We start from the raw sequence: 60,748 nt of genomic DNA, 5'->3' as shown, positions 1-60,748 counted from the left end.
CGAATAAATAAGTTTAAGTTACTACATTGGAGTTTTTATTCTTAAAATTCGTATGAAAAAGTGTATTAACGCTAACGGAAAATATTTTGAGAAACAATAAATTCATTTCGTCACAAATCATTTATAGTTTTTTTTTCTTGTTCATCCCGAAACTAAGGTAAGGACCTATTTCTGAAGCTAATCCGTAATGTGGGCATGACTGTGGTCCGGGTTTAAAGGGTAAGTAAGGGTGCTGGTGAAATTACAGGCACATGGAACTTGTCAACTTATATCTAATACGTGAGACGCACTATAAGTTTCCGGTACTTCCCTGGACGAACTCTTTCACATGGACCTTTACTGCTACTAAACATATGTATAAAGAAATCATAACTTAAGCGACCCCACTTGTTATCGCAACCGCCATAGTACATCACTATTTCTTCGTTTACAAAGCGTCAAAAAACGTGTTGCACCTTTTTGCATATTTTTAAACGCAAATGTTACCTTAAAAGCATCAAACATTTTTAGACAGAGTTAGCAAAAATATTGTAATCGCCAAAAAAGGCTTAATATCCATTGTCTCCAAAAAAATCAGCTCACACCCCACCTCCTAAAACCTAAATCAACAAAATCTATCACTTTCGCAGTTCAGAATCTGCAGCGCAGGGTGTGATCGACGCATACAAGCTGGGCGAGAGCGGTAGCACATGGCTGGTAAACGCAGGGGAGCCTGCTGCTGATATCACCTCTGCAGTTACAAGGGCTTATGAAATTATGAGCGAAGGTACGAGTATCATCGAATAAACAGAATGAGGTACAGGGTGCAGCCGCTGTCTATCAACTGCATTTACTGCAGTTACATCAACGTGTTTTCCTTTCACCTGAGTGATGGTAATAAATGAAATTTCATTCTGAATGATAGTTGTTTCTCTTTACTTAATTATTTAGTGAGATTTAGATTAGAGAAAATAGAAAATGCAATTATTTTTTCGGATCTAAATCATGAATAAATCACTCAGTCGTGATTATTGGATCTGTAAAGAGAAACGTTGGTTACTCTATTTAGATATGAAAAAATAATTTCAGTTGCTAAGGAAAATTTTGCGAAGAAAACACACAAAACCTTGGAATATAATGTTACTTACACTCATTATCAAAGGGAAGAAAAGTGATGTGTGAGTAGGAAACAAATAACGTAATACAATATATCAAGTAAGGGCAATCAAAAGCCTCTACCAAATCCACTGGGATATAGACTTGAGATAAGAATAAGCTGCGCAAGGTATATCGATACATACAAGCGGTGTGAGAATGCAACAGAACTATTGGCTAACAGAGGGCTTGAAAGTGTGCAGTCGAATTTCTACTACTTGCTCTGACGGCGAAGGAAAACAATGTGGACCTCGGAAAACTCTACGGCCGTAATAAAGTAAATCTATAATATTACCTACAATAAAATTTAGTTTGGGTTCATTACTTAGTTAGCTGGGTATCTCGTTAAGGGACAAAGTCTGGAACTAAGTTATCTGGCATAAGACTTAAGTTATGGACATCGTCCAGAAATGTAGTAAGCTGAATTGGCAGTGGGCTGGCCACATTTGTCGCAGAACCGATGAGCGATGGAGTAGACAGGTTCTCGAGTGGAGACTACGTCTCGGCAAACGCAATGTAGGACGTCCCCATGCAAGATGGACCGACGATCTGAAGAAGGTCGCGAGTAGTGGTTGGATGCGGAAAATTGGGGAGGAGATTGATTGACTTAGTTCGTTCCTTGGTTTGCCATGTTTCTAACGCATAGCATCCGCTCTAACAAATTTATTATTTGTTTGGGAGACAGTAAGACGAACAGCAATCCAAAACAGGTACGTACGAGTTTTGTTCAAAATTAAGTACTTTTTGAGATCTTGTTGGACTATTTACTCAACCATTCTATTTGATTACACATATTTAACCAATTACAGACGATTCGATAATTTTTCGTCTCGCGTACAACTTCTCACTGCTTCTTCTTTTTTCTGCTTCCTTTACTTGGAATAAAAATTCTACTTCGCCATGAATAAGCCAAGATATAAAAAAAATGCCAAATCCTGGCTTAAAAATAAGACATGATTCAGAAGGTTTGCTACACGTTAACTCATAATTATATTTATGTACCTAACTAATAATAACTAATTGTTTTATAGTTAAATATAGCCGATCTATTTTTAGGTAGGTACTAATGCAAAGAAAATACTTAAATATGCTGTGAGTCCAAGATTTAATCGTACTAAGCCTTATGAAGTTTGTATTTTTTTATAATAACAAGTGGTAAGCGACACGTCTATCCATGGCAGTTGCAGTGACACTCAGAGCTTTAAATCCCGTAACATGATGAGGGACACTGCTGTCTCACTTTTTTTTTATATATGACAGGCAAATGACTCCACTCCACCCGATGTTAAGTGGAAAGTGGTATCCAAACGCGAAGGAACCTAGTGCAGCGACGAAACCCTCACTGCACTAGCCACCTCCATCCTATTCACACCTCGTTTGAAGGACCCCATATCATAAGAGGGAGGGAAGACATGTGCCGGAAGGGAGTTCCATTTGTCAACCATGCGGCAGAGAAAGGAGCCACCGAACCTTTTAGTACGCGATGGAATGCGGCAGGTAGTGAAACGGTGACTACGAAGGCCAGCACGCGTGCTTCTGAGCAGGAACGGGGAAGAAGGGATGAGGTTGAATTTGCCTGTAATTCATTTGTAATCAACAGCACTCGTACCCGTCAAAGCCGGAACGCAGGAATAGTCACACTACTGCTTGGCGGCAGAAATAGGTAAGGTGGCAGTACTTTTTGGACGAATTCTTTCACAACGACCTCTACTGCTACTAAAAATATAAATAAATGCTAATAAAGTATAATAATAATTAAATACCCTTTTTATTTGTTGATTTTAATATTGACATAGCTTCCTTTACATTTGAATTACTTGTATTAGATGTTAGATTATGTTATACAAAGAGATTAGGAAATAAAATTATATTTTCGGATCTAAATTGCGTATATTTGTTTTTTCAAACAAACCAAAATATTTAGGGCCCTTATAGGTCCTAAGGTCACGGCTGACTGAGATCTTTTAGTCATTAAATATATGCGATTTACATAGTAAATAGTTTTATTTCCTATCTGTAGCATTCGCGAAAACCTAAGAACTCGATGTAATGAAATTAGTTTATCTTTAAGTCTTGCAAACCTGAAATTGAAATAATTATAACTTTTTCATAAAACAAACCGATCTCATAAGTTCGAGGATTTTTTTTTTTGGAAGATTACTAACTAATCTGTTACCAGAAAGTGCGCGAAACCGGCTTCATTCCCTAGTTTGCCACCCTTAGGAATGTGGAATATTTTCTGCAAATTTAAATGGGACCAATACTGAGGTATCCTCTGCTGAACAAAAAAAGAGTCGAAATCGAAAAAAAAGAAGAGAGAAGACTTAACATACACAAAAAAAAGAACGGTGGAATTGAGAACCTGGTCCTTTTTCGAAGTCGGTTAATAACCACTGCTTGTATATATATATATATATATTATGTAATTTACGCCTGCTATGAGATCGTAATGGTTTTTCTTTAAAATTCACACTTTATAATGCAGCTTGTATAATAGACAAACCAATACTAGTATGCGTCCTGTGGAGTCTGACGGACGTCGCTAGTATGAAAATGTGTAGTAACCTCCAGTAGTGACCTAGTGAAGTCTGTCGTGAGGAAGCGAGCGCCGAGCACAGCCGCGCAGCCACTTCCGATGCAGTAATCGTTTCCCATTTCGCGCGAGGTGTGAACTTGCGCGCGCGCCGCTGCACACGGGATGCGACCAGGAGATAAATCTGACGATATAAACCAATTGTGTTAACGAGAAGCTCCGCGGAAAACTAAACTGCTATAAGGGCAGAATGATGTACATGCCTATGGTCTATATAATAGTGGTCTAGCACAAAAGGAAGACGATGGTTTGAACAAACAGAGACATGTTTGCCGCGCAAAACTGACATATCGTACACCATCATTGACTTACAATTATATGGACGTGGGGTCCGCGCTAAAAAGTGTCCGCACTTGTAAGGCGCTAAAATCGTATACAGAGCGCCAAACTCCGCTTTAGTCTTCATTTGTTCTACTGACAACGCGATACTGCGATGACATTACAATTTAAATTTCGAATAGGTTGACTTGGAACATTTTTTTCGTGGTTTTTGTATTAGACCCGTCGTCCATTTATTTGTAAGTCAATGTACACCATCCCAACGTTGTCATATAATTATTTTAACCAATGGAAAGTTCGGTGTCTCATTTACAATCGAATTTAGTATTTGAACAAATCTCAATAATAAGTTTAAAATGGAACTGTTTTGGATTGTACCACTATTCTTCAAACCAGCGAATTATGTTTCTGTGTGAAATAAAGAGCACTTTGTAGATATATTATATTATATTACATGTGAAATAGTCCAAACAACATAAAGATCGGCACTGAGATTTTTTCAACAATTCGTAACATAAAGAAAATCCCGGCCTGTATCGTTCCCGGCTCAAAAGTTCCTATTATAGGTACTAGACGGCAATTGCACCTGCTGAACCAACCACGGCCCAGAACGAAGCAGATCTTGTATTGATTTGCCCAATTACTAGATACGCTTCTATAATAAGATCCCGGTTGATATTCAAACTTTGTGAGGTTTAAAACTGTAGCGAAATCGATAAGTGTTCAATTTTCGTGTTAATAATTACCTACGCAAGACTAGACTGCATACAACTTATCTCAAAATGGCCACAGTCGAAATCGTACGAGGAAAGCGAAGATCTATTGAAGTATTTGCTTTAAAAACACTACTCTCTTCGTCTATGGCAACAGGTTTAAAAAAACACTCATCCATATACATACACACCCTTGTGATGGTGTGACCTCCTTACATCGTCATCCCTACCTTTTTATCGCCTTTCTCCGGTTCCTGGCTACTCGTATTTAAATTAAAATTTTGAATAGTACCATTTTTCGTTTCGTTTTCATTTCATTATCGTTTCATTATCGTTTCATTTCGTTTTGTTCGTCACTCCCTGCTCGATCGCGGCAGCGAACACGTCTTCTCTTCTTAATTTTTGAGCCGTTCCCAAAAATCTCTTGTACGAGAAACTTTTTAAAGGTCATAAATATTGTTAACACTGGAATAAATATTTATAAAACTGGATTTATTACCACTGGTTCTTTACCATTTTGAATTCTGAACGTTAAACTTACTAAAGTAATAGGCTGCGGAGGCTGCGGAGGCTACTATACTACACTCCCGACAACATTATAATCAACAGAACTCCACCAGCACCAGAAGCGCTCTCACACCTTTATACACGTACGTGCGACCAGCGCACACACGTTTTAAGATTCAAATTAAAGTTTTAAAAGGAATTGTTTATTTAGAGATTGTTTGGAGGTGTAAAAATTAAATTAATTGAAATTACACACGAAAATTTTAAGTTAAAGTGTAAAATGTGCTTTTATAGCTGTGGAAGAGCCATGCCTCCTGCAACAGGCTTGATAAGCTTAATAGGAAGCATCATCCACCGTTCATGTAAAGTTAATAGTATAACTGAAGTGAAGATTTATTGTTATTTATTATTATTAGTACCTACAACAAACTGATGGAGTAATTTGACAAAAATAATTGAATATCATGGTGGTCAAACACGTGTCATTCAATAAAACTTAAAAATTACAATTATTAAAAGCGACATCTCTCGTTTGTTAGTTGTAAAGGTACTTGGCTGAGTGAAGAAATAGATTTCTCATAGATGGTGCTACGCCAAAAAAGTCGTTAGAAACAAAAAGCAAAAATCTGCAACAAGCACATAGAAAAAATCGTAAGGTCCGCTAGTTCGATCCGTGGTTTAGTTGGCATAGTGTCTGGCATGGTTTGGTGTAGAACATTGGTTCGAATCCAGCCAAATCGAAGGAATTTTTTCTAAGTGTTCGATCTTTGTATTAATAATTATAACAAAGATTATTTGAGTTTGGCTTTGTGTCGCTATTAAGTTAAAAATTGAGGTGGGCTTGTTACATTTATTAAACCATATGACAAAGGACGTTGGAACAAAGGAGTATGAATTTCAAAAGGAATGGACAAAGAAGCCTTGCGAGACAACAGAGAAAATGAGCGGATGATATAGCTAGAAGATATGGCCGGAAAAATTTAATGGAAAAGGTCTGCAATCTTAGAAAATTGCAAGCAATAAAGAATGATGTGTTGCGGATTGTATCAGAAATCTCATAAACTTTACTCGGATAAACTTACAGTTCTTTTGGATAAAGTTTGAAATGTTAATCGAGTTTACCCATGTGAATTAAGTAATCTTTATTACCTACACTTTAAGTATTTTTAATATAACTAATTTATAAAAAATTCTGCGACGGTAAAATACAAACCTCGTTTGACGAGTCTGTTTTCGATATTAACTAATTGAACTCAATGATATTCATATCTAGTTCTTAGATTTCATTTGTCATTGGGATTGAAACTATTACCTATTTGTAAACTGAAAACCAGCATCACAGTCCATTCTCGGCTGTGACTTTAGTTGAATGTGATTCTTTTGCATACCCCACAGCCGCATACAAGACAGTATAGTATTAAAATATATAGTAAAATTTGTTGTTTAAATGTTAGCTACGCTTTTTTTGACCGATGACAAATAAAACATCACTACAAAAATGTGACGACAGATAATCGCGGCGTTTTATTTATTTATCGTCAGACGACTGTTGTTCTAGCTCTTCCCATTGTCACGACAGTCTGTCGTTGTAACGTCAGAAAAGTCGTGAACGACAATTAAGCGTGTTTTACTATGTATGAACAATTTAATTTAAATAGACAAGCCATGATACTTTAAACTGCACGACTTTCTGACATAATGAGAAGCGCCATAATTTGCTTACCATGAAATAAAGATCATTTAACTTTTTAAATCTAAGAATCGATAATCGATGGGAGAAAAAAATCTTGAGTGAAGATCGCGACTCGGCAAATAGAGCGAGATTCTGCGAAAGGCTTTGGCAACAGTTTTTACATAATACTTTGGGGGGTAATTTCCTTCACCGAAAACCTCATGGTGAATTTCAAATTCGCACATAAATTTCGAGAACGTCAGAGGTGCGAGGTCGGAGTTCACGGCCTCTGTTTGAGAACGGCTTTTTCTGTTAATTAAGAGCGTTTGCGTCAGTTCCGAATCCGAGACACAACGGTCCAAAATGTAACAGGGATCATTTTATTTCTCGTTGATGCGCTGGAGATGGGATAGGGCAAGTGTGTCGGCACACGTGGCGTCCCACACCAGTGCCCGGCCCGTACTCCAAGGTATGAGAGTCATTCATTGTTGTGCCTTACCTGTATACTTATGAAAATCATTAATTCCTCATTTCGTGAGACCTGTGGTCAGCAGTGATGTGCGTTGACAAAGTACATCATATCTCCATAACCTGATATCGTATACACCGGCAAAGGGATCTCGTCATATCCGCGTGTCCCCCCCGGATGTCGCGCCTCGCTCCCGTGGGACCAGCAGTCCCCCCTCTCGGATCCTTTGGATCACCCTATGGCAAATATTTCGTCTACGGATACCGTACCGACGACACCTGATGTCTCTTGGTGACATATTGGGAATTAGGTTATTCAGTTGAAAACTAGAATGTCTTAGTTGTAACGCGAATGGAGGTAACAAAAGATGTACGCTGTGATATTTGCACTTAGTATGTTTAACATACTAGCATTGAAATAGAAATACAGTATATACATTTTATGATACCAAATGTCGGGATGAACAAGTTGTGCGCCTGGTGGTAAGCTACACGCCTGTCCATAACAGTTGCAGTCTACTCAGAGCTTTGATCGCAAAGATCTGAGGGGCACTGCCACTGTGTTAATGGTTAGCTCTTTGACCCGGTTCTGCGTATAAAATGTATAATCAAAGAGAAAGAAGGGCGCCTTACACGCAACTAAAACAAGTTTCAAACGGAAATAACCAGATGCTTCATTTATGTTATAGCTACACAATGTACGTACGTTGAGATTAATAATAGTTACCTTCATTACGCCCGTGACTCTGAGACATAAGTTGACAAGTCCCATGTGCCTGTAATTTCACCAGGACCCTTCAAAACCGGAACACAGTATTGCTGACATTACTGCTTGGCGGCAGAAATAAGTAAGGTGGCAGTACTTCCCTGGACGAACAAGGACCTCTACTGCTACTTACTGATAATATAAGATATGTACAACGGTACATATAATTCTTTTACCGTAAGGTAATTATTATTTGATAATAATTATGTGCCAGGCAATCATACCAATTGCCTGGTCTTACTATGAGTACCAGAGTGTGGATTTTTTGCCACCCGGGTCCAACCTGAACTTTGCTGCCCCCTATATTTTCACGATTACAAAAGAAGTTCGTCCGGCAGGCCCTGTTCGAGTGTTTTTATGTTCGCCTGCCGTCTCTGCGTTGTTCAGTTGTGTTGTTTTTCAGATAGTGGAATTTATTTTCTAATTATAATTAAAAAGAATAAATAACGGTCTTCAAAAAAGGAGGAGGTTCTCAATTCCAATGTTTTTTTTGTATGTATGTATGTTACACTATAACTCTCACTATATAACTATAACACTATAACACTAATGATTCTTATTTTGTTGGAAAGAGGTTACCTATATTGGTGCCATTTAAATTTGAAGGAAATATTCCGCCTCTAAGGTTGGCAAATCAGGGTATAAATCCGATTTCGTAAACTTTCCGGTAACCGATTGCAATAAAACTTGGCAAATAGATGTATTCCACGAACTTTTGAGGTCGGTTGTTTTAGAACTCTGTACTGAGATTATTATTGTTAAAATTTGAGCCGCGACAAATAAATGTTAGTGACCTGAGACACCTGAGACATTTGCGCGATCTGCGTTTTCGCTAACGCGCCCTGCAACACTGTACTGTAATTCGCTCGCGTAATGTCAAACCAAAGGACTGCTCCTGAGTATCGTGTTATGTCAAAATAATTTCTTAATTTTGAAACTTACAGTGTATTTTAGTTTTTAATATCTCATTAAAAAACTCTCTGCAAGTTGCCAATTTGCAGATATGGCCTTATTACAAGTATGCGAATTGTGTACTATCAGAGTTTGTTCATGTAAAAGTGAGATTCGAGAAAATTTAAAATAAAGTTTCAATGTCCTATATCTTTTTAATATTTATAGTATGACTCTTATATATTTTATTATTTATTTGTCCTATGGTTTAGTTAAAAGATTCAGGTGTTATTATTATTATTTTAAGACAATTAGAACCATTTTTTCCTTGTGTTATCCGCCCTTGTTGCACTAAACCGGTAAATAAATAGAACATTCGTTTTATGATTGGTTTTTAAGGAAATTAATTGCGAATCAGTCTTATTTAAAAGTTACATTGATAGAAAATGAAACGTATTTTTAATAATTCTTTACATGCGGTGGGTTGCAATGAATCGATAGAATCATCTCCAACTGGTCTCACTGGCCTTCCAGATGTTCAATATTGAGCAATTGACTATGAACTGGCAACTTCGACAACTTCGACAATTTCGACAACTTTACACGATGAAGAAAATAATTGTTTGCGTCATTTATACAAAACTGAAATAGTACCGATTGCCAGTTCACAGTCGCAATATTACGTTGCAATTAACAGGGCATCAACTAAAAAATTAGGACTTTTTACTTTAAAATGCAGTCCTATTAAAAATCGATCTTTACAATGAAGAAGGTATTATATCGATCGGGCGTGAAATAGCACGAGAGACAAGGTAGTAGTTACCTCTGAAATTTTTGCACGTTTTGGCCCCGAACGTTTAGCAACACGGTCGTATTCTGTATTACACACGAAGCCTATAGTCGTCAGGTCGTCGTCGTTTGTTGACATCGAGTATATAACCAGAAATAGAGACAAAATGTCATTTAATTTGTTTGAAAACTATTCTGCCATATCATTACAGTGACAACTGCGCTCCGATTGGCTACCCCGAGTTCGAAACAATTGACGGGTGTCGTCAATGGGTGTCGTCAACTGTTTCACTTCAAATCGACCAGTTAACTTGAGATTAGCTATAATGGACGAAAATTGCAAAATTACATATTTAATATTTAATTACCGATGCTATGTGATTCCGTTTGTTTTGTAATTAGACGTTTTGCTGTTTTTCCCACTCCACCGAATAGAACAGCACGGCATTGTTAGAGATATTATCTTTATTACAATAAATACAGAATATTTTTTGGAATATACGGAGACGTACACACAGGTCAGTAGTTGGCCTGTCTATATTTCAGTGCAAACGAGATTTGATATTTATAAGAGCTGTATCGCTAATGTGTTACCAGGAATATATGGCCCATATTTCGTCACACAATGTTGTGTGTACACTCGATGTTTGTTGAACAGGGTATGAAATCTAAAACACAGAATGTGTTCATTATACGGTAAATGTATTTTAAAAATATTTATTTCTAAAACGAAGATGATTATTTCAAGTTAATAAATACCTTTTTAGTGACATTTTTTTCATTGAATTGTTATGGTAATCTAGAGGAGAGAGATTAATTTTTGAGATACTACTGTGTTAATTATTAATACAAAGATCGAACACTCAGAAAAAATTCCTTCGATCCGGTCGGATTAGAACCGACGTCTTCTTGCATACCGTGCCAGACGCTATACCAACTAAGCCACGGAACGAACCAACGGACCTCACGAATTTTTTTATGTGCTTGCGTCGTGTCTTTGTACTTGGTCTTTCAACGACTTTTTAGTCGTAGCGCCATCTATGAGAAATCTATGACAGATTTATCACCCAGTTAGTACCTTTACAGCTACCAGTCCTGGCGAGAGATGTCGCTATTCACTGTATTAATTAAATTTTTATTGAATTGATAATCAATTATTTCTTGTGAAATTACTCCACTAGTTTGTTATAATTATTAATACAAAGATCGAACACTCAGAAAAAAATTCCTTCGATCCGGTCGGATTCGAACGGACGTCTTCTTGCATACCGTGCCAGACGCTATACTAACTAAGCCACTGAACGAACCAACGGACCTCACGAATTTTTCTATGTGCTTGCGTCGTGTCTTTGTACTTGGACTTTCAACGACTTTTTAGTCGTAGCGCCATCTATGAGAAATCTATGACAGATTTATCACCCAGATAGTACCTTTACAGCTACCAGTCCTGGCGAGAGATGTCGCTATTCACTGTATTAATTAAATTTTTATTGAATTGATATTCAATTATTTTTTGTGAAATTACTCCACTAGTTTGTTATAATTATTAATACGAAGATCGAACACTCAGAGAAAATTCCTTCGATCCGGTCGGATTCGAACCGACGTCTTCTTGCATACCATGCCAGACGCTATACCAACTAAGCCACGGAACGGACCTCACGAATTCTCTGTGTTTGTTGTCGTGTATTTGTGTTTGGGTTTTTCAACGACTTTTAGCCGTAGCGCCATCTATGTGAAATCTGAAGTATTTCGTCACCCAGTTAGATACCGTTACAGCTGCCAGCCCTGGCTAGAGATGTCGCTATTCATTGTATTTAAATTTTTATTGAATTGATATTCAATTATTTTTATGTGAAATTATTCCACTAGTTTGTTATAATTATTAATACAAAGATCGAACACAGAAAAAATTCCTTTGATCCGACCGGGTTCGAACCGACGTTTAAATACATATTGGTGAGGAGAATCAAATAACACTAGCAGCTAAAACAATGCTAGAAGAAACTCTAAAATTGCTCTCCTGAAAAATATGTATTTTTGAGATAATACGCTGTTCATCTGGACTAACGATTTATATTTACAATTTGTTGCTATTGTTTACTCAAAAATAAAATATCTACCCCAGGTATTAAGTTCTGGATATACGTATATTGCCTACAGTGCTTGGAAGTCATTTATAAAATCTGTCTGCGGCATGCATGACCTCGCCGTACATACGTGTGTTGCAGTCAAACTGCAATTTCGGAATTTGTTGCAAATAATTTGAAGTCTGATTACTATTTTTCATGAGAAATTTAACTTAATACGAGAAATTAAAGTGCTTATCAAAATTAAAACTTTTTATTAAAAGAAAGTAAAGTTCAAACCATTTTTAATAAAAATAGATAATTTACTTAGTAAAAAAGTAAGTTAAGTTGCCGTGTCCTTACAAGGGTTTATGTTGGATCATGTAATAAGTTTGAGACGTTTTTCTGTGTCACATAATGAAACAAATGATATGATTGTGACTATGATATACTGCCACCTTACCTATTTCTGTCGCCAAACGGTAATGTGAGAATTACGGCGTTCCAGCTTAGAAGGCTAAGGGTGAAGGGCACTTTCGAACTTATGTCACTGTCACCCAGTGACAGGCGCAGTGGCAGTGAATCTCAGATCTTCGTGATTTAAAGTTCTAAGTGATTATGCAACTGCTATGGACAGGCGTGACGCTTGGTAGTATAAAAAAAGCGATCGAATTGCATGATTTAATTCTGCTTTTCCCATTCAATCATCGTGGGACTAGATGTAGGCTGGGATTTCACGCCTATGTCGTGGATATTCCAAAGATTCACACGAAGCGTTTTGCTTCCACATTTATATGGTGAACGGTTGTGTCGAATTCCCTACCTGCAGACTTGTAACCCGAATGCTATAACTTGATCATTTTCAAGGCAAGAATAAATGGGCATTATTTGAGTGTGTACGCTACAGCGTCGTCCTCATTGTGGCTTTCCATCAGGTGAGGTGGAGGCCAAATGCGCATTTATTTTCTTACAAGAAAAAGATTAAAGTTGTATTATTTAAGTAATTAATAGATTCAGGCGTTACTTTGCGGAAGTCCATGTTAATAAAAATAGAAGTAAATTAATTTGCTGCTCCGCGAACCCAGTGAAGGTTAAATCGTGCAAAACAGCTGCGCTTGTGTTGAATATTTTTTCATGCAGTTAATTATCCCACCCTCCCTCCGCATACAATTAATAAAATAAATAACACAAGCGCAACTACAGTCATGAACCACTACCAAAAATATACCCAACAAGTGTGTCGCCTCTCCCCGAGGCATCCTCAGGGACTGTTGACTGCTCGACACTCAGTCACACACTTTTGTGTCAATTGTGATACCTCTAAAGGTATCGGCTGCGGTGGGAAGGTTAATCAAAAACCTCTCACTAGATATCACTAGTGGCAACGAATGCCGACAGTCAGCACAAAGATTTATAACTGTAACTGGACCCACTGGCTTAGATGGTTAGATCAATGCTACGGCGTATCATGGACGTGGGTTCAAGTCAAAACGGGCCGACGAAAGTTTTTATGTGTGTTCGATCTATGTCTCCTATTTAAGTAATCTTTAAATCTCACCCCCAAAAGTGTCATTTTATAGATATGGCTTTATTACAATCATGGGTACGGATTGAAGTGGTCCTTGCACATAATATGTTATATACCACTACCAAAAATATACCCAATAAGTGTGTCGCCTCTCCCCGAGGCATCCTCAGGGACTGTTGACTGCTCGACGCTCGGCCGAAGAGTGAGCTCGTTCAGAACGGTTGGTGTATTTATCGCTACACTCAGTATTCTTATTGTTGAAACCCGAAAATACCCGTAATAAAAGTGATGATATAAAATTCAATTGTTCATTTTTTATACAACCCCTGTTGTTGTACCTAATTATTTATATCTGTTCTAAAATACTCAATTGAATTATTTTATAAGATTATGATACTTTAGTATGCTACCCATCTAAAGAGACAAATATACAACTTATCTTGTCTAACTATATGTCAAACGGTATCGACGATTTCGCTATTGCTGTGTTATTCACATTGGAAATGAAACTAGTTTTTCGGTTTGCATATTTTTTTGTTACAAACTAACCAAAGTTTCATATATTATAATGAATTTTGTAACAGATTGTGCAACAGGTGATTTCTTTTAAACAATGGAAGTTAATCCTTTTTGGCGTTCACAATATTTTTCTCTCTATGTAAAGATTTTTGAGACTGAAGCGATTAAAAATATGCAACAAGATTCAACACGTTTTTTGCCACTTGTTTAAAGTAAACTACGAAATAAACGGTTGTGGTAATAAGTGGGGTCATTTACGTTATGATTTTTTAATATTAATTTTGTCGGTTACACTCAAATATAAAAAACAATTGAGCTAATGATAAACTTAGGTTTTGATATAGTTTCTATTTGATATATTTTTGGTGGCAAATGTCGACGCGTCCTTGTCCGTTATTGTTTAAAATATCATTTGCAATAAAAAACGCTGTTTAGGTAAAAATATCGCAAGCGATATTTTTTTGACAATTGTGTTTTGCCAGTGATCACATATGGATCAGAAACGTGGTCCCTCACTATGAGCCTCATAAGAAGGCTCAAGGTCACTGAGCGTGCAATGGAGAGAGCGATACTCGATATTTCCCTACGGGATAGAATCAGAAATGAGGAAATCCGTAGGAGAACTAAGGTAACCGACATAGCTCGAAGAATTGCTCAGCTGAAGTGGCAGTGGGCGGGGCACATAGCTAGGAGAACCGATGGCCGTTGGGGCGGAAAGGTTCTTCAATGGCGACCGTGCACCGGACGACGCTCAGTGGGTAGGCCCCCCACCAGGTGGACCGACGATCTGGTGGAGGTCGCGGGAAGCCGATGGATGCGGGCATCGCAGGACCTATCGTCCTATGGAGATCGTTGGGGGAGGCCTATGCGCAGCAGTGGGCGTCGTATGGCTGAATGATGATCGCTTACGATAACTCGGCGGTCATACCTCGATATGCAGGTATGATTTTCCTTTATCGTTACAAATTGATTCATATAGAATGTATATTAACTAGGCGAATATATTCCATCTAATTTTAGACAATTGTTACTTTGTCAAACCTTCAAAGTTTCACCGCGACTCTCATCTCGGTATTGTGTATACAGTCGTACGAGCGTTACTATAATCAAGGGTGTTTAAGGACAAGCCACAACATTGCTTCCCTACCCTTGGTTAATTGAAAAAAAGGGTCTTATTGCAGAGGTAAACGGGATCATGTTCGATTTAGGTAATCGTTTCACCAAATGAGTTTACAAAAGAATACAAATTTACTTTAAAAATTCAAGGTAGTAGTACTCGCAAACTCGCAGACGGTATGGAGCCCCTTAGGCTACGGAGAGACATTGGCTCTCTATGTGTGTTCTACCGTCTTTATAATGGAGAGTGCTCTGAGGAGCTTTTCGAATTGGTGCCACCGTCTCGTTTCCAACATCGCACCTCCAGCCGCCCCCACATCATAGATGTCTAGCGCTGTTAGACCACGCAGGCATCTCGTTCATTCCTTCCTCGAAGCTGCAAGGTGTAGAATGATCTTTCTCCTGAAGTATTTCCATTACGCTATGACATGGCGTTCTTCAAAAAGCGTGTTTACAGGGCTCTCATAGGCAGTTCTTCTGATGTTGCAAATGTCCACCTCCACCACCTCCCATCAAGTGGCTCGTCTGCCCGTTTGCCTCCTTCTTTGCATAAAAAAAATATAGTATATAAAAAATAATAATCGTCATCGTAAATCCATTTACACTGCTGGACATGGGTCTTCTCTCAGGCGAGGGTTTAAGGCCATAGTACATAGTTTCCAAAAAGTTTGGGAGCCTATGACCTAACATATTTCTGCTGCCAAGCAGTAATGTAAGCATTACTGCGTTGCGGCTTTGAAGTGTTTGGTAAAATTGCAGGCATATGATACTTGTCAACTTGTATTCTATCTAGGAATTGCTGTAATGTGTCCATAAAGATATATAATGCTTTGCCTGCGATCGCAGACTTACCCATACACATATTTAAAAAGATATTATTTTACTTGTTATGTGATCTGTGTATATATGATATCAAAGATTATTTCAAATGAAAAGAAATTGAAGCAAACACGTGTATAAGATTGCTTCAATCAAGTGCTTCCATATATTTGTAAGAATTTTTTTATAATTTTTCTAATGTAATTAAATCACTACAAAGACTTGCTTTTAAATCACATGTGAAATACAATGTATCTAATTTTACTCAAGATCTGTATAAATACTGTATTCTGGCCATTGACTTGTGGCCATTCTGGCAAATAAACGTATTCTATTCTTATGTGTTATGGTGACAAGCGCAGTGGCTGTGTCGTCTCTGAGTAGCACTGCAAGTCATAGGACATTTGGTAATCGCAAGTTTTAGTGTCACATGCTTCACACTGTACCTTAAACGTTGACCGGGATGCAGCGTGAACTAGGTCACGGGATCGATTGAGGTCGAACTTGAACGGGAATCTCTTACCAAAACCCGGGATTTTAACTCATGGTAACAGATGCTCAGGGAACGTGATAATTTCGTTAACGCATTTTAAAGTTTTATAATTAATTTCGAGGCAATTTAAAATCCATGAAATGTTCGCAAACCGATATTATTATCTTCCGGTGCTTATCCGTACTGTGAAAGTAACTCTGTCGCTTACGTTTTCACCAATCTTGATGAATTTGATTCGTATAGATGGTGTAGACGGGACCTAGGAGAAGTATATAGGCTACTTTTTGTCTGAAAATAGGGGTGAAATAGAGGATGTAGTAGGATTCATTTATTGAAAGATATAACATCAACTTAAAACAATCTTAGAGATTGAAAAGAACTGCTAAGCAAGGTTACTGTCTAAAGATACAATTACACAATGAACTACTATCGACAATATCCGAGTTAAAATTGAAAAGAGAAATAAAAAAAATAATTGAAAATCCATTCTATAAAGTTGACGAATATTTTGACCTTATGTATTTAAAAACCTCATTATTTTATGATATTTAATGTATCTATTGATAATTTATTACTAATGCGGTTTATTTCATAACTATATATTACTACTAAATATATGTGCTAATCTTTGAATTTAGTTATGTAAAACATTAAATGTTAGTAGACTTTGATAACATATTTTGTACTATTGACGTGTTAAATGTTACAAGCTCGTAACATTTAACAATTTTGACGTGACAAATAAAGAATTTGAATTTGAATTAGAAATAAATATACATTGTTCATCATACAAGGTGCCAAGCCGCTACAGGTGTATACAGCACTAATAATTTTGAATTAGCCAATGAAATACGAAAATTATATAAAATAAAAAAAAATTAAAAATGTGAAATTACAGCAGTAATTAATTACAAGGGATTTAAGGATCAAACAATTGCTTACACATACGAATAAACTATTTAGTGTTTTTTGTATATTAAAGATGTTTATGCCTCTGGTCACTGACAAGTTATTGAATTTTTTTTTTAGATATCAAAAAGGCGGGACGATCAAGTCGTGCGCCTGATGGTAAGCGCTCGCCTATTCATAACAGTTGCAGTGTCATTCAAAGCTTTACCACCCTAGGGCTTAAGTTGACAAGTTTCACGTGCCTGTAATTTCGCCAGCACCCTTCCCATTCAAAACCGGAACGCAGTAATGCTTTAAATCTTTAAATATCTTTATTCAAATAACACACCTTAGCCTTATATATAGCACAGAGAACAAATTTACAGGTTCGAAATGTAAACAAAATAAAATAATATAAAACAAACAGGTAGAAAAGGCGTAACAAATCTAAGGACTCTGACTCGTAAACTAGACAAATGTCTGCGTCTTAGGAGACAGTGTTCAGTTAGGCGGGACCAAAAATATGTGTCTGCTTAGAATAATAACGCATAGAATGATAGTTTCATATCAAACGAACTGTCATAAGTGAGGCAAAAATCAAATTCATGTAGGCTAGTTTTAGTAGTAGGTTAATTTTCGGTTTTAGTGAATATTTATATAAAAATAAAAAAGTTGAAACGCGGAACTTCCTTATGGAATGTGATGTTAGTATCTATTTTATGTTTATCTGACGTATTTTTACACTCATTAACCGCACATTTCGTCATTTTTAGCTAAAATTCTGGAGCTGTTCGCGGTGCAAGTTGACCTTGAGCACTGAAGGCCCGCCCGCTCGGGTAGGCCCTTTGGGAGCGCTTCAATTTGCCTCACTTAGCGTGTGCGGACTAGGTTTCTATGCGTTATTATTCTAAGTGTGCCTGTATTTAAAATTTTGTTGTTGCTTACATGAAATGCTCACATTTCTGCTTGGCGGCAGAAATAGGTGGCAATATTACAATGGACGAATTCTTTCACAAAGAGCTCTACTGTTATTAAATGCATGTATGACCGCATGACTCTGTTCCAGGGGGCATACCTTCCGAGAATAGTTCGTCTACTAGATAAAACAAATTTTGGCAATTGGGACCGTTAGCACCGTTAGCACGAGGAACGTTTGTATGTAAAAAGTTTGTATAGAGTACCAATAAAACTATGAAAATTAGTATAGTCTGGTAGGCTACGCAGTCGAAGTCGCGGGCACTGGATATTTATTAATACTAACTTTTTATTTTAGATAGCATAAGGTCCGTTAGTATCATTGACTTACAAATAAATGGACGACGGGTCTAATACAAAAACCACGAAAATAATGTCCCAAGTTTTCCTATTTAAACGTAGTGACATGTAAAGGAATATGAAAAAGCTAAAACGTTGAATTTAAATTGTAATGTCATCGCAGTACTGTCTAATTTTGCTTGCTTCGCTGTCAGTCGAACAAACGAAGACTAAAGCGTGAATGACGCTCTGTATACGATTTTAACGCCCTATAAGTTCGGACACTTTTTAGCGCGAACCCGACGTCCATATAATTGTAAGTCAATGGTTAGTATACAGAAAAGTAAGTTGTAATTTTGGTAGGAGAAGAGCTCCTTGTGGAAGAGTTCGTCCAGGAAGTTACTACCATCTTACTTATTATATACTAAACACTTGAGTATTGGACAGGTAACAAGATACCTACGTTACTTTGCACGACACTGTCAAGGATTCGGTATATAGGACAAATAAAGGGGAAAGTAAATGTAGAATCGTACAAAGCGGTCCAAATAACACTTCCTAATAGACAAATTTGGTCTGAGCTACACAAACAAGAGCAATGCGTTGAAATGGAACAAGAACTTAGAAGAAATAAAATAAAATTCTGTTCCAGTCTTGAAGGGTAAGGGGTGGTGAAATTACAGGTACTTGAGACTTGTCAACTTATGTCTCAGGGAGACAGGCGCAGTGGCAGTGCCCCTCAGATAGCGTTGATTGGCACTGCGACTTCTATGGACGGCATGTCGCTTACCACCAGGCGCACGACCTTGTTTGTCCTGTAAAAAAAACTATAGGATATGGCGATGGGTCACATAACCGCAGGGCCAATGGTGGAGCAGAAGCGTCAAGAAGAAGTCTTCTACTTAGAATGCCTCTTCAATCCTGAAGATTGGTAGTCTTAGGGTCGTATTCCAGAACTCTACTCAATGCTCAAGTCGGGATTGCACTGGAAATACGACCCTAATGGCAGGGACTTGAGTATGATTTCGAGTGCTTTAAGCCATACTCAAATCCTGACTTGAGCATTGAGTAGAGTTCTAGAATACGACCCTAAGAGTGCCTCCATAATCCTAAAGGTTGGGCGCTCTTGTAAGCGCAAACGAAAATGTAAAAAAATCGCCATTCCACGTAGATACCCTCGTAATAAGATAGTTACCATTTAGAAGAACTACTCTCGACGCCTGTCTCCCGTCTGTCTAGATTACATAATGAGCATAGTGTTATAGTGGATAAGTTTTCGAATTCGCTTACCGGTCACCGCAGAACAATTCTTAGTAGTTGAACATGATGATATCTTGTCTATATAATATTATTAATACAAAGATCGAACGAACCGACGCCTTCTAACAAACCGTGCCAGACGCTATGCCAACTAAGCCACGGAACGGACCAGCGGACCTCACGAATTTTTCTATGTGCTTGTCGGATTTTTGAGTTTGGTTTTCAACGACTTTTTAGCCGTAGCGCCATCTATGAGAAATGTATGAAAGTATTTCGTTACCCAGTTAGACAACTTTACTCATTAAAGTCATTTATTAAGTAATTAAATTTGTATTGAGTTGATATTCATTTTTTTTAATTACTCCACTGGTTTGTTATAATGTTATTCGAAAATATTTTTCTTCAATTATTTTCTATTCTATTTTTTCTCTGTCATACATGGCATGGATCAACCGTCATCATGAAACTTGTAATAATGCATGATGCTCATAAATGAAGGATTTGTAAGAGACCATGCTGACACAGTGTACAGACACACATATTCGCATAAAAGGACAAGTTTTTTTGTAAGTGAATTCCACATATAATAGATTTTAAATAATTATAACATTTTCAAAAAGAACACCGACCTCTACATATTCTATTTTCCAAGTTTTATTGACATTGGTTAACGGTAAGTGTACAAAATCCAATAAACCGGTTTCATCCCCTAATTTACCACCCTTAGAGGGGGAATATTTTCTTCAAATTTAAATGGAACCAATAATGAGGTTACCCTCTTTCCAACAAAAAAGAATCATCGCATTCGGTTCACACAAAAAAGCAGTCTATTTTAGAAACTCGTCCTTTTTTGAAGTCGGTTAAAAATGGAGCGCCAATTTTGAGTGACAATTGTCATTTATTACTGAGGTGATAAAAATTATTAATTGCAATTCAATGACCTGAGGTTGACCTTATTATGAGGAAGTGTTATATTTCTTTTATGTCGGGTCATAAATGTTTAACGTTTCAGTTTGAATAGTTTGGGAACTCACAGTAATATCAGGTAATATAATTGTCACGAACAGTACGGTAGCTATCAACGTTATAATAAAGAATTTTTCTGAAGTATTTTTTGCGTTTTAGATTAATTTATACAAGGATCCGTTAAAATAATATTCTAACTTGCCCACAGACAAATGCACATTTTGAATATAAAAAACCGAAAGTGGCATAAGGTAGTGTTTAGTGGCAGTAGAGTTGGTGAAAGAGTTCGTCTAAGAAGGTACTGCCACCTTACTCTACCTTACCTTATTTATTTCTGCCGCCTAGCTGTAACGTGAGCATTACTGCGTTCAGTCTTTAACTGATAAGGGTGCTGGTGAAGTTATAGGCACATGGTACTTGTCAATTTATGTCTCAGGGTGACGGGAGCAGTGGCAGTGCCCTTCAGGTCTTTGCGATTTAAGGCGAAGCATTTCCACGCGAGCCCAGATTTTAGAATGTGTGGTGTGGGGGGTCGCTCCTCGCGTCAATCCGCGCACTGAAAATTAATATGAATAAAATAATGTCATGATGTCGACAAGGAAATGCTTCCTACTTCGGTCATCGTTGGTTTCTTCCTTTTTGCGCGTTTTCCTTATTAGATCATGTCGGGGTCACCAGTTTAGGTGTTGCTTGCTTGGATGTAATGAAACAGTACTAAGAAACAGAAGTCATAAATTTTGTTTTCATATTAGTCTACTATTGTAAATTTTTTGGTCTCTTACTAGTAGGTAGTTTAGAGAGTACATTGTAGCGACGGTAGCGCCACCATCGTCGCGGTGGCGCTGTCGTGATACAATTTCCAAATTTTGGGATAAATGTCAATTTAACAATTATAGGGCTTCAGTTGAAAATCAAAATGTTAGCAGGTTCTCTGTAGTACTTAAAGAGAAGTATCTTCCATATAATATAAATGATGTACAAAGTTTATTCTTAAATAATTCGTCTTAGACTTTTATTGTAGCCTGTTTTCGGATTTTTATTTATTTTGTTAAAGTTCATCGTGCAACAACTTAGCACGTTCTTTAGAAAATATCCTTAAGTGTATCGTATATTTTTTGTAAGATCGTTATTTAACAGTAAATACTTAAACCCTTTGATCCAAGAAAACAGTTTTTCCCCGCTTCTTCTCCGATGACTCACCTAATCTGACACTGCAATGATCAAACTCTAATGATCTTTCGTAAGGTAGTTTCCCCTGAGAAGGATGAGCAAGAAACTCTAGGAGTTAACTCTGTAAATAAATATGTCGGTCACTTTAGTTCTTTGGACGGTTGATTTTAATAGGAATTCTGTCCATTAGACAAACTCCAAGTATAGTTCGATCCATCGCACACTTAACTACTACTGATTTTAAATCTGAGGATGAAGACAGGCAACCCTACCATTAATGATTCTTTTATGTCAGGTTACTCTTTACTAATGTTTATATTGTAATCAAGACTTGACGTGCCAGAAATTCCATATTCAGTAAGTAGACTCCTTATTTTTCTTCTTATAAACCTACTTGAAATAAAACTTTAAACGCAAGGTACAAAGTAACAATTCCCACGACAGTAATAAAAGCCACAATTACTATGAAAATTGAAAGTGTCATTAAACTCTAAGGCTGTGGATTCAGGCAGTCAAATATCGCTTTTATGCTCAGTTCGTAAGGATTGAATTCGCTTGTGAAGGTTTTCGTTATCGATGAAAAGGATCCGAAGGGTAGTACTATTTTGTTGTCGATTTTTTTCGTGGCATTACAATAATTAAACGATGCTTAATTCGCTCTCCCCAGCGAATAATATGGTAACGGATAATTTTTAATTTTACAGGAAAAATAGAAAACTTTTTTTTGTATGTATCTCGGCTCGGGTACATCGTAGGATTGTTATTTCTATGTCAGTTTATTTTCTTTTATAATATTTTTGTATTAGTTTTACTAAATAAAGTTATTGATGGAAATAATATTACTGAAATTGCAAGCCAAAAGTGTGCGTGTAGACCCGACGATTTCGTTCGGTAATGCATTACCATTAATACTGACTACGAAACACATTGACTTACAATTATATGGACGTCGGGTCCGCACTAAAAAGTATCCGAACTTGTAAGGCGTTAAAATCGTATACAGAGCGTCAAACTCCGCTTTACTTACTGCGATGACATTACAATTTAAATTCAACGTTTTAGCTTTTCCATATTCTTTTACATGTCACTACGTTTAAATAGGTTGACTTGGGAGATTTTTTTCGTGATTTTTGTATTAGACCCGTCGTTCATTTATTTGTAAGTCAATGACGAAACAACATTACATTCGGATGAAATCCAAGCGATAGTGTATGCAGTAATAGTATGACGAATAATAATGTAATTATGCAAATACATTCTATATAAAAATAAATGTAACACACGAATATAATTGTTTTAATGTGTTTCTTACGCGAATAAATGGTTATCATCACTTACTTACTTAGAGTAAAGAGATATTTATGCTCAAAGTTTCGTTTCTGATTTAAAAATCCCACCTTTCGAGACTTGTATCAAAAATGTACTCCAAATGTCCCTTTCTGGGCGCCAAAATTTACATAAATGGAGACTCATTATTTATCTATGTAAGGATATTAAAAAGTGTAATTGAAAATTTTCTATTACGTTACGTATGCCATTTCTCAGTGCTTATGTCGAATACTCAAGCTTAACTGTCACATATCAAAACTGAAAATTCAAAAGTTGTGATTTCGTTAAATACAATTTTTAAGAAAGACCTTTGACAATGTGCCACGAAAATAAAAAACCAATCAAAGTGAAAAGTGATAACCGACACCATTGACTTACAATTATATGGACGTCGGGTCCGCGCTAAAAAGTGTCCGAACTTATAGGGCGTTAAAATCGTATACAGAGCGTCATTCACGATTTAGTCTCCGTTTGTTCGACTGACAGTGAAGCAAGCAAAATTAGACAGTACTGCGATGACATTACAATTTAAATTCAACGTTTTAGCTTTTTCATATTCCTTTACATGTCACTACGTTTAAATAGGTTGACTTGGGACATTTTTTTCGTGGTTTTTGTATTAGACCCGTCGTCCATTTATATGTAAGTCAATGACTGACACACATAAAACTCGAATCATAACAAAATGAGAAGCCTTAGTAGTACCTTCAGGACGAAGTAAATTCCACGCATGCGCCGTAGCTAGGATGCTGTGACCAAAAATTGTCCTTTGTCTGCACTTGAAGACTACACACACCTTTCGCACAGTTTTGAGCGGGAATACGTGAGTACCTTTTTCAATACTAATTTAAGACTTAGGTTTTACAGCTTACTAAAAATCTGATGCGTTGATTTGGTAGAATTTTAGTAGGTACGTGGTAGAATTTTGTGGTAGATTTTTTGTAATTGCGTTTCTTCGTCGTTTTTGATTTTTTATTTATTTTGTGTTTGTTGGGTTTATTTTATTGGTTATTATATTATTAAGATTTTATTACAATGTTGAACTCATTTTTGAGTGGTAGTAAAAATTGGATGTAACCATTTATTTCGGATATTAATTAATTTTAACTAGAAAAGTTTAACTATATGTTTTTTATTCTAATTATTGACACAATTACTGTTTCTGTTGTGTATTCGAGATTAGATATCCAATGAGTATGGAATGTCGAATGTTAAAATCTAACATTTGACTAAATATGATCAGGGTTAAAGTGACCACGAGATTTGTCAATTCCTTAAATAACGTAAATTTTCACGATAATATTTATATTTGCAACGTTTGCTTTAATAACTTTACTTTGAATAGCACACGGACAGCTCGGTATTACGTGACTAGCTGGTTGAAAAGGGTCATAGTACAAAGAAGTTTTTATAACGACTTATTTTTTGTATTCTCCTTTTGTGACTGAAGAGTATACGTGACTGGAAAAACAAATACAAAATATATTTTACGGATACAAACAGAAACAAATGTAGTAATTTCGAATTATGAAATAAAAATTATATTTTAAAAAAATCGGCCACCAAAGTTTGCTTATCTGCTAATGCTGTGTTCGTTACAACTACTTTTTTTATTAAAATCGGTTAACGAAAAGTTGGTGAAATCCAATTGGTGGAATATTTTCACACACCAGGAGGAGCCAATGGCCATTACTGAGGTAAATAATCATCGTAATTGGTTCACAAATTTGGGAGTAATGAAATTAAATTAACTTGATTAAACAGGACTTTATTCATCAAACACTCTCACATATACATAGAAAATCATACGATAATATGTGCTAATAAATTATGAGTGATGCAAACCACGAAGCCTCAGCATAGTGCTGTTTTTCAGTCTCCGCCTGTGTTCTCTGTCGGACATTATTGGAACATACTCTTGAACAAAAAGACTACAACAAAACAAACATAGTTTAAAAACAAAATTTAATCTAACTATTTATTTACTGGTTACGAATGCTAATCACACATCAAGCAAAAACAAACAAATCTAATCAGGACGACAAAGGGTACTAATGACTGTTACCAGACAAATATATACGGAATCGTGTAACGTATAAAAAATACAGTCTAAAGAACCTCCTCCTTTTTTCAAGTTCGTTAAAAATCGATGAATGTGTATACGCCAAATAAATTTCATGTAAATTATAAAGAGTAGTACAACAAAAGTTTGTATTTACAAGTGAAAATATTTCCAATTTAATTTAAAACACTTGTCTCTACTACTACTTAAGAGGGAGCATGCCAAAAAAGTTTTGACGTTGGCTCCGCCCAAATTTGTGAAACAAATATATGCCTGAAGTTCGCGTGACATGCGACAGGAGATGTTGAATTTTGCGCATTAAAAGTACCAAATTCGTTTTAGCGATATAACTCTAAAACTAAAGGGATTTAAAAAAATCCGTAGTGACAGTTGTCGATCATGCATACATATAATTAATTATCTAATTTTTGTCCTAATAACCTGTAGCATTTCGAGGATAAATCGAAAAAATGTGAAAATTAAACAGTCATTTCGTGATTTTTATCTATCGAGGAAACTTTATTGTTTTATGTTTCTGATTAATGTCTATGCTTGAATATATCGTGTAGTTGCTCATACATTTTTTTATTTTTAACTTTAAAGTGGATATACGCCTCTAAAATCAAATCGAAGATTAGGAATTTTTCCTCTGCTCCCTCTTAAAAAAATAACTTACAAGAGTTCATAAATACGAGAGTACTAAATAAACTTATACGTGAATGAAAATGGTTTACAATTCGCATGGCTTTTCTGATTCTCGAGCGCTAATAGATATGCCCCAGGTAGAGAAATATCGAAAATGTTACAATACTCTTTTAGTTTTTTTTAAATATAATACCAAGTACCGAGACGAACAAGTCGTGAAGCTGGTCGTAAGTGACACGCCGGTCCATAACAGTTGCATAAAGCTTTAAATAGCATAGATCTGAGGGGCACGGCCATTGCATCCGTCACCCTGTATTATAAGTTGACAAGTCCCATGGGTACCTGTAATTTCACGAGCACCCTCACCCTTCAAAACCGGAACGCAGTAATGCTCACATTACTGCTCGGCGGCAGAAATAGGTAAAGTGACAATAATTCCCTGGACGAATCTTTTTACAAGGAGCTCTACAGCTACTAATATTAAGAACGAGATATTTTTGTTCATATGTACAATAATATCGAAATCGAGAAAATGTCCCGGCACAAGAGAATCAACGCCCTGTTTTTCATGTAGGTATGTAAACGTATACGTTTTTATTATGTTTACAATCTTCAGCAACGTAATTGTACTTACGAGGCGTAGTCAGGTGAATCCAAATTACAGCTCTTAGCTTTTCTATTCGAAGGTTGTTTCAGTCTGACTTAAGTATTAGTTAGCCTTTATAAAAACAATGATCGCAAATTGAATAAAAGTTCAAGGCCGACGGCGGGGCGCGGTCCGGATGCTTTACCGGGATAGCATGTTGTATTTTTTACTACTCTTTACTGTGTTTTTATTAAGTTTCAATATCATTAACGCTAATAAAAGCAGAAATTTTCAACGATGTGGTGATCTGTGTAGAAATTAAACGTGACTGCTATTAGTGTTACACCGACCGCTTTCGCGCCACTGTCCCGCTGCGACCTGCGCGTGGGGCTGCTGTGTCCACAGGTCCGGCCCCGAGCCGCTTTTCCCGATGTACCGCTTTTGGCCTGACTGTTATTTACATTTTTTAACAAAGTGAAGTTAAGACGCAAGAAGTTCGCAAAGTTTAGTAATCTATCTAGATCACATCCAGTTACGATGTTTTTAACATAGGGTAGGTTTATTCCGCCCTTACTAAAATATACACTTATAAAATAGAGAACGTAGATAACTAATCATAATACATAAACGAAAAATATTAGGAAGTGCTTTTACACTAGTTTATGGACTAGTTAATAACGTATTAATTTTATACTATAATACAAATATGTATTAATTTTTGGTTACTTCCTTCAAGGAAGTACGGTCTCCTTACTTTTATATTATTTTATATTTCAGCCAGGTATATATAATATTATGATTTTGCTGCCCAAAATCGTGGGCAGAAATTGTGAATACGGAACTTAGTATAATTCCAAATAGGAATATTCGTTGAACGTACGACGTTTATCGTACGATACATCGGATTGATTCGATGTTTTGACAAGAAGAAATTCTAATCGAGGCATGGTTTTTTTTTAATAACAACATCGAATCATAGAAAACACTAACTCTGGCGTGCCTCTGTGTTTTAGTCATTTAGTATTTGTTTTAATTGTATTTATAATCCTAGCTTATTTCATTCTTCTGTGAATGAACAATTGAATATGTATCGAACTTATTTGTCTATTTGAGAAGTACACAGAAAAAAAGGATTTCTACTAATAAGAAAGAGCAATTTCTCAAAATATTTGCTAATTCTGAAAAAATATTTGTTAAAAGTAATAAAATATTGTCATTACAAAGATACTGCTTATCTTTTTCTAATATAATTTTACTCATAAGTTTATTCTAACTTTGAGACAAATACGTTCACTTCAAGATTTTATTTCATTTGTAATCAATTAATTGGACATTACTTATATCAAGAAATTTTTACCTCTTACATCAAATTTAAATAATCTTAAATGAATTCAAAATTTCTTGGGTGTATTTTAAGAAAATATATTCTTAAACAAAATAGAAGTAGTTTTCTATTCAGATTAATATTCTAAATTCTAGAGTATATTCTTAAAGCAACATTTCGTTGCGTTTTCATAGTCAATGTTGTCGTGACATGTCGCTGAAGGCGCACGCGGTAACGATTACTTTTACTTGTGCTTGTAATCATAAAAATCATAAACAGTCATTTATCCAAAAAAACAATACGTAGTATCTCTAGTTTGTTAGGGTGTTATTTATAGTCATATTTTAAGAAATTTGGCTACAGCATGAAATCAAACGACATTTGTAACAAGCACAACTTTAACATGCAATTAGTTCCATCACGCCACTGCTAGATGGCATTAGTTGTACTCTGAAACGCGCTATCGTTTTGTTAACTTCAATAGTATAAAATCATCTCATATAGTTTAAATTAGTAGTGCTTTCTGCCGTTGTAGCATTAATACGGCACTGAATGGTCCTCAAGTATGGTTTGGCACTGAACTGGTGTGCTTTCACGTCAGTGAGACATACTGTTGGGTCTTTACCCTATAAATTTGCCCTGTTTGATATTAGAAAACATAAATCTTCAGTCAAATAATTAAATACCTCTCAATTTTTCATTCTTTTTTTTTCAAATCAAAATCGGACATTTCTAATAACAAATAAATATTAAGTTGAATCTAGAGTGGCTTTGTGACTTGAAGTAAATTAATTTGCTCTTGGATTAAATATTTCTGTCTTGTAACAAAAATACACTTTTGAGACGTTTTTTTACTATTATCAAGTAATTATTCTCTAGCGTCTATAGGGAGAGGATCGTTTTGTTCGATTTAATAAATTTGTCTTCATAAAAATAATTTTGTCTTTTTCTAAGTAATCTGTTTTTACCGTGTATACCTAATTATTCTTGCGTAAAAACATTTCTGTTAATTTGCAGGTTTTTTTCACCTTTAAATGTATGTCTTACCGGTGCGATACTATTTTTTATTCAGTTCCTGTTTTCTCTTTACCAGTACTACTAAAGTAACACAAATTAAATACGTCACTACAGCAGCGACAGCACCACTCTATTGTTATAATGTTACTCTGCGTTCACTGTTAAAAAAACATCGATGTTTTAAGCGATGCATCGAAAAACATCGATGCGAGGTTTCGATGTTTTACATCGATGTATTTTCTATGTGGACACCTCTAATTCTAAACTCATTATCTACAATTTTCGAAGTAAATAATCTTTTTTAGACGAAAAACACACAATACCCGCTATCCAAGAATCCATAGTATTGTGATACTATGGATTCTCGCTACTGGATACACCATAAGAATCGACTTTTATGAAAATCGATTCTTATATCGATTGATTTCAATGCGATATTCAAGCTAATCGATTCAATAGAAAAGCAAATCAATATCTTGAAATAATATTATTGAAATTGCACAAAACTCGATTTAGAACAAATATTTATTTGTAAATAGTTTTTGCCTTCGATTTCGGGCATTAATGGGTTTGAATCCGATTTAAACCAAGCGTTAATAAAGCGCCGGGTGAAAACCCTTGCCCATCTCTGCTTTCATGTGAAAAATGATCACAATTCAAAATCTTTTCCAGTAATTGTTTTGACTCGTCGAGATTTTATGGAATCACGGTTCTGGAGTTTTATTTTATTATACTACAAATGTCCCCTTATAGGGGTATACAGCTCTCGTAAAAGAAACCCTAATTTTATTTTGTAATAAGTACAATGTTTTAAAGAATCTACTACTCGATGTATTCTTTGCAAATGTTACTATGAAACAAGCTCTAAAAATAGCAAAAAAGGCGATCGCTTGTACAATCTACAAATTGAACAGTGACATATCAAACGCGATGTCATCCCACCGTTCCCATCTTCCGGTGGGGGAAAATGTCGACGAGGCTCATAAATTCTTTCTACATTTGACAGTTGCACTGGTACCCATCCTGTTGGCGCGCGCGATACGCAATGCTGCCATTCCTAGCATTTGCGCCAAAGCATGAGGTCGCCCGCCTCGCCGCCATTTTGTTTTTGACAGCTACGGAACCGTTCGGTTAGGCGCACGTTGCTTTTTTTTAGAAAAACCTGCTTTCGGGTACGCGCGCGAATTTTCTTTTTTAGTGATTTTTGTTATTTTTTATGAATAATGTTGTTGATGACAGTGTTTAGTGTAGTGTTGCGGTGATTTTTGATGCAAGTGTCGCTGTGGGTGATGCTGTATGGATTGCACGTGTTGTGAGTGTTATTTTCTACACGTCACTTTTCACGTACTTATATAAATTCTCTTTCAAAATTAGTTGCATCGTTGGGAAACTTTTGCAAATTTCCTCCGCCCTACGCAACTAGTTTACAACTGTCTTTTTGAATTCCCTGAAACTTCTTTTGCTAATTTGATACTTTTTTATCATACCAAGTGACGGGATGAACAAGTAATAGTGGTAAGCGCGCCTGTCCATAACAGTTGCAGTGCCACTCACGGCTTTAAATCACAAGATCTGAGGAGCACAGCCACTGCGCCCGTCACTCTAAGACTGTGGTTGTCTATATGTGTGTCCATGGCACCCGCTACATAGGGTTTCCCTAATGCGGGCCTATGAGTGTACGCCATACCATGTGAAGTGCCACTGTTATATTTCCAACCGTCACTTGCGATACATTTTTTTCATACTACAGCAAATTTGCTCATTTTTTGCGCATTGTAAATTATTGTACTTATATAGTGTAAATTATTTACTAGCTTCATGTAGTGACTGAGATTTTAATTGTAGTCCTTTGTAAGTTTTAATATTATAGTTTATCGCGCAGGCCAAATTAGCGACTGTTCTATAAAATTTCTCGCTAGTTTTATCAATTTCTACATTTTATCAAGTTCGATAAATCCTTTCAAAAAAGTCTGTTACATACCCAGCACGTTGCGAGAGGCCATTGAAATAAAAAAAAAATCATAATTTCAACAGGGAACAGTTTCCCTGTACCAACAGTTTGGGATTCAGTGTTTCCTTTGATGAAACATTCCAAGCGGACATTATGACTGCAGTAGCAATTAATAACTACGTTTGTCAATAGCTTTACACCGGTTTTCATGGTGTCTCCATTTCTGAGGTCCTGGGATCGATCCCCGGCCGGGTCAGTGTAGAAAAATTAACTTTTCTATATTGTCTGGGTGTTTGTGGTACCGTTATTGTTTCCGATTTTTCATAACACAAGTGCTCTTGCTACTTACTTTGGAATCAGAGCAACGTTTGTGATGTTGTCTAATATTTATTATTTATATTATAATTTAATTTAAATTTAATTTATTTCTAATTTCTATTATCAAGCAATAACAAAATTAATTTAATTAAACAAAAATCATATTGTTAACATTATGTGACGTATATTGAAAAGTTATTTGGAAAATTATAATAAGGTATTTAATCAATAACTTATGTAACCGCACACGCGATGCGCTCCTCCTACCGCAAAATGGCGGCTATTTGGTTTCGCAAATTAGAAAAGAATTCAGTTTAAATACAAGTTTTTAGAAATAAAAATTATTATTGTGCATTGCTAAATAAATACCCTCCGTACTACCAACAATAACATCTCAAATAAAATACAATAATACACCGCAAATCCTGCACTTAAAAAGCACTAATGACATTTTTGGTGTACTTGGATAAATATGATAATATTCCGTTTGAGTGGTTCTAACGTTTACCATGAAATTACTCCTTAAAGTATAGTTTATAAACATTTATATTCAGGGTAAACTTAAAAAACGCTACTTACGGTATGTTTTCAATAAATAAACACCGAAATCACCAGCCCAAACAATAACACACACGATTGTCGTGACGTATTTTTGAAGTTGTTTATTTTTTTTAAATGACAGACACAGGCATTAAAAACTTTATGTTTTGCTAGAGTAGTTACCGAAATAGCAATTAATATTAGTTCTTTTACCTGTTATAACTTCCATATCCGATAAATCGGTATAAAATCATCACCGGCACCTCTAGGTGTGGTATGCGTATACGGCTGCATGTATCGCGTGAGCGGATAACTACGAATATAAATCACGTATATTTGTTTTTAATTTGCGATACCTACCTAGGGCAGATCTAGATCCTGTGAGAGGCCATTGAAATTAAAAAAATACGTCGTAATTTCAACAGGGAAGATAATTTCTCCGTACGACCATTCAGGATCCAATATTTCCTCTGATGAAAAACCCCAACCAGACATAAGACTGCAGTACTAATAATGAGTATGTTTTAATTTATTCTAATTACCATTATTAATTAATAATAAATTAAATTTCATATTGTAAATTTTTTTGTATTACGTTGTAGCGTAAATTGCGATCTTGAAAAATTTGAAAATAAGGTATTTAATTAGTTAATTTAATTAGTGTAGTGAAAAATGGGGTGGTTTGCATTAATATTAGACACAACGGGCTGATAACTGTATCATCTCAGTCAGCCGTGGGCATGGGACTGTTTGAACAAACATATACGCCATTTAGATCCGAAAAATACTTTGATTTCGTAAGTTTTGTCAGGTTTTTCTTAAATTTTACTAAACTGCACTAAATGAGTTTGTGGTGCAGCCCGAAAATCGAATCTTAAATTATCACTAGTTATACATATAAACTTACCTTCTAACACAGCAGTTTCGAGGTTTAGAAATAGTTAAGATATCTTAGGTATACTCTGAGACCAGTATTTTGTACAAGTAGAGCTCTGACACAGGACAATGTACCTACTAGGTCAAATGAGCCAGCCAGTTAATAGAATAAGTGCATAGTTCAAATCGATCTGGCGATTATAACGCGAACGAGGGGGTCGTTATTCTATTAAGTCTGCAATTTGTATAACAATTGCAAGAAAATTTAACAGTACCCTTAGATATCTGTTGGAACCTATAAACAATTTACTAGGAAAACGAACTTATGAACGCAATCGATTAAGAATTTGGAAAATAGAAAATTCTTATTTGAGAATAGTATATCTTACCCTAGGTTTAATAAAGCCGTGTGTTACAAAAATAATAAAAAAACTACATAAAGTGTTTTATTATTTATTATGTAAAATTTTATAAAAATGGAAGTAATTTAATTTGCTTCTCCGCGAACCCAGTAAAGGTTAAATCGTGCAAAATAGCTGCGCTTTTGTTGAATTATTTTTTCATGCAGTTAGTTATACCACCCTCTCTCCGCATAAAATTTATAAAATAAATAACACAAGCGCAACTACAGTCACAAACCACCACCAAAAATATACCCGACACGTGTTTCGCCTTTCCACGAGGCATCCTCAGGGGCTGTTGACTGCTCGACACTCAGTCACACACATTTGTGTCAATTGTGATACCTCTAAAGGTATCGGCTGCGGTGAGAAGGTTATTCAAAAACCTCTTACTAGATGTCACTAGTGGCAAAGAATGCCGACAGTCATCACAAAGATTTATAACTGTAACTGGACCAGTGGCTTAGATGGTTAGGTTAGTTAGTTGGTTCAAGTCAAACCGGGCCGACGAAAGTTTTTCTGTGTGTTCGATCTTTGTCTCCTATTTAAGTAAAGAGATCTTTAAATCTCACCACGAAAAATGTCATTTTATAGATATATATGGCTTTATTACAATCATGGGTACGGATTGAAGTGGTCCTCGCATATGATATGTTATATACATAATTTTCATGTGATAAAAGCAAAAAAATATTCACTAATTTGATCTCAGAATCGTCGTCGTCACAATCTTTAAATCTCTCTCCAAGTCTGAAAACTGTCATTTTGTAGTTGTGGCCTTATTAGAATAAGGGTGCGATATGTCATATAATCGTATACCAGGAGGAGACTCGTGCCTAGTGTTGGGTCCTGGCAAAATTCCATTTTGAAAAATATGTATAATAATCATTGACTTACAAATAAATGGACGACGGGTCTAATATAAAAACCACGAAAAAAATGTCCCAAGTCAACCTATTCGAAATTTAAATTGTAATGTCATCGCAGTATCGCGCTGTCAGTCGAACAAATGAAGACTAAAGCGGAGTGTCGCGCTCTGTATACGATTTTAGCGCCTTACAAGTGCGGACACTTTTTAGCGCGGACCCGACGTCGATATAATTGTAAGTCAATGATAATAATATAATAAAAATCTTATTCTGGATATTTTTCCGTTGTTTCCACATTTGACGTTGACTCCTGTCACAAGTTGAAGTTACTGAACGAAAACGATGGAGCCATTAAAAACTTTTTTTACCCTGTTGTGAAATCATTTTAAATTTCGCTTTTCTCATTTTTTTTATTTTATAATTCCAAACGTAGAACATAAAATATGAGCCTTCGAATTTATATTATTTTCCCAATTTCGTTAGTTACATTTATAGATACTAAGTGCTAGGGATATTTGATCGTGTAGTACCTGGTACTGCTCGTGCAAATATCCCTTAAAGATATCCTCTCCAGAGAAGTATTGTCGCGCTCGCTGTTTCTAAGCAACATTGGTGTGCTTAACTATAAGAAGATCTGGCGCAATCACAGAAATATACGGATCCTGCGTCCCACAATTGGCAATGCATTTGCGATATTAAAATTGATTTCAATTATATGTTCCATTTTTAAACTCCGATATAAAAAGAGAGGAGTTATAACTTAAAAACCTTCTATGTATAGTTGAACAAATCGACTCATCCGAAGAACAGAGTCCGATGTTATTATATAGCGAAAAGAGAATAAGTACGTTACAGAATAATTTCATTGTTCAAACTAAGGCCTACGTACAGGTGTTTTGAGAATTTATATATCTTGTTTCGTTCCGGAAATTATAAAATTGAACAACAGCGAAGAAGAACGAACGAAATGTACTATGTCCCGAGAATAAGTAGCCTTGCACATAGACCTTTGTTCTACGGATGTGTCGAAATTGGAACTTGGAACGGCTTTTCCTTTCTTTTACAATAGGGCAATAAAACTCAATGATCTTGATCCATCGTACATACCTATTATGGTTGCGCTAAATGCTTTTTCTCAATTCTAGTCTTGAATTATTTTTTTACTCATCAGGTCGCTTACTAAGTACTCCGTAAAATATCGACTGCCGACTCTTTTCTTACCAATTCGACAAACTTAGTTCTGCATAAAAGTGACCAAGTTTAGAGTTAAGTGCCAATGCATAGAAGTGTTTAAAATAATGGTTTGCACTATACAGAAGGCAAGTGCGTTACCGACATGGCTCACTCTTTTGTTCTATTGTATCCTAAAGATGAAGCTATCGGTGCAAATAATATTTCGCCAACTATATCTGTATGTCTGTTTGTTGTATCCTAGCTACGTTTTATTTGGAGGCTAATTTAATCGGTATAGTTTTTAGCTATGTTTGAGCTGTTTAAAGATCATTCGCTTTTCAGTCTGTTAATATAAAGATGTCAGTTATAAAATGAGTATTTATTTTATCGAGTTTTTAGGTTTTCGCGATTGTGACATAGAGGAAAAGAAACTATTTTTTTCGGATCTTAATCGCGTATATTTGTTTTTTTAAATAACCAACGTTTCAGGCCTTTTACAGGTTCTGTGGTCACTGTTAACTGACCTGACCTGACATAGTCACCCGTGATCATGTGACCTGTAAAGTGCCCGAAACGTTGGTTTGTTTGAAATATGGGATGGCTCTGCTAAATACCAACTGACCACCTTGGATTCAATCGACAAGCGTGCCAAGAGGCTTATAAGTGAGTCGGATTCAGTACAGGCGAAGCTGCAGAGCCTTGAATACCTTCGTAAAGTTGCCTGCTTATCGGTATTGTACAGGATATTATCACTGAGAGAGTGCGATGGAATTGCATGCTTTGATTCCGCCTTCCCCTTTTCATCATCGGAGGACTAGACGTGGACTGGGGTTCCACCCTTATGTTGTGAATATTCTCAGGGTTCGCACGTAGTGTTTCGCTTTCACTTTTATATGACGAGCGGCTAGGGAGTGGAATTTCCTGTCTGTGGGTTTATTCTCCGAACGCTATAACTTGGACCTTTTCAAGGCGAGAGAGAATATGCATTATTTAGGTGTGCATGCTACATCGTCGACTTCATCGTCACTTTCCATCAGGTGTAATGGAGGTCAAATGCGCACTTATATTTTTAATTAAAAATGAGGAAAATATACCCGATTTATGTGGACACTCGTCCATTCAACTTGAAATTTGGTATATTATGGAAATACCTATCGTATCGCGACGAGTCGTTAGCTTAAAATTAGTGACTTTATTGACTTGCCGAAGTACACGGATTTGTATCGAAAGTTTTTAAAATATCAGGTTACAAATTTGATTATGTGCTGGTATAAATATCATAAAAAAATACTTCTTATAATATTCAGCATCTTCCGTAAAGACAAAAAGCAATACCATTCGGAAGGTAATAAACTCCAAGGGATCAAATGCTTATGTCGTGCACGTAACTTGCGGCTTTTATGGCACACTTCGAAAATGCAATGTTACGAGTGTTTACATATACATATCACGAAACCAGGTTTAATGCTTGTGTTGCGTTTCCATTTTGTTTTTGTCTTTATTTTTTGAGAATATCTGCTGTTGTTAACAATAAATTGGTTATTGGATTGGTCTAGGGCTTCGTATACGTTAGGTAGGTCATCTGGATGCTGCTGCTGGATTGTCTCGATACCAACCTTGACGACATCATCAGGTGAGATTGGTGATCTCGAATTCACAGTCACCATGCCAATACCAATGTTGAAATTACTAAGGAATGTACCTATCATCAGACAGGAGTTTCCTGCCTAGTGATAAATTCTGCAGCAATTTCTATGAACTTTTTACATCTTCTGTGTGCTTCACCACAACAGTTCCAGTTCTTTTCATTTAAAGGCGTTGCTTTTACATATCCTTCTTTCTTAGGAGCCTGTCCATCCTTCTTTTATAGGAGCCTGTCCATCCTTCTTTTATAGGAGCCTGTAAGGATGGGGCCTTATGTACTTCTCTCTCTCCTGGATCACCTTGTTCCTCTCCACTTTTTATGTTACTGGTGTGGTTCCGTTGTTCATGATAATTTAATATAAATACCCTTGATAAGCATGGACTTCATCGCCAACTAGGTTAGTGACTAGACAACTAGAACATGGGAAGCCTTTACCACAGTAATTAATTTAGTCAGTACTCTGCTGTTAATATTCTTAATTGTTTTATTGTTCAATTTTCTGGTTTAAAATTCTTTTGTACCATTCTTTTGTTTCCTTTACCTGAAATCCAAAGTTGGAAATAATAATGCAGTAGTTGTCATGACTTTAAAAATATGAACTAGGTGTATTCGTTAAGTGTGCTCAGACGACTTTTATGTTTATAGACAACAAAACTGCTATACATAAAGCAATAAAACTATCTTTTAATTAAATAAAAACTAAATTATGTTTATTTTCCAGTAAGTATGTACAAAATGTTGTATTCAAAGCAGTTGTTTGAAACTAAAGCCTCTCTACGAATGTCATATTAAATATAATGGGAGCGATTAATGTCAATATTTTCGATATTATGTACTTGTATTTATAAAAAAAATTGATGTCAATTTATTCATTAGGTAATGTCTGTGATTACGTCCTGTACATCATAAAATTTTAAGGTCACAAATTTTTATATACCTCCAAAAAGAAACAAAAAATAAATACAGATTTTGATTCCACTAACCGCATGCTTGTGAATAAAGAGTCATTACAGAACAATGAAGAAGTGGGTCCGTCGGTTTCGCTGATAAATGAGTTGAGATCTGTGTGGGTGCCAACGTTAACTAAAGTTCCTTGAGATTACCTACATTATTATTTATAACCATAGGGATAACGTATATTATCACAACAGCTATTGGTATGTAATTTATAAAAATTCAACAATCCATTTATGTTGTAAAAACCTTTGTATCTTGCTTGGTTAAAATTTATAACCACTTCCCTTTTTCCATCATCGGGGGACTACGCGTAGGCTTGGCTTCCACCCCTATGTTGTGGATATTCTAAAGATTCGCACGAAGCGTTACGCTTCCGCATTTATATGGCGAACGGCTATGGAGTGGAATTCCCTGCCTGCAAACTTGTTCCCTGAACGTTATACGAGTAGCTTGGACGTTTTCAAGGCGAGAGTGAATAAGCATTATTTAGGTGTGCATGTTCCATCGTCGACCTCAACATCACTTTCCATCAAGTGAGATGGAGGTCAAATCTTAGTAGCAGTAGTAGGGATGCATGATGTTTTTAATCGATTTTTTGGATCGTAATGGATCATAAGCTTTTCAATCGATCTCAATAATAATATTGACCGCCTTTTCGGCTTCAGTCGGTACGACTGTCATTAAGAGTGATATTAACCAGTGAAAAGGGACGTTCATGGCACAGAAATAGCGACAATCGCTACGTATTGCAGACTTATTGTCCTCCGACGTTCTGCCCTCTTTATCATAATTAACGTAATCGACATTTTTTGCGACATTGTGTAAATAACTTTATCTGAGATCAGTGAAACGTGATCTACAACCCCCTCTAATCAGTTTTTTTATCTTATTTAGTTTCAGTTTTATTGTTAAACATAATCAACTAAATTTGCATGTTTTACCGTTAAAAAAACTTTAGGTACCAATATCTCGAAAGTTACCGAACTGCAAATGCGTCAGTTATGACAAAGCGGGCAGTGTTGACAAACTACTTTTCTTGCAGACCAATATAAAGTAGGATTAACTTTACGATTCAGTCGAGGTTCAGAGAGACTGTTTTGTTTAAATGATGAATACGACACGTAGTCGGCGATGAAGAGTCCTAAGTGCGGTTGGGGCCTCAGAAGCAATTGGGGGATATTGATGCTGTTAAGGGGATGCTATCGCATTTGAAAAAAAAAAATGGATTAAGTACCTATTATAAACTACACAAGACAAAAGTCTTCGACCAACGTGTATTGCCAGTGATGACTTAATTAAAGCACCGAGACGTGGTCGCTCACTGAACAACGTGCGGTTAGGTATTGATGTGGTGGTAGTGCTTGTCTGTCAATGTAGTGTGTGGTGTTGTATACAGCAAATACCAACCGCCTGCTGTGAATGAAATTACAGTAAGGTTGAGATAAAAAATATAAACAATCCTATTAACCCTAACGGTGAAACCTATAATGTAGCCCTACAACATAACGGTGTGTAGCCTAACCTAACCATAAATATATAGACGGAGAAATATATATACAAGATAGGAAATTTGTCACCAACAGACCTAAGGTGACAAACGGAAGGTTGGAAGGAGATAAGGAAGTACACGTCGTGTAATGTGTACCGGAATGGTATTCTCACTGCCGGTCAAGCACAGTCACAAGACCAATCTACTGACGGCTAAGTTTGTCTTGGTCACAGTGAGAGGAGTAGCGGGTAGGCTTAGTAGTACTAAGCAGGATGATGAGTTTGATGAAGTAAAATCCGATGGTAGTGTATAACTGAGTATATTAACAATTCTTATTACTATTTATACAATTTTTATGACTAATAAATTACTATAGATTTTTTTAGTGTGCTATGTGTGTTGGTTGCTGACGAAGCTATTTTTGTTAAGTAGTTAATTATGTTACTATGTTGCACTTGTTGCCTGATGATGAGGCCATTTTTTATGACAGTTTAAATGTATATTACGATTATGCGTTTCATTGTTGAATACATGATGTTCAAAGTTGAACACACACTATGGGCCTCATAAGAAGGTTCAAGGTCACTCAAAGGGCAATGGAAAGGACTATGCTCGGGGTTTCGTAGCCAGTTCGAATCAGTAATGAGGATATCCGAAAGGCAACCAAAGTAACCGACATAGCCCTAAAAATTGCAAAACTTAAGTGGCAATGCTCGCAAGACAATGGGACCGAAGAGTTCTTAAATGGCGACCGCGTACCGATAGACGCGGCGTGGGTAGACCACCCACAAGGTGGACTGATAATCTGGTGAAGGCTGGGGGAATCTGCTGGATGCAAGCGGCGCAGGACAGATAGTTGTGGCATTCTTTGGAGGAGGCCTACTTTCAGCAGTGGTCGTTTTTTGACTGAAATAATGATAATGATAAACTACACATAATTTTTTAAATATTTTTTTATGTGATTTTTTATATTATTAAATCAATAATATAAATACGTGTTCTCAATTATGTTTTGTGGTGGTGGACGTTGACATTTTTATCTTGCCTAAGTAGTCTGTGAACCAAGAAGTTTGTGAACCTGTAATCTAGACGATTCGATTCGTCTTAATGTTGAATCGATACAAAAAATCGCTAGATCGTATACACTTGAATCGATCTTCAGAAACATCGAATCGTAATATGCATCCTTAAACAGTAAAACTCCTTGTGAAAGAAATTTGTCTAGGGCAGTACTGCCACCTTACTTATTTCTGCTGTCAAGCAGTAATGTGTGCGTTACTGTGTTTCGGTTTTGAAGGGTAAGAGTGCTGGTAAAACTACAGGCACATGGGCCTTGTCAACTTATGTCTCAGGGTGAAGGCCGCAGTGGTAGTACCTCTCAGATCGTTGTGATTTAAAGCTCTGGGTGGCACAGCAACTATTATGGACGACTCGTTCCGTTACTTGATATCATAAAAAAAATCATTGATTTTTACACATTGACTTACGAATAAATGGACGACGGGTCTAATACAAAAACCACGAAAAAAATGTCCCAAGTCAACCTATTCGAAATTGAAATTGTAATGTCATCGCAGTATCGCGCTGTCAGTCGAACAAATGAAGACTAAAGCGGAGTTTGGCGCTCTGTATACGATTTTAGCGCTTTACAAGTGCGGACACTTTTTAGCGCGGATCCGACGTCCATATAATTGTAAGTCAATGTTTTTACATGAGAATCTCTATATATTTAGCGACTCTTCACATTAGATCTGGGTTGTAAATGGCCTAAACCTTCTCCTTTTTAAAGGTGACTCATGCTCCATTGATGACGATGATCAAGTGAAATTTAACCTAGCCTTGAACGAGAAATGTTTTGCATTGTAGTGTGTGTTGCACGTGAGCTTACCTTCTTTAAATATCCATCCTTCGCCACTACTAGACCTTGATAACTAATTTCTTATAAACAATCTTTATTGCTAACGATTATGACACTAACTGTAAGCTGTCGTAGTGTCCTGTTTTAATTATTACTCAATGAGTAGTATATAACATTTATATAACCACTGGACTAACCAAAACCTTTCCGCAATATTCTTATATCATGTTAAGAATACATACACAAATAGGTCATTGTTATAAAAAACACATCTGACCAAGATGTCGGACGTCTCATGCCCCTTCGACTTTCTTCAACTGAATTATCTCTGATATTTTCCGAGAAACGTCACGATTCTTAAATTAATACCAGCTTTTTCCTTGCGGTTGGTAGCTAACGAAATTGGTTGTTACATAAGAAACAACAAGCAAGTGTCAATTTTTTTTGTATTCAACTGGCTTCCAATTTGCTTTATTGGTTTAAAAATTCGGAAGATTTGTAAAAATCAAATCAAAACCTCTACCCGCATTAAGTCGGCGTAGTTGCCTTTGGCTTGATTTATTAACTCTTCTTAGACAAATGCTATTGATATAATACTTCAATAAGTTATGGTCTTCATTTAACTTGTCCTTTGTAGCAAGTACATTTATTCATCCTAACCATCATAGCTTACGTCATTATTGTTTTTTAAGAACTTTGCTCTTGTCCGGATTACTTAAAGTATTTATGCTGTAATACTTCGCTGTATAACTCCGCAATCTTCTTCACTTTTATCTGATCTGTATTTAAATGTGTCCTCGAGTTCTTAGGTTTGTGCGATGTTATACATGGGAAATGAAACGATTTCGAATCTAAATCGCATATATTTGTTTTTTCAAACATACCAACATTTTGGACTCTTCACAGGTCCCATGGCCACGTCTGGCTGAGATGGTAAAGTCATCAACCAGTTATGTCTAATATTAATGTAAACCATCTTACTTTTCTCTATAGTTACAAAAGTTATTAATTAAATACCTTATTTTCAAATTTCAAAGAGTCTAGTTTACGTTAATATGTTCTATTAAATTAATAAAGGAAATTAGAATAAATTAAAACATGTTAATTATTAGTAGTGCAGTCTTATGTCTGCTTGGGATTTTTCATCAGAGGAAACGTTGGATACCAACCTGGAGGTACGCAGAAACCATCTTCCCTGTTGAAATTAAGTCGTTGTTTAATTTCAATTATCATTTAAGTAATGTTTTTTTAATTTCAATGGCCTCTCGCAGGATCCAGATTAGATGACCAAAATTAAAAAAGAAATATACGTGATTTAGATCGGCGAAAAAATTGTTTTATTTCCTACGTGTGTCCTCCTCCTCCACGTTTTCTCCTTTTCTTTTACCAAATAAACGATGCTCTATTTTCGGATGAAGGCGAGATTAAAGTTTTCGTGGAGTCGATGTAATGCTTCTTTATTTATAATTTTTTTCGTGTGTATTGTTTCAGATAACTAGCAGTTAAATCCAACCAGTTCTAGTCCAAGTACTTCCAAAATGTTACTACAGTTCACTTAACTATAAGGAGAGCAGTGAAGGGACGTGAACAGAAGAGCTACAAACTACCGAAAAGCGAAGAAAAGAAAAAGAGATGGACACAAAGAATGACGCGCGTACCGATGACATCGAACTTAGTGCTCAGGGATCTAGTAATAAGCCTAGGTAAGTAAATTAAAAAAAAAGTAAAAAATTGGAGCCGCCAGACCCAAAGTAGATGACGATCAGGAGCTCGACGACTCGTAAAATCAAAGACGATTTTAGTTAACTGTGTTATATTTTAAAATAGGTGACTGGTTAGTTAGAGGAGTAGTGCTGTTAAATCGATACAGTGATAGTTTCTGAAGGGGAACAGTTTTAAAAGTGAACGGTCCTTTTGACCTTTTAAGTTACGTACAAACTTCGTTACAAATGTGGTAGGGATGAAAAAGACATATGTGGTGTTACTCGATTGGTTCAAAATAGGCCTACGTAATGTGCCCTTGACGAGCAGCGTTTTGTTACTGCTTTGGAAATTATGTTAAAATTACAAAAATTGTTGCGTTCGCAACAAAATCCTTGTATTTTTTTTTCCTAGTTTTTTTTAGTATGTAAATCATTACTCTCTATGTTGCAGTGGAGTACACAAGGTATTTTAATTTGAGGAAGTTAATGTTGCCAATTTCTTATATGGCTTTTGCCACCTGGAATCACAATAAAGCTAGATTGGACAGGGAAATGCGGCTAAAACCCATATATTCTATTTAATTCTTAGTCTTCTTCACGAAATCAATTAAAGAAATAGGCAGTTAAATATTCTATCCGAAGGAAAGCGGTGCCTAGGAAGTATCCTTAATATTGCAAAAGTTGCTTGCAGGATGACGTAAGTCTACGATGATTCAGATTTCGTTGGTTCTCCTTAAACTGAATTCGGATCACAGCAGTACTCTTTTGCTGTAGAAATAGTAGGGACAAAAATAAATGTTAACACATCAACCATAAAGGAATAATTTGGGAAGGCTAAGAAACAAAGCAAAAACTATTGAAATAGTCTTGAACTAGCCTAATAGTCTAGTGTTGTAAATAGTATTTCAGACATAATGAACTACACAGTACACATCACTTAAACATTTGCTGTAGTTTTACTGTTTGTTTCAGTACCGTGGCCACTAAAGCGGACCTGCCTGAACGAGGAACCTGGTCCAGCAAACTCGACTTCATTCTCTCCGTAATTGGCTTGGCCATTGGTCTTGGCAACGTTTGGCGGTTTCCCTACCTTTGCTACAAAAATGGCGGTGGCGCTTTTCTTATCCCCTACTTTCTTACGCTTATTCTTGCTGGTATTCCAATGTTCTTCATGGAATTGGCTATGGGGCAGATGCTTACCATTGGCGGGCTGGGTGTGTTCAAGATAGCACCAATTTTCAAAGGTACATTTTTTCTTTTACTTCGTACAAAATAGTACGTCTCCAAATAATTTCAGTTAAAATAATTGAGATTAAGTTGAGTTATTAGGTTTTCGCTATTGTTACAAATTGGAATTAAAGCTATTTTTTGGATCTAAAATCGCGTATTGTTAATTAGCTTATATTTGTTAGTTACCCGTGACCATTGGACCAATAAAGAGGCCGAAACTTAGTTTGTTAGAAAAAGAAAACACGCTAATTTTGATCCCAAATTTCATTTTCAATAAGGCTAATTTTTAACAAATATTTTATATCAATATCATTTTCCAATAATTATGATGACTATATTTTATGGCTTACGTGAAAATTTGGATAATTTGCTTATTCAAAAGAATTAAAATTTGATAATGGATTTTGAAATACTGAAGCACAGAAATAGACGCGTCTGTTTACTTAAACAGAGGCTTTGTGTCGGTCTTTATCCATAACTTTCTGTTCCAAATTGGTATACTCTGGTATTAACAAATGTTTGCGGGAGGATTACTCGATTTGTTTGTGTTCGAATTGTTATACAAATAATAAAAGAACAGGGGTCTACTTCGGTTTTTGTTCGACATCCGCCCGAAACAATTAAAGTTAAAGAAGTAATACTCGACTATATCAAAAGACTATGTCAAGTATAAGTAGTAATGTAAGTAGCTATGTATGCATAGGAAATGGGGATCTAACTGCATCTGTTCTGAAGACTGATATTAACTAAATAGTTTTAATCAAACTAAATAAATAGAACATGGCTGACTTCAAAGTAAAAACCAGACCAATAACGAAGAACATACAAAAAATATCTGTAAAACAATTTGACAAAAGCAAGAAGGAATTTGCGATATGCCACAATAGACGCGATTGCGGTACGAAATGAAAGGGCTTTGGATACAACAACCGGTGTTCCCTGACCTCTGACAGATAACGTAGTGGATAATACAGTTAAAGTAATTGCAATTTAAGAAAATAAATAACTTGACCTTAGTCAATTCGGGCAAGTTTTATTACTTAGATAGCTTACTATCTGATAATCGGAAAAACATAAAACAGGATAAATATTTTTCATAATCGCGCACGCTTTCCATTGAATACGAGTTACTTAGCTCACGTAGCAATGGATACAAATGACACACCAAGGACCATTTTTAATATTTTTGTCTCCGTAAATTACCTTCGACGTATGAAAAGGAAAATGCTTTTTGGGTAGCTACGTGAGTTGGATCGTAATGTATGTATATTTATATTTGTTTAATTTTGCTTCGTTCGCGATAGACGCTAACTTTTGTCAGGGGTCATGGCACAGTAACTATTGTCAAAGCGTTGTCTCGCAAAGGTGATTAAACTTGACAAATTTTGTGGAAATAATTCCGTTTGTCAAGTGCAACGGGTTTCGAGAGACAAGGGGTTTTATAAATCATTCTTTCGGGGAGAATGGAGAGTAATTAAATAAAATTTTGAAGCTTAGTTTTTGTAGGAATAATTCGATTGGCGTTCCTCAGGGAGCAATGTTAGGGCCACTTTGTTATACTTTTGAGATTTTACCTAAATTTGTGTTATTACATTGCGTTTGCAACGTGGCATATATTAGAATTCCTCTTTGGATTGGACGACAAGGCAATAGTCGACTGTATATAGCAAAGAAAATAGCCGTCGATTCTTTGCTGTGTACAGTCGATGCCATATGATACTTGAACCCATAACCGACAATTTGCTTCTATGCGATGTAGTGTGAAGAAAAGTGTTAAACAAACTTAAGCTTTAACCTGTGAGTCGTAAAATTCATTTTGGCACGACTTGCTTATTGCATCATTAGTGAATAACGTTTTAAGTAATTTTTTAAAACAATTTGATCTTGAACGTACATTTAATTAAATACAGAATACAAATTTCAAGCATAAATGCGTAAGAAGGCTCTCGAAACCAAAAGGTTCGCTAGGGGTCAGGTGTCTTAGGCCATTTGCTATTTTTAAATCGTAGATAATCTGCCTAGTGTCTGTATGTTAAATAATATTTGAAATATTTATCAAGGCATTGGCTACGCGGCGGCAGTGATGTCATGTTGGATGAACGTCTATTACATCGTCATTCTTGCGTGGGCCATCTTCTACTTCTTCATGTCTATGAGAGCAGGTACATACGCAAAGTGTAATTTATTACTTTTTATGTCAGAAAATCTGTAGGCTTATTAATACAGTTTAATATCTTGTTCTATGTCAAATAATCGAGTCCTTATTGTCATTTCTATAGACGTCCCCTGGAGAACATGCGACAACTATTGGAACACCGCAACGTGCGTCAATCCTTACGACCGCAAGAACCTCAATTGCTTCTCTTCAGTCAACAACATGACGTCCTTCTGTGTGCTTAACGGCAGGAATGTCAGCAAGGCTGCGCTTTCTGATCCGGTTAAGGAGTTTTGGGAGTAAGTCTTTTATTCTCACTTTTGCTTTGTTTGGTTTTTGTGCCAACTGAATTAAATTTACCACCAGCTATTTCCACATTGACCTTGGTAGCTCAATGGTTAGCAGTGTAGGCATTTGATAAGTGGTCCCGGTTCGAAAATGAACTTTACTAAACTAATTCTTGTCTGTTAGCTCTGCGTAATGACCCTGCAGTGAATTCGTTGCTCTGGTATTCATAGACCAGATAATTGGATGTGGTGTTCTGGCACATTCTTGTATTATTATTCAAGAAGTTTCTTCTGTAGAACCAAAATCTCCTTGACAAGAAATCAGCAGATCTGTTCACTAAGCTCTGCTCAAAGCTAATGTCATTACAGTCACAAATTAGAAAGCATTAACAATACATACAATAAATGTATCTCCGAATTTGTTCAAATTGAAAATATCCCATGAATGAGCAAATTACCATGAAATCATCAAAATGATTAAAAACGAATATTAATTACCAAAGCTGATTCCTCCAAGAAGAATCATTTGATATATTAACTTAGGAATATCATATGTACATATACACCCCGAAATTGATAAATAGCTATAATTATTATAGGTTTTTTGTGTAAATTTTTGCTTTGATAGTTTTAAACATCTCAGTAGCAAATTTTGAATTTCAACAGGAATATTATTACATCTGTAACAAGTACTTTGTAATTATGTGAAGTCGATTGATAAAAACAGCAAGTTATTTTTGTTCAACATCGTATTAATATCCTGTTTGTCACTATTTTTCATACAAAAATGACTATATTTCTTCATTTACTGTGTCGCTAGTGTAAAAATGTAAATTTCTTTATCTACATTCATAACAAAAACTTTCTATGATGTGTTGAAAAATCGCTAATTACGATCAGCATAAAGATAAACTATTTTGTTACACAGGACGCATCATAAGTTTTCGGAACTGGCCACTTACATACACAATATTTAAAAAGTAATTATAAAAATTTTCGTAGTATGAATTTCTACGACTTTAAGTGTAATTTAACAGCTCAGCGGAGCTTCGCTCGGCTTCAAACTGCTTTTGGCGATGAAGCACCATGCAAGACGACTGTTTATAGCTGGTTTACAGAATTCAAACGCGGTCGTGTGAATCTCAGTGACGAAATTCGTGATGGTCGCCCATCCACTGCTGTGAACAACAAAAATATTGATGCTGTGCGCTGTATGATCAAAACAGACAGGCTTGTGAGATTCGGGCATCTTTAGGCATAGGCATGAGTCAAATATAATCAATAGTACACAAACATTTGGGTGTAAAAAGCTGTGCCCTCGGTGGATTCCACACAATTTGACTGAGGGTCAAAAAACGGATCGCGTCTCTTGGTGCAATGCCATGCTTACCAGATTCAACGAAGGAGCATCAAATTTGGTGTGGGACATAGTAACAGGTGACGAAACATGAGTTTATAGTTACGATCCCCAAACAAAGCAGCAATCGAGCGTATGAGTTTTTCGAGATCAGCCGAAACCGACCAAAGTGGCACGCGTGGAAAGTGTCTCTAAGCGGACGAATGCTTCTTTTTTTATATAAAACTGGACGCGTGACTACTGTTGCTTTGGAGAATCGTTGTATCGTGAATAGTGTTTGGGACACGACTATTTGTTTGCCGGAAGTTATTAACAAACTCCATAAAAATAACCGTAAACGCCGTATCATCTTGCACCACAATAATGCCAGTACTCACACGGCCAGACAGACAAATGAATTTTTGAAGTGAACAACGTTGATCTTATGAGCCATCCCGCGCACAGTCCCGACCTGCCACTTTTTGACTTTTATTTATTTCCAAAAATTAAGAACCAGTTACGCGATCAACGATTTTCATCACTTGAAGATGCCAGTCGTAACATGCGGTTCCTGAACACATCACAGAGAGCTTATAATGTGTGTATAGATAAAGCAGTGTATGTAAATCGCCTGTCGGCTCGTTTCATAAACCCACACTAGTATTTGAATGCCTTTCATTACGTAACAGTCACATAAACTACTATTAAACTTATCTCTTAAACACCATAGGGTTCAGTTTGTGAATATCCGTTACAGCACGCTTACCTTTACCAAAATGTAGATCACGACGAGTCAACTTTAGTAAATTTATTCTCAATGAGCAGTCACGCAATTTCCTGATCGATGAATGCACTTCATTTACCCCGTTGAAACATTAGGTATTCATCAAACTCGGAGAATCATGAATATTTGATAAGGAAGTCACTCTAACGTAATTCATAAATGTTAATAGGGATATCTGACCATATTGGATTTTCAGAATGTATTTTGCTGGGTGATTTAAATCGAAGTAGGCAGTAAAACATCAAACATCCTTCTTCAACAGGCGCCGAGCTCTTCAGATTTCCAGTGGTATTGAACACATCGGCAACATTCGTTGGGAGCTCGCTGGCACCTTACTGCTGGTCTGGGTGCTTTGCTACTTCTGCATCTGGAAGGGCGTGCGTTGGACCGGCAAAGTCGTCTACTTCACTGCTTTGTTCCCCTATTTCTTATTGACCGTGCTTTTGATTAGAGGTACGTAAATTTAAAGCTATAATGTTATATGGGGTGGAATATTTTAGGTCAACAGACTTGACAGACAGACACCCTTGGTAAGTTTTATTTTTGTCGTAAGAATATTAGACATTAAGAACGTTATCTAAATTGTGTATGAAAGCACTTGCTCAGAGAAGAAAGAGAAGTCAAATGCTAAGCTCAAAACTAAATTTATGCATTTAACAATTTACATTTGTATACCAAAATTTTTAATTTTTATTGTATTCAAATTGATAAACAGTTAGATATCTCTGATGGAAGTGATTCTGCCGCATACAGACATTTATGACAGAAAAAAAACATTCTATATGCCTGAAATCAATTGCCAGCTGTCAAGCATAATATTTTGAGTCTCCTGTAACTCCTGTGGCTCTCCTTACATCTGCTGCTTCGCGGTTAACGTAGTTAGAATAATGTCATCCCAGACTGGTTTTGTACAGTCTGAAAATCCTACTACGAGTTAAAAGCGACCAAGCGACCTCAATGCTGACTTTTGCTTATCCAATGCTGTATTTATGTAAAATTTACAGGAATCACATTACCCGGTGCCATGGAAGGTATAAAATTCTACGTAATGCCAAACATGTCAAAGCTAATGGAGTCAGAAGTGTGGATCGACGCTGTCACACAGATTTTCTTCTCTTACGGTCTTGGATTGGGCACCTTGGTCGCTTTGGGAAGTTATAACAAGTTTACCAATAACGTTTACAAGTAAGTTGTAGTGTTGTAATATATTAAGCAACAGTATTCTCAGAAATCAGCTAACCTAACCTAACTTTGCCATCACTCTTGAATTTTGCAAGTTGTTGTGATTCTCTGTAAATCATTGTAATTTCATTTCAATTTATTGTAATTATTTCAACAAAACAATGTTGGAGTATAGTTTCCAGTTATTATACACATTATGGCACAATGAATCTAAAATATTTATACAAGAAATACAGTTTTTTCAAGTATTTTATTTTTATTTTCAGAGATGCATTGATCGTGTGTTCAGTTAATTCAAGCACATCCATGTTCGCCGGGTTTGTCATTTTCTCCGTGGTTGGTTTCATGGCTCACGAACAGCAGAGACCCGTTGCTGAAGTAGCTGCATCAGGTAATATTTTTATGATTCCATTTTAAACATTTACTTGACCTTGATGTCGATTTCGCACAAAGGCAAACTATGCGTCAGTCACTTTAGTACGAAATGTTTGATATTTAAAATATATATGCATAATATATCATCTTTGATGATGATGAAAGAGATTTAGAACTTAAGTTTAGTCAATATCGTCGCCATTAATACTAATCGCTATTAAACTACAGACCGATTCTGCAAGATTAATGCGATTTGGAGATTTTACATAGTCTTGAGACTTTTGAAGTGCAACCAGTAGTATTAGACTAGTGTTATAGGGTGGATTTTAACTGGACCGTATCACTCCTTAATAATACAGTAAAAAAACTATAGTTTTGATAAATGTCTATTCCAGGACCTGGTTTGGCTTTCCTGGCATACCCATCAGCAGTACTCCAACTTCCCGGCGCTCCACTCTGGTCATGTCTCTTCTTCTTCATGCTTCTTCTTATCGGTCTGGACAGCCAGTTCTGTACTATGGAGGGCTTCATCACAGCTGTTATTGACGAATGGCCTAAATTGTTGAGAAGGAGGAAGGAAATTTTCATTGCGATTACTTGTTTCATTTCGTATCTGGTGGGCTTGTCTTGTATATCCGAGGTAAGTTGTTAGGAACATTTCTTTCGTAGCTAGAAGTTACATTATCATTTAGTGGCTAATAAAAATATCGAGTGTTTTAAGTAGGCATTGATGCCGTACTTATATTATCATAAATTAATTAAATACAATTTTTGTTGGTTAAAGGCGAGAGTAAATAGGTATTATATGTTTTAAATCGTAGACTTTATTAGCACTTTCCATTTGGTGAGATAAAAGTCGAATGTTACTTATCCATAAAAAAATTGTTTTTGTTTCTGGTTTTAAACTTTTAATAAAAGTACTTATCGTTCTACATTTGATTCCAGGGTGGCATGTACGTGTTCCAAATCCTCGATTCCTACGCGGTCTCCGGTTTCTGTCTACTGTTCCTGATCTTCTTCGAATGTGTTTCCATCTCGTGGGCCTTTGGGGTGAACCGCTTCTACGATGGCATCAAGGAAATGATTGGCTACTACCCAACTATATGGTGGAAGTTCTGCTGGGTTGGATTCACTCCTGCTATTTGTATTGTAAGTTTAAGTTACAACCTAATCCAGTAACTGAATTTAATGTTCAGGTGCTATAGGTCAAAATTATATATATATAGAATTACATTCGATCTCTAAAATGATAATCTAAATCGAACTGAACCTAAAGTAAAATCACATTGTTAGAAAGTATTATTTTTTCTTTGATAGGATTTAGGACGAACATATGCTGTTTATTTATTTGTCGTGCGTCACTAACGGTTTTTTCCTTTATTGTGCAGAGCGTGTTCATCTTCAACCTGGTGCAATGGACTCCAATCAAATACATGAACTATGAGTATCCCTGGTGGTCACACGCCTTTGGTTGGTTTACGGCACTCTCTTCTATGCTCTGCATTCCTGGATATATGATTTACTTGTGGCATGTCACTCCTGGGACGAGACAGGAGGTTTGTACACTTTTTGATTTTCTTTATGTTGTTGGTTTCACTGAACAATCATTCATATTCTGGTTTTTGTTTATTACGTGAAGACGTATCTGCTCTTTCTTCTCCTTATCTGACGTATACGTCAAATACGTCATTACGTTTAAATTTATTAAATATCGTCATCATTGCTGTTGACTCTAAACCAAATTTAGTTGCACAATCGGGAAGTAACTTTTTTCTTCTTCATTATTTTTTTCTTTATTTTTATTCTTTATTCTTCTTATAGTTTCGGTAATATTTTCAGTGTGCTTGATGTTCATCATCTTTTTCGTTGTGAATCATCTTTTTCGTTCTCTACATATCATCGACACCACCGACTCGTGTTCCTTTCTTTACGTGCATAATTTCTATAAGTTACAGTAAGTACCTTTTATTTTTCCATTTCTTGTTTCGATTTATCTAATTTCTTTGGAAATTCTATATACACATTGTCATATTTTATATTGTTAACATTTATCCTGATCCTACATTCTTTTACTTCACTTAACAAAACTGTTTCAGAAATTCAACACAATAGTGCGTATCCCAGAGGACGTACCAACGCTCCGCACCAAGATGCAGGCTGAGGAACTAGCAAAACACACTAAGGCTTAAAATCTAGACTCGTAGTCTAATACTTAAGACCTAAAAGATCTCAGGAAAATGAGAGATTTCTGAATGACATTGTGTTTTCGGATGTGTCAATTTGATGAACTTATTGTGGTTAATATTTTGCTATATATATTATTATTATAAGTATATATTGCACTAGATTCAGAATTATATATATTTATGCAAAGGAATAAATTTTAGAAATATATGAAACACTCGCTCAATTTTCTAAAAACTAAGGGGTAAACATGTTTATAGAGCTACTATAAATTATGAGCTGTTACAGATAAATTATTTTATACAAAAACAAATGTATTATTACATTCATTCAAATATAATATTATAATAGAGTTTTAGCAAAATATTAACAACACAATAATAAACAACAGAAGGAACGGCGAAAAAAATTCTAAATCATTCACGCACAACACAACTATATCTATTACTTCTTTGTGCCAATTTTATACGTGCCAAAGATAATATACCAAAGGTTATAAATATATCATGCCAAAGTTATATATTATTAGTAGAATTCACCTATATTTCAAATATATTAAATGATATTGAATTCTATATGTATGCCGTTTTAGTTTAATGGTTTTGTGGGTGCGTTGCGACGCGTTCATGTATGTTTATACTTTAAACTATATTTTAAGATGTGTTATTTTTAGTTGTAAGAAAAATATATCTTGATTATAATATTATTACGATCGTATGTTTGTGGATTTCATTTAATGAAATGTTAATTATCTGTTACTGTTGTCTTCCATAATGGTTAATGCTTTAGATATATGAATATTCAATAATTTATGCAGTTATATTTTTATTTCCTGGCTTTAATACGTACTTGCTTTTCACAGCGGACCTAGGCCGAATGTGTAAGGTGGTACACTCAGAAAAAATCTTAATTGGCTGAAAGCTGATAGAAGTATTTAGTTCGTATAACAAAGTTTTTATTGTCGTGGAACTATAAAGTGCATTTTGTTGTTCCATGACAATAAAACTTTGTAATGGGAATATATCTTGTAGTTCTATGACAATAAAAACTTTGTTATGGAAAGTCATTTTATAGTTCCATAACAATAAATAAAACTTTGTTATGGGAACTATTTTTTTAGTTCCATGATAATAAAAACTTTGTTATGGGTACTAAACACCTCTGTCGGCTGAAAGCCAATAAAGATTTTTTCATATATTTCAGAATTTTATGATTCATATTTCAATGTATAATATTGGTTCAAATTACAAGAATATATTATATAACTGCGTTATCCTTAAAGGAGTTGTATGTTAGAGTAATTGGTGTTTAGATTATACGTAGAATATACATTTTATGTTAGAATAAATATATTATGAAATATATTTATCACGCTACGGGACGCGTTGAATTTTTGAATCTGTATGGTGTTTTGAGAATATTATTTATAAGAATATTGTAATCAATTATTATCCAAGTTATTCGAGTATTAAGACATTTATTCTCATTATTATTAATGGAAATGTGGGCCTAACATTTACTTCCTTTACTCTACCAGTATATTTAACTATTAGTTATTATATTATTTCAGTAATTTTAGAAAATATGTTATTAGATTTATGTTTTGGTTCAATGCTTTATTAATATAATGATATATTGAGTTTTTATGATTATTATATAAAAACATGTTTTCAGAATAATATACATGTAGATTGATACGTTTATATGTAAATGTAGGTAAATATATAAATCGAAAAGGGTCGCAATAACGTAACCATTACTTCGATATATGACAATTCTGTGTTCCGAACGAGACCAACCTTATTAAACAATGTATTTTGAAAACAGACTATATACTGTAGATTTTCTAAAGCAACAATACTTAGTAAGTTTTCACAGCAAACAAAGTACTTTTTAGACATTTTCTCTACACTACAGAAAAAATATTTTGGAAAAATTACATCTTATAGAAAATATAGAAAAATATCTTAATATGCATATACATTATAAATATAATTTTGTGTATATTAAACTGTAACTTTGTCCTTCTTGAAACTGAGCGTGTTCAATTTAAAATGTAGTGTTTGTGTCTATTTATGACAACGTCAATTTCTAATATAATATATAAAAAAAAACTTAGTGAACATTCGTAGTTGTTTATTAAAATACACATATACTTTAGAAAAAAAATAAGACAATATTTAAGAAATGTATTTAATCATAATTTAAGAACATATTATTTATTCGAAATATTTATGCTTTTTTTTCACAACAGGACGGCCACAGATTTAATTGAAACTTATTATTATACATTATTTTTATTTTATATAACTTTATGTAAACCGTTTCTGCTTATTTATTATAACAAATTATTTTTGAACAATAATTATATTAACAAAGAAATATACTATTTAATTTGTCTTTATGTTATTATAAGTTACAACTTTTATATTTTTGTTCATAATATTTATTTGAATTTGCGCTATCTGTATATCTACAAGATTCGTTGCCTGAAATTAATGTGCTTCCATGTATTTTAAATATATTATGTAGCAAATAGAAATTAGATTTAGATTTTAAATTTAGTTGCATATTGATGCTGTACTTTATTAAGCCTATTTCACTACATTTTGAAATAATGTTGAAATTTAATAGCTTCTGTGAAAAGAGTAATGCGCATGTCAATTTAAATTATACAATTATTATAAAGTGAAATAGGCTCATTTACTTTAGATTACATTTATAAAACAAATCACCTTTAATTGTATGAATATAAAATGTTCAATGTATGCACGTATGTCAATTTTAATCCATGATATTTCGAAGAGTGAAAGTATAATGATAAACCGAATCACATATCCAGTATTGATATTTAGTAATTTTCTTTAATTAAACGAAGGTTTGTGTAATGTAGTTTAGATCGTAATTTATTTATTTCAATAAATAGTAACTAAAATTAGTTGTTTTATTTATTTAAAGATGGCAATTATTACATCAAGTAAAAGGGCTTTCCATCAAGGGCGGGTTAGTTTTGACAGTTCATAGCGGCCATGTTGTTGAGGCTGCTTTTGTCAAATCTGTTGTTTATTTTTCAGTCACTAAAGACAAACCATCGTGGTAAGTTACAGCGTCGTACAACACGTGCAAATGATAAAAAATTATTATCAAAATGGGTGTTTTATTGAGGCAATAATACTGCCTCGGGAGCTCTTGAACATTCTCACGAACAGCGGCAATGTTTTCGGCAGATCTTGCGTTTCTTTGACATACGGGTGTTGGCTAATGGTTCACTGAACCAGACCAACAAAAGTTGAATACTGACTGGGGAGAACGACTACGTAAACCGTAAAATGTGTATTATATATTTTTTTTTATATAAAGAATACCAATTAGTCACGAGACTAATAATAAATAGCTATCAACTTAGTAAAACTACAGTAAAAATAATTGAGGTTTTGATTATGAATACAAAAGATCGAACACACAGAAAAATTTCGTCGACCCGATGGGACTTGAACCCACGTCCGTGCTGCTCCGTAGCATTTAGTTAGTTAAGCAATACATACATACATTACAAAATTTAATGAAGTGTAATAAAAATCATTCACGTGGTAAAAGTGCCATAAAAAAAATTAAAAAAGAAGATGTACTGCAGAATGAAATTTCGTTTTTACACACTAATTTGGGGATAATTTCCTTTACTGAAAATCTCATAGTAACTTTCAAATTAAATTTCTCACATCAATTCCGAGAGCATCAGAGATGCGAGGCCGGATTCGAACCCACGGCTACTGCTTGAGAGGCGGTAGGTCAAGACCACGGCTATTTCTTTTCAATAAGAGCGTTTACTCACTACCTCCAATTCGTATTCCTAATCCGAGAAATAACGGTCCGAAATGTCACAGGGATCATTTTATATCTAAGTATTAAAGAAGACTCATGTTATAAGTGGCTTATTCTAATATAGTTGATGTAAACACGACAAATAGGCAAATTATTAATTTAGGAAAGTAAAGTTGTCTGCTTATAGATATTTTACAGGATATATCACGGAGAGTGTGCGATGGAAATACACGATTTATCCGGGTTCCACCCCTATTTTGTGGATATTCTAAAGATTCGCACGAAGTGTTACGCTTCCTTTTATACTATAGCGAACGGCTATGGAATTTGAATTCCCTGCCTGCAGACTTGTTCCCTGAACGTTATCACTTCGGCCTTTTCAAGGCGAGAGTGAATAGGCATTGTTTAGGCTAATGCTCCATCGTCGACCTCATCGTCACATTTTATAAAATAATAATAATTTAGGGATAATTTAACAACTTCAAGCTAACACGATGTTTGTTTCCACTTTTGAATATCGCAGTTTGTAGAAAATTCGATTTTGCACAAGTGTGTCAGTGTTATTTATTTTAACCATTAAACAATTTGAGTCTCGCCTAACCGTTTTAGCACACATCTGAGAATTAAGTGATGTAACCAAACGTTTATATAATACCTTCGTATATTTTGATACTTTAAAAAACACTGTATATATATATATAAGTCGATGTCTTAGGTTTTTGCGACCAAGCAACCAAACCAACCAAATATACAGGACATGTAAAAGAACCCAACACGTCGCTTTGTTGAAACAAAGATACGGTACCTGTAAACAGCCCGACACATTGCTTTGTTTAGTAGAAGTTGAGCTCGTTAGGAAAGAATTCGTCTAGGTGAGTACTGCCACCTTACATATTTCTGCCGCCAAGCAGTAATATGAGCATTACTGCGTTCTGGTTTGGTCGAGTATGGTGAAATTACATTCACATGGGACTAGTCAACTTATGTCTCAGACGGGCGCAGTGACAATACCTTTGTTCTTTGCGATTTAAAGCTCTGAGTAGCACTGCAACTGTTATAGATAGGCGTGTCGCTTACCACCAGGTGTACGACTTGTTAGTCCCGTCAGTTGGCAACATAAAAAAATTAAAAATACAATTATACAGGTTGAAAAAGTAAATATACGTGAAAAAGTTCCTTCATAAAGTTCATAAAGTTTGTCACAGATGGCGCTGACGACAGAAGTGTCGTTTAAACCCAATGGAGTCTAGTCAGATGACTGGACTCGACCCATTGTCTGTTGTCATACGGTGGCCACCGCTCTTACAAATCGAGTCAGTATTTTTGTCTTTGTTTCACAATTCGTACTCTTTACTGTAACTATGTTCGTAAATCGAACTGTAGACGTCTTAATTGAGAAGCAACCATTCTCCCTCCGAGGCCCGCCATCGTTCTTGACATTTTAAATTAAGTTGGCTGGTAACTGTAAAGGTACCTCTCTGAGTGAAGGATAAAACTTACATAGATTTCTCACAGATAGCGCTAAAGCAACAAAGTCGTTAAAAACACACAGGCGTGCGCGATACATCTGTCGCGCACGCTTTGTTCGTCCCGTCATTTGATATTATATAAAAAAAAGTAAAAAAATAATGCAATGTCATGATGGTAAAACATTTCACACCCACCCACTCACATTCATTATAAACTTAATTTTAAATTAAATTATCAAGTCTTACAAAGCACGCTATGATGTAGCCTTAGACGTTTGCCTTGGTGTTAGACAATTAACAAAATTGGTAAATTTTGGCACTATACGGAGGATAATAAATTTTATGACATTATGTCATAACTCACAACCCACAATGAGTTTACCTATATGGCGTGGATTAGGCCTCACACCACACGGTTAAAGCGTTTGCCCACTGCGGCGATTCGCTTCCGTCACGAATCGGAAAATATACAGATGTAGAAACCTCGGACCGACTCGGATGTTGCTTATGCACTGCATCCCATACGAATCTGAAAAAATACGGATATCTCTTATACACCTAGAGATTACTACTAACGTTTGCTCTTTTAATTATGGTTACCTTTTGGCATTATTACATACGAAGACGCAGGAGAAATAAGGAGTTTTGGGTACACCTTCTCCTGTTGTACTGACTTTTCACAGAAACATTTTATAATTATTACGATGAACTTAAACAAGATGGCAAGAAGTTTATTAAAATTATAAATGAATGGGTGTGTCTACTTTTGATTTTATTTTATATAGATATGTATCGACACCAGCTGTTTGCTTCATCCTTCCGCGGAGCCGTCATTATTAGTTCGGATTTGGATTTTTTTATACATTACACTTACCTATATACCTTGGGGTACACAATATATTGTAATCATCGTATTCTGGGTACTTAACATACGATACACACAGCTCACTGACACTTATTCACACAAACACTCACACTCACGCAGAAACACATCTTACCATCCTGATACAATTATTTTCATACTCTACCATAATCATAACCTTGTATGCAGTTTTGTTAATATTTGAGACGAAATACAATATTTTATAAATAATACTCCGAAAACAATGATCTCAACTGAAGGTATTCTCGATATCGGAAGACGGAATTCGGATCTATTACGCAATTACTTCGGACCGTCATTACTCGGATTCGAATTATACGGATCGGACGCAAAGTGCAAACGCTCTTAAGCTGCGGCGGCGAAACTTAACCGCGCTGTTGAACAGCACGTGTGTTACAACGTGCAGACTTATGCATAATACAACGTGGAGCTGTCTCGGATACGCATAAAATCATAAAACTCCAAACATCACAGCGCCATTGCTTTGTAATTTATTGGACGTGTAGTTTCATCGTCAAATGGAGATCTTTTGTAAGAAGCAAAAACCTCTAAATTTGAAACTTGTTCACGTATAGAACTAGATGTAAGACGTGACGAACTGAAAGCGACCACTTGCAGCGATGAATTAAAATTAGACATTGTGTATTGATAGATTTTCGATCGGCGGAAATATGACAAGGTGTTTAAAACACTATAACATTGTATTAATTTCAAACGCTTTTTTACAATTTAACTAGCATTTTAACAGGTATGTAGAACTTATTAAAAACAATCAATTAAATGATAATAATCTTGAAAGCCGTCCTGAAGACTGTGCCAATACCGTCTCTATCATTTAAAAATTCAAAACAACTCTTTTAGATCATGAGAGAATCTAAAGTAGATATCCAAAATAATAATTAATAATTTATCTCGACCAATTTGGATCATATAATAATAATACGAGAACAACTAATTAGAATCAATAACTAATAATAAATTAAAATTAAACCTTTTGTTCGGTTCTAAATTGCGTATATTTGTTTTTTCAAACAAACCAACGTTGAGCGAAAAGTTGCTAAGTCCGAAATTGGCTCAATTGAGTAAGTAATATCACTAAAATCACCAATTTTTTCTGCAGATTTCAATCCTATTGCCATGTCCATAAGTATCATAGCTATTATTCAAGAATCACCGAATTACTAGGACAGCTTTTTTCTTTTTTTTCAAAATTTTGATGTTGAATGTATTCCTGGGTTTATAAATAAGGAAGTTAAGCATAAATTAGGCCTATTATTTATAACCAAGAAAATTTTAACTCTTCCGTCTTTTTATAGTTATTTAGAAACTTATGTGCTAAACAACATTTAAATCTTTTTGAATTTGCTAGAAGTGCACGTCGAAACAAAACTTGAACTCCCGACTCCGTGATTAGAAATGTTTACAGAAAGTTTGCTTTATGGATATATATTAGTTTATAATAAAATAATAGTACTGCCACCTTACCTATTTCTGCCGCCAAGCAGTAATGTGAGCATTACTGCGTTCCGGTTTTGAAGGAACGAAGGCACGTGGGACTTTTCAACTTACGTCTCAGGGTGATGGGCGCAGAGGCAGTGCATTTCAGATTTTTGCGATTTAAGCTCTGTGTGGCACTGCAACTGTTATGGACAGACGTGTCGTTTACCATCAGGCGCACGACTTGTTCGTCCCATCATTTAGTATCAAAAAAAAGTCAGTTACTCAGTCAGGTAGTCAGAAAATGATAACACATTCAATAAATACCACATTAAAGTCTCTTGATAAATGGGTGCCACTACAGCGTGAGAGACTTCATGGATTCTCCTGTAAGATTATGTGAAAGAGCTGGTAAACTTTTGAACTCCTTCATAAAGTGACAATGCACTTTCCGTCCTTCAAAATTTCTGTTAAAATTTTGTGTCTACTTTAAGAGGGAGCAGAGGAAAATTTCCTAAACTTCGATTTGATTTTAGAGGGGTATATCCACTTTAAAGTTAAAAATAAAATATTGTATGAGTAACTACACGATATATTCAAGCATAGACACTAATCAGAAACATAAAACAATAAAGTTTCCTCGATAGATAAAAATCACGAAATGACCTCTAATTTTCACAAATTTTCGATTCATCCTCGTAATGCTACAGGTTATTAGGACAAAAATTAGATAATTAATTATATATATGCATGATCGAGAACTATCACTACGGATTTTTTAAATCCCTTTAGTTTTAGAGTTATTCCGCTAAAACGAATTTGGTACTTTTAATGCGCAAAATTCAACATCTCCTGTCGCATGTCACGCGAACTTCAGACATATATTTGTTTCACAAATTTGGGCGGAGCCAACGTCAAAACTTTTTTGGCATGCTCCCTCTTAAGTATCCTAAAGTCTTATGTTTAT

General features: G+C 35.5%; 2 protein-coding genes across 2 annotated transcripts in view; both read left to right on the top strand.

Moving 5' to 3' along the window:
- The window catches only part of LOC113228258 (dehydrogenase/reductase SDR family member 11-like), a 24,532-nt gene extending 23,746 nt beyond the window's left edge, over window positions 1–786 (top strand). Inside the window, exon 4 of the mRNA XM_026461524.1 lies at window positions 630–786. Coding sequence (XP_026317309.1) covers window positions 630–786 — 157 coding nt within the window. The remainder of the gene's footprint in view (window positions 1–629) is intronic.
- Window positions 787–29,928: 29,142 nt separating this feature from the next.
- On the top strand, window positions 29,929–53,027 carry LOC113228121 (sodium- and chloride-dependent GABA transporter 1). Its single transcript, XM_026461295.1, has 12 exons — window positions 29,929–30,169; window positions 42,426–42,637; window positions 43,610–43,881; window positions 45,928–46,029; window positions 46,147–46,321; window positions 48,692–48,882; window positions 49,434–49,614; window positions 49,878–50,002; window positions 50,382–50,626; window positions 50,932–51,135; window positions 51,375–51,542; window positions 52,083–53,027. The coding sequence occupies exons 2-12, from the start codon at window positions 42,567–42,569 to the stop codon at window positions 52,173–52,175; spliced, it is 1,827 nt and encodes a 608-aa protein (XP_026317080.1). The 5' UTR covers window positions 29,929–30,169; window positions 42,426–42,566; the 3' UTR covers window positions 52,176–53,027.
- Window positions 53,028–60,748: the final 7,721 nt, after the last annotated feature.

The sequence above is a fragment of the Hyposmocoma kahamanoa genome, unplaced genomic scaffold (assembly GCF_003589595.1).
Source record: "Hyposmocoma kahamanoa isolate Upper Pololo Valley unplaced genomic scaffold, ASM358959v1 224, whole genome shotgun sequence".
NCBI classification, from domain to species: Eukaryota; Metazoa; Arthropoda; class Insecta; order Lepidoptera; family Cosmopterigidae; genus Hyposmocoma; species Hyposmocoma kahamanoa.
Note: the sequence above shows the minus strand (reverse complement) of the source record. Positions and strands in the feature narration are given on the sequence as shown.

Bases quoted from the DNA above. Each gene is read 5' to 3' on its own strand.
- LOC113228121 (XM_026461295.1), top strand. From the start codon at position 42,567: ATGGACACAAAGAATGACGCGCGTACCGATGACATCGAACTTAGTGCT. The intron at 46,322-48,691 runs GTAAGTCTTTTA...CTTCTTCAACAG, and splicing joins CCGGTTAAGGAGTTTTGGGA to GCGCCGAGCTCTTCAGATTT. The intron at 50,003-50,381 runs GTAATATTTTTA...TGTCTATTCCAG, and splicing joins TGCTGAAGTAGCTGCATCAG to GACCTGGTTTGGCTTTCCTG.